This window comes from Telmatherina bonti (genome assembly GCF_933228915.1).
Source record: "Telmatherina bonti genome assembly, chromosome: 13".
NCBI lineage: Eukaryota > Metazoa > Chordata > Actinopteri > Atheriniformes > Telmatherinidae > Telmatherina > Telmatherina bonti.
This window is the reverse complement of record NC_136611.1, coordinates 13,666,371-13,738,459: the sequence shown is the minus strand read 5'-3', so window position 1 is coordinate 13,738,459 and position 72,089 is coordinate 13,666,371. Positions and strand designations below refer to the sequence as shown.

Here is a 72,089-nt window from a genome sequence, read left to right as displayed (position 1 = left end):
GAAGAAAAGGAAGAAGACCACGAACGTTTTCCGCGCCCCCGGGACGTTACTTCCCACACCGGGTCTGCCACAGTTCTCTGCCGCGGCCGCCATGGAGAACAGTCTGTGCTCTTTCCACGCCAATGACTCGCGCTGGGCCACGGGGATGCCGGGGGTCTCCCAGCTTCAGCTCCCACCGGCCCTGGGTCGTCAACCAGGCATGGCGCAGTCTCTGTCACAGTGCAGCCTGGGGCCAGGTCCGCCACCAAACTCAATGGGTCTTTCCAACGGCCTTTCCTCCAATGGCTCTGGTCTACAGTCGCACCTCTACCAGACGCCTTTCCCAGGAATGTCTGCTTCTCTCTCCGGCCCCACAAACGTATCGGGGTCCCCGCAACTGTGTAGTTCCCCGGACAGTGACATGTGGAGAGGGACAAGCATCGCGTCACTGAGGCGCAAAGCGTTGGAGCACACAGTGTCCATGAGCTTCACTTAGTGACTTCTCACCCTACCGACCCCATTTTCTTCCCAACTCCCTCTCCCAGCGCCGCCCTGCGGCTCTTTTTTTTCTGTTTCTACTTGCGAGATTTAGATCAAAATGACAGAAGGAGGCCTGAAATGCAAGAAAATTGAGCTGAGTGTGACTTAATACATATTAAAAACGGAATGAAAGGACAACAACCAGGGACAAATGGAAGTTTGGGTTTCTTGATCTTAACTCAAAAGGATTTTTATCAGCTATTGATCTCTAGAATAAAGGCCCTTAATACTGAGAGCCAAAAAAAATCGTCGTATTTACGTTTTCATTGAGTGTCTTTACGCACAAGTTATTGTGTTAAGGTGACGTTGTATTATGTCAAATGTTTATAAGATTGGTTCTACTATTTGGTAACAGGCATCCACATACGCAGCACACTGAAAGTGTGCCTATTGAACTGGGTCTCAGGCATGCACTGTGCATGTGGATTTAATCATCAAAGGAGAAAACGTTGCCCACTCAGATTGAGCTGGCACTTATGTTAGATTACCTCAGTCTGCATGAGACGGGAGCAGAAATCTAAATGAAATGGGAAAAAAAGATACAAATGAAATATACCATGGTTTCTCAGTATAGGCCTACTCTGTTTTAGGATGTTTTGTGTAGATAAAACATTCTTGCTGTACACACTGGTCTTTTTTGTGACATGTTTTAACTTATTGTATGTGCTATTACTTGACACATTTCTTAAATGTTTGAAATGACATCGAAATGCACCACATTGACGGGTTTGTACCAATTTCACACGAACAAACGAATAAAAGTACTTTTCAAGAATCTCAAAACAACGATGTATGTCTCTGTTCTGTTGAAGCAGATCACATTTAGATAGGGTTTTTTTTTTTTTTTAACGTTTTTCACAGCTACTTTGTTCAGCAACAAAGAATTTCTTCATTTTGATCCGTTTCGATTATCTGGCATGACAGCTGGTCAATGACGATATTTCGGCAGTCTTGTCAAAAATAGACATTTGTTCCATCAACTTTTCTATTCCATGACCTACATGTTTTTTTTTTCTATGACAGAGTTTACAAGATGGCAAGGGTAAAGACTTTATGAAGGGTGACCGGTCTCATGGTGGCGGATATGAGCGGTGAAGATGTCAGCGCTGTGATTTGACGATCACTGCTTTTAACCATGACGGTCATCACGTGATCAGACTGGATGGACTGTTACCAAACAAGCCTGCGGTTCAACAAACACATCAGACTTTGGACCTTTATGTTTAGGCTGACATCCCAAAGACAAAACGACTTAACTACAGGAGCTAAAGTACTTTTTTATAATTAATTATTTAGTCGTTAATATTTATTGTTATTGTTGGAAAGAAATGTGGCTGAAAACTTCAAGACGGAATAAGATTCTTTTCATATGAATTATAAAGAAATAATCAACTAATAGGCTGGGGTTTGTGTTTAAACCATTGTGTATGGTTCGCCTTATATGCCAATTGCTGGCTCATTGTGCTACTTCTTAAAGGTTACTTTAAATCATGCAGAACACCTTGGCATGCGGTTCAGAAACAAATGATGCATTTATGTATCCTTATTTGTCTTTCTTTTTTTTTTTTTTTTTTTTTAAAAAGTAAGAAAAATCCCACCAATAAATAACCTTTAAAATTAAACTTGTATTTTTAGTTGCACAACAGGCTCACTACCGGACACAATATTGACAAATAAGGGCACTTTTAATAAATTAAAATGTCAGATATACTTTGGAAGGCATATAGCTTAAATTCCTCTGATATAATTACAAATCTTAACTCATTATCTTCTAAAATCTGTTTAACATCGACCTCTTTTTCTCATTTATGACAAAGCTCAGCTTTTGTTGTGTTTATTACATTACACAGATGTCACGAATGAAAATACTGATTAGTACAAAGTTGTTGAGCGTTTGAATGTTTTTGATCATCAGGCATTTCTTTTAAAATTCCCCGAATTAGTTTTGTAATGAGAAAAACCTCTCGCCGTGGTCGCGTTGCTTTAATTTCAATGATCCTGATGATAAATGTAATGTCTGCAGAATGGGTAGCAGCCCTGAAAGAGGTAAATAAAATTTTTCCATTATGAAAGTGAGCGGACCCCACTGTCTGTGTCAAAGAGTATAAGTGTCAACTTGAGCCTGAAATCACAGCAGCTCAAATTAATCAGCGTGTTAACCTCATCTCATTTGCCAACGCTGAGGCCAATTTATGGTCACGGGATGGTAATTGATGAGATATGGCATTACCATAAGCAGTCCCACTGCCTGTAAACTTATAATTGGAGTTTCTGTAACAATGCAGTGAGGTTAAACAAAGGATTAATCATAATTAACAAAAGTATATTACTTTCTCCATATTAAACAGTTGGTTCCCACCTTTTCTATAAACACAAAATTTGTTTGCAGTAATTTACTGAATTATTGAAAATGCCAAACTAAGTCAAGACCCAAACTAAATTATTTATTTCTGTGCTTTCACGTTTGCATATGTGGAAAAGAGTCAGCAGTGATTCTGCTGTTGTGTCATTAGCAATTAGTTTTAATGACATAGTTTGAAGTTTTGTAATATACAATAAAAACATTTCTGATTTGATATTTATAAGTCGATACAATGAGCAGGCCACAATCTGTTATTTTACAAAAAGGAAAAAAAAAAGCTAAATGCATCACAAGGGATGAAAAGACTCAAGATAATTGAAAATATCCTTATTATATTCACAGTAAATGTATGGAAGAAAATTGCACGGAGTTATCAGTTGTACATATTTACAGCAACATGTGTAAACTAGATATTGCAATCATTTAACTGTGGAAAATAGCTTATAGGCCTTTTCAAACATGCTATATTTTAAAATAATTGACATCATCAGGAAAACAGAGAGAAACACTCATAAACACTTTGTTTTTATATTTGGACTGTTTCCAACATAACTCAAGTTCATCACCTATTTGTCATTTAAATTTACCTCCACATTACCCATCTGCAGGAGTCAATCATTTTTCTCAGAATGAAGGCAGGAAGCCCACCCACCCCCGCACAGGTATGCAATTACAAGATACTTCACAACAGTTGATCAAACACTCAAACCACAGCCAGGCTGACTGCTGCTCCACCCATCCAGGCTGGTGCTGCAGTTGGTATCAGCCTAAATGTGAGTTGATCTGGGACATCTAGTTCTATGTGTGGTTCAGCCCACCAGATCCGGCCCTGTGCTTACTACTGTGTCCTGGGCTGCAGTAACAGATGTGAAATCACATTACCCAAACGCTGCAATTAGTCTCACTCGCTCGCGGGTTAATGAGTTTGTGGAAATGTGCGACCCATTCCTCATTAGGTAATTTCTCATGCACTGATGAGAGAGGGAGAGAGATGTGGGTATAGCAACTTAGTGGAAATGGCATTTAGTCTGCTGCAAAATACTGTAAAGTAAGGGGAAATTTTCCTTATAAAATATAAGGAAAATGTGTTTTAATATAAAACAAACAAACAAACAAAACAAACAAAAATTTATATATATATATATAAATATAAATATAAAACTCCTCCCTCTCCCACCCCTCCCATCTCCCTAGGGTAGGGCAGGTGGCTGCTCATCTCTCAAGTTTGAGTTCTCTACCAGAGTCCTGGGAGGGTCCTACACAGTATCTTAGCTGTTCCTAGGACTGCGCTTTTCTGGATGGAAATGTCTGATGTTTCACCAGGTATCTATTGGAGCCACTTCTCCAATGTGGGGTACACGGCCCCCAATGCTCCGATCACTATGGGTACTACTGTTGCTTTCACCCTCCAGGTCTTCTCCAGTTCTTCCTTGAGGCCTTGGTACGTCTCCAGTTTCTCATGCTCCTTTTTCCTGATATTTCCATCGTTGGGGATGGATACATCGATCACTACGGTTTTGCTGCTTATCCATGATCACTGTGTCCGGTTGGTTGGCCACCACCATTTTATCTGTCTGGATCATGAAGTCCCATGAAGGCCCTCTCATTCTCCACCACCTTCGGGGAGTTTCCCACTGGGACTTAGAGGTCTCCAGTCCATATTCTGCACAGATGTTCCTGTACACTATGCCGGCAACTTGGTTGTGGTGCTCCATGTATTCTTTGCCTGCCAGTATCTTGCACTCTGCTGTGAGGTGCTGGATTTTCAGGGGCTCCTTTGCATACTCTGCACCTGGGATCCTGCTTGGTATGGTAGATCTGGGCCTCGATCACTCTGGTGCTCAGGGCCTGTTCCTGTGCTGCCATGATAAGTGCCTCTGTGCTGTCCTTCAGTCCAGCCTCTCCAGCCATTGATAGGACTTGTTTATATTGGCCACTTCGGTGATCTACCGGTGGTACATCCCATACAGGGGCTTTTCCTCCCATAATGGTTTTTCCATCTTGTGTTCATGGAGTTCATGGTGTTCATGTTTTCATGGAGCTTGGATGTTTCATCTTGGACATTGGTCTTGATGCTCACTACTCCCTGGCCCCCTTCTTTGTGTTTGTATCGTCGCTGGACACTGGACTTGGGGTGGAACCCTCCATGCATGGTAAGGAGTTTCCAAGTTTTGACATTCGTGGTCTCAGCTTCCTCCTTTGGCCAGCTTATTATCCCTGTAAGGTATCTGATCACTGGTAGGGCATAGCTGTTAATTGCTCAGATCTTGTTCTTGCCATTGAGCTGACTTCTCAGTACTTGCCTCAATCTATATTGAGCTGTGGCAGCTTTCTTTGTGGCTTCTTCATGGTTGCCATTCGCCTGGGGTATGCCCAGGTACTTGTAGCTCTGTAATCCTGCCATCTGGGAGGCCATTTCTCCAGTCCGAATGACATTCCGATATCTCTGCTGTAGATCCTGGTGATATGGATCAGTGAGTTGATGTCCCGCTTACTGTTAGCGTACAGCTTGATGTCATCCATGTGCAGGAGGTGGCCCCATTCCTGAGTCGGTATCTATAGCCATTCTTCTATATTAGTTGGCTGAGGGGGTTCAGGCCTATACAGAACAGCAGCAGGGACAGGGCATCTCCTTGATATATGCCACATTTGATGGAGACTTGTTGATCTTGCACAGTTTCCAACCTTCCAGGATCCATGTGTGTGTGGCATTGAGTCGTAGCCTTTCCGGTAGTCAATCCAGGTGGTGCACAGGTTTGTCTGTCTGATCTTACAGTCTTGAGCAACTATTCTGTCAACCAGTAGCTGATGTTTGGCTCCTCTGGTTCCTCTGCCAATGCCTCCAATGTCTCCGTCATGTATTGATCCATGTGCCCACTAACCTATATATATGTATGTATATATATATATATATATATATATATATATATATATATATATATATATATATATATATACCTTATATATATATATATATATATATATATATATATATATACCTTATATATATATATATATATATATATATACCTTATATATATGTATATACCTTATATATATATATATATATATATATATATATATATATATATATATATATATATATATATATATATACATATATTATATAAAATGGTTTATACTTACACCCTGCCGCAGCTTCTGTCATCAGTGGGTTTCATTATGGACTGACTACATGCTTATTTCTTTGCTCAGAGGCCACAGACTGTGAACAGACAACCCGGAGCAAAGCTTTGTCATGACACAATGGTGGGATGACAAAAGAACTAATTCGCAATCAATTATCGACGTGTTTCTGTCCTGCACCTTTTATCTGGTTAGTTAGACGGGGCAGGTTACCACCACTCAACATGTCCCCATTCATTCACTCACACATTGACCACCTGCTGCTTACATGTGCATGTATGTGTGTGTTGTGCAGGTTTTGGTAAATCTAGATTACTATAGGGATGTAACCCAGTGACACATGGTTTGACAGAGGGGAATGCAACCACACTCTTGCGTGAGATAAGGTTAAAAAATCCTTAAATTAATCCAATTCAGACCATTAGAGGCAGCTGCTTTTCACTATGTCTGCACCTAAGAGTGTTAAAGGCAGTTGTTCATTAGCCTCATCTGTGCCAATCAGCCTCTAAACTCTCCTTTGTTGTATCACATTGCTTCTATTTGCAACTGTGATAGTTGATGAAAGTTTATACTGAGGAGGAATTTTCATTCATTAAACAGCACTGAATACATAATTTCATAAGATCCAGCATAGATCAAATCGATTTGGTGTCTAATTTGAACATGTGGGTAACTCATTTCATCGCTTTCTCTCTGTTGCCGTGGAACATCCACACAAAAGCAGTCACTCACTCACACACACACACACACACACACACACACACACTCAATGTGACATCTGGGGGAAAAGTGTGCAGAAGCCAGCGAGTGCCTCTCATGATAACAACTCTGCATCTCAACAACCTACATCCATCATCATCAACACTAACATCTGCTCTGAGCCTCAGCTTTAAATCTCTTTCTACTCCCCCAACCCGTAACCTCTCTCTACTTTCCATCCTCCCTCCCCCTTTTTGTATCCTCTTCTTTCATTCTTATCCCTCGCTTCTGTCTTTCCATTTCTTGCAAGAAGCCCCTCTGTAATCACTCCCCTCAGTATGCCCAATCCAAGTCTCCTCATCAGTAGATTATGCATGGATTTTGTTTTTGCTTCAGCCAGCTTTAAAAATCAATATTTAATGATGATGTTATCAGAGCTTTTATTTGTAATTTAGCTAGTGTGTCAGTATGAATGAGACTCTGTCAGCTTTATGACGTCCAGCATTTATTTTCTGCTAATGAGTGCTCCTGGTGGTGCACAAACCAAAACCCTGTGGACATCTGATAGATTTATTAGTTAAAAAAAGAAAAACTTAAGTTGATGAAACAGCAACTTTAATTTGTAAAAAAAAAAAAAAAAAAAAAAAAAAAAAAAGAAGGGAAAAAGGAGAAACTCAAGAAGAAGAAACTAGAAAATTTATGTTGGTAATAATCAATTTTGATGAGACATTTCTTGCTAAATGTGGCCGTAGTGATTTGGGCTTAAATCAGAAACAATCATCTGTTTGTTTCAGTCCAGATCCTTTCATCTGCAGAGCATGAGCGCATGTTTGGATGCATCAACTGATTTTGACATTTTCAAAGCAAAGGCAATTACTTCACCTCTTCAGCTCTGAGAGCCAACATTGTTGAGAGGCAATAATCATGATAGTTTTTTCAGTCATTTTTCTCCCAATAACAAGCCATTTTTAATCCAATTAGGAGTGGTAACGTGAAAGGCATAATACCATGGCCCCTGGGACAGATGAGAGAATATGCAGGACATTTATTCCGACAGTCAATATTGGATTTCTCACGAAGCAGCTGTGCCTGCTCTCTTTGACATTCTCCACCTCTGCACAGTGATCCGTCCTGATTAAACCAGCTTTTCTACTTTATCAACATTCATTACATGACCTGGTCATGCATGGCCACAGCAACCAGGAGCAGCAAAGTTGCATGCTTGACGTTGGGGTTTTCCTACTGCACTTTCACTTTGTATTTAACAGATTTCTGAAAGTTGATATGTATGGTCTGACTTAAGGTTATGTTATTGATACTAAAACAAGGAGATATGCGTATTATGGTATTCCCCAAAACTTTCTTACCCCACATTGAAATGCTCCATTTGATTTCATATGTTAAACCTGAATGCAGCTGGCAAAACTGATTTTGTATTGAAATATTCTATGGTTACATGTATGATCAGTTATTGTACTTTATTTCCTGACTTTTTCTATGACTTTTACACATATATTTTTTGGTTTGTTCAATCTCCATAGCTACAAAACAAATATATTTATATACAGTGTATAGACAAGACAGCAGCCAGAGCCTGTCCCTGGTTTGATGCAGCTAAATACCGCCACCTTCTGGTAAGGTTAGATGATTTGTATGACAGGAAACACATTTTTCATTCATAAATTTATTTATATATTTTCTCAAGAAAATTTAGACAGATGGTCAATATATTTTCATTTCATCAAGGTGTCACTTAATGAAATATGTCTGTTAGCTCTCCAGAGGGTCACACAATTATTGTTCCATCAAAACATAGATAATAAAATGCAGAAAATGCATGAAAAAGTGGGTTGCTGTTTATAGCTGATTGCAGTCAATACATTTATGCAGTGCACTGAATCATTGTCATTGAGTGCATTGATTATGTGGACTAATCAATGTTTATTAGGCTGGATAAAACTGGCTAGACCACAGTGGAGGCTGAATGATGAAGGAACACATTTACTGAGTGTCAAAGGCCCACCCACCTTCACCGAAGAGAGCAGATATGTTTCAGAGAGTGAGGAGACTTCCAGCAGGGAACTTTAAATTACATGCTAAAGGAATAGTACACACATTATAGATTCAATTTGGATGAACAGCATCAGTTGGGGCAAACTAAGTTTTTGTTATCATTTAAAGTAATTTAAAGTATTTAAAGTAGGCATGATATATGAAAAACGTACTTACTTGTACTTGTTAGATTTGGTAAATAGTCATGAGATTACTTGTTACTCCATTTGAAAAGTAAGGTCACTACTTATCACGTTGCTTTCCTGTTTCTTAATTTACAGAATAGATGGGGGTCGGCAACTAGATGTGGTCATGGGCCAAAATGTTTATGACCAACTGAATGTTTGGCCAAAATAACTTTTTCATAGGTAAAACTTGTTTTTCCTACTAAATTCTATTCTATGTAATTGTATTTATTTATTGTTATATCCAAATATAAAGTATAGGCTAAAACATGTTATTTGTATACTGTTTTCCATACAGGAAAACATATTTTTATTAATATTTACTCTAGTATTTTTAACATTGTATGTCGTTCAGCCGTAGATGACAATGCAGTTCCGGGAGACGTAGGAAATTTACCGTACACTTGTCTGCATGTAAGGAACAGCTGGTTTACCAGGTGAACTAAACACCTCGCCTACATGAATGTTCAGCTCCAACAAAACCTGTTATTTTCCCCACCTTTCCGTCTGGTATTTTGGTCCTGAAGGGCAACATTTCTTTTAAGGTGCATGCTGCTCTGGTCTGTTGCCTCCTCTATTTGTGAAAACAGAAACGGCTGTCATGCTTTCCGCCTCCAAACCGAGCTCAGGAGGCTGAGCGGAGGAGAAGCCGCAGCTAGCATGGTTTTAGCATGGTCTCTCTAGACCATGCTAAAAGGGGTGACTGTTCTTTTAACAGCACCGGAAACAACAGTGTGTTTGCACATTGATAACTCATGCACTTATAATCTGATGGGCCAGATATGATTGCTGGCAGACCAGTCTTGTCAAGTGTGTCACCAGATGCCTCCACTGGTGTAGATGCATGGAGCATACACCTGTTGTCACATGTTTTCTGCAATAAGAAAAATTTCTAGCTGTGAAATCCACTAAAAACAGAATAAAGGAAGTAATGGTGAAGTCATGCCATATTCCCGAACTCCAATACTATGACAATATTCATAAGGCGGAAGTCCCTCACGGCTCATAAGCTTCTCGTGTAAATGATCTATCAATGCTTTGCTGGAAGATACGCACCATCTAGCTTCCAGCTTAGGTCTGCTGAATGTTTTACTCATTGCACTATTCATGTTTGTTATAAATATAATCTGTACGCCATCAGCATTTTCAGATCTCTGCAAGCAGAAGTATTTCGCACAGCAGCAGATTTTGCACAGAAGAGTTTTCTTTTCACTGATCTGAAAAATCAAGTTCAGTAGAATAAAAAGTCCAGTAAATAATAAACTATCCATCCAGCCATCCATCCATCCATCCATCCATCCAGAATTTTCATTCGCTTATCCGCGGTTGTGTCGCGGGGGCAGCAGCTTAAACAGGAAAGCTCAGACTTCCCTCTCCCAAGCCACATTTGCCAGTTCTGTGGGGGGATCCCAAGGCGTTCCCAGGCCAGCCGAGAGATTTAATCCATCCAGCGTGTCCTGGATCTTCTCCGGGGTCTCCTCCTGCAGGGGCGTGCCAGGAACACTTCACCAGGGACGCATCCAGGAGGCATCCTGACCAGAGTCATTTCAACTGGCTTCTCTCGATGCGGAGGAGCAACGGCTCTACTCTGAGCCCCTCCGGATGACCAAGCTTCTCACCCCATCTCTAAGGGCGAGCTCGGCCACACTGCACAGGAAACTCATTTCAGCCACCTGTATGCAAGACTTCGTTCTTTCGGTTCTTGACCCACAGCTCATGACCATAGGTGAGGGTAGGTACACAGATCGACTGGTAAATCAAAAGCTTTACCTTCTGGCTCAGCTCCTTCTTCACCACAACAGGCTGACCCCGACCGGGCCCCATGGGCAAAGGCCTGGCCACCAGACACTTGCTCTTGTGCCCCACCCCCAGGCCTGGCTCCAGAGGGGGGCCCTAGTGTCCCGCGTCCAGGCAAGGGAAAATCTTTGCCAATGGTTGTCATCATAGGGGTCTGGTCCCTCCCCTAGACAACTGCTTGCCATGGGTGACCCAACCAACGGCATAAAATCCCCGACAACATAACTGCTAGGATCTTTGAGAGTAATAAACCACCTTGTTTTATTTTCTGAAATCTATAAATGGAGACACAAACAGTTACCTCACTTAAAATGATCTCTGTAGCAACGTGTCCAGGCAAGGATACAGGCAACGCATGCCGGCACAACTTTACCAGATCAGAACTTCACACACAGGAAAAATATAATGTGTGATGCAGGAATGTGCATTATTACACTATAGTAAAGTATTAAAAGTTATGTTATTTTAAGTGTAGTTACCCATAAAGTAATAAAGTTACTGTAACACTGGATATAAGCAGGGTCCCACACACTGACTGTATTAAAAATAACAGTAAAATGTAATTCACAGTTCAAATCATGATTTTTATCTTTCTGAAAGATGACATGCTTGGCTTAAATCAACCTGTAAAGATAGTTCTTCCTCTTCACAACAAACAGCACTGGTTCCTCATGAAACTACTGACACACACTCATTAAAGCATTGGGAAAAAGGCACAGAAGAAGTTGATGCTCTGTTGTTTTTATGCTTGTTATATGAAACAGTCGCTGACTGCAGCTGAAGAATTAATTCCCAAGAAATGAGTTAAAAGGACAAGAACTGACATACTGGAACGTCCGGAAACTTTTGTGCTGGCCAGAGTGTGGTTTGTGCAGTGAAATTGTGTAAATACTAAAAAGGGAAGTGGTTCAAAGTAATCAACCCAGTACAAGCTTGATAACATACAAATATAGGTTTTTCTAACTGGTTTTGCATACAACAAAAGTAAGTATGCCTAGCTTCTCTTTTAGACCAAGTTTTTTTTTAAAATCAGAGCTCAGTATTAGGCTTACATGAATTATATTTCTGGAAAAGGTGCTTAAAAATATTATGTAACCTATTTTTTTTTTTTTTTTTTACTTTTTAGTTTGTACCAATGGATGTGAGTTAATGTTATAAGTGATAATCTTATTTCCTTTGACTTAAGGAGACCAAATCATCCGAATATTTCAATGTGGATGATTTGGTCTCCTTTAGAGAATAGCTCCCTGTCTGCTCCAGAAAAAATCATTTCACAGCAGCCCCTGTAATTATACTATAATGTAGAATTATCCTCATCATCTGGATGCTGCATCAATCACCACTGTTCATTTGCCTTCGTGTTTACAGTTTTACCATAGCAAAGAGAGAAAAATAAAGCTCTTTTGATTTTTTTTTAACCTGTTTTTGCAAGCTGTTACTGCAGAGATTTCAACATTTGCACATTCTGGATAATAAGCAGAATCTTTGTTTTTCTAATTTCTGTGAATGACAATCAGATGACATGCCATATTTGTAAACATTAAGTTTGCACATGCTGTATTTTGTCGCATTGATTCTGAATAACTCATAAATAGCTCATAAATGTTTCTTTGATTTTTTTTTTTATCTGATTACAAAATGTATGTGATGACTGACTTCAGTAAAATCAAACTAAACAAACTGGCCAGGATCAGAAGGGAGTCTCCATTCCTCCCCTGAAGAACTCCGTTGGAAGGTAATTAAAAAAAGAGTGTTTTATCCATCGCTCCTCATTAATGCACTGTGAATTAACCACTTTCAGGGAAGAGGAATGGGAAGGAGGAGCAAGTGGGAAAATCCATGCAGACTTTAAACTAATCTCTCTCTGTCAGGTTGGTCCAAATGGGGAGGGTCAGCTCATTATGGGCCCCACAGGAGATGAATGGGTCAGTCAGACATTGAGGTTGGACCAATGTGTTGACAGAAGGATCCACACAAGAAGTGTGTGTATGTGGAGGGGAGTCAGTACACAATAAATAGCAAGGCCAAATACTTAGTGATATGTGCTTTCTTTGCCCAGGAGCAGGTGTGGTGAAGGAGGCTACATGCTGGGCTTTGAACAGGGTTAAGGCACGAATGCCTGGTGTCAACAATTACTCTGATTTAACTTTAACCACATGGAGAGGTAACTGTCACATTGAGATCACTAGGAATAGCACAGCAACACTACACTACAGTGTTTAAAGCAACCTGCTTGAACCTTTCAGATTCAATCATCTGCATTTAAAGAAACTGGCTGCTTGGTTTGTCATCCTCATTTGTAGCTGCACTAAAACATTCATTCATTCATTTTCTAACTGCTTAATCCAATTCAGGGTCGCGGGGAAGCTGGAGCCTATCCCAGCAGTCTTTGGGCGAAAGGCAGGGTACACCCTGGACAGCTCGCCAGTCCATCACAGGGCTGCACTAAAGCAGTTAACTGTAATTCATTTATCACATATCAAAAAGCCTTTCAAGATCTGTTGTAACATTTGCCACCAGATGGAGTCGTAGTCTTATCCTGCTGAAACAGTGGATGCTATGACTTTCATAAATGTAGGTTATGGACCTCTTAAGATTAAAGACATCTTACTGACAGGTGGTGAAATAAAAACAATGAGCAAGTTCAACTACAAAGACTTCTCAGCTGGTTACAAATGTTTATATAGCAACAATTATTTAAGTGTCATAAAGTATTTATTCATTTCTAATGGGCAATAATGAGGTGCTGCACAGTGGGGTGGTTTGAATCTTTCTTGGTAGGGTCTTTCTGTGGACCTTGCCAGTGCAACTGATGGTTTTAGGTGCTCCAATCTTCTTATGCAGTCCAAAAACAGATAAAACAGATATATTAGCAGATCATATAGATCGTAGTTGAAATTGTCTATATTAATGCTTAATTGTGTCTTTATTGACCCCGTAGGACTGTGGTAGTATATAGCTTGTAAAAAAAACGGGAAACAAGAGAAGAAAGTAAGATTCCACACAGAATAAAACCTGTACAGGAGTTGAAAGGCCTGCATTTAAGTCCACCACACTGACTATATTTTTATAGTTCATCACCTTCAAGCCTTTGAATGTCCTTTAATGTCATTTGGATGCCATTTTACACAGATAGAGCAACTTGAGATTATACGACAGTGCAAATTTCTTTTGGTTATAGTCCTTGTTGAATCACATCTTTGTTCTCACTCAGACTTATTTGAACATTGTGTTACTGTCCAACATTTCAGACAACAGCTATTTCAATCAAACTCTTAATATCTCAGTGGCATAGAAAAACTGCTAAAAGGTGTATATATGTGCATTTAACTCTGACCGTAACTTTCATTGACAGCATAACCATAACATTTTCCCATATTGTGCTGAACCAATTTAATCTGCCAAAAGGAGCCTTTGGTGCATCATAGTTTATCTTTTGGTCTGCACAAGATGTTAAGGTGTTCACTGATGATTTTCCGGTTGAGGGGAACAGTAACAAAGGTTAGATATGATTTATACTCCATTGAATAATAAACTCAGGCAACAAACCACCAAAAATAAATAAATAAATAAATAAAAAAAAATTAGAACAGTATAATGTAATGTTAAATGTTACATAGAATTTTTTTTTCTTTTCATAACAAGATTCAGAAATAAAATTTGAAACATTTTCTGTATTTATTGCATTAATGGCAATAAACACAGATGAATACAAATGTTGGCATCATTCCAGCATTTGTTGAAATCACCAATGAATACGTACTTGGAACCAAATGAAAAACACACACCATAGAAGTTTGCAAACATTTTGCATTCCCTCCCATGTCCTTCACATTAGCTAAGCTAAGCTGAGCAGTGAGACACTGGCTAATAAGTTCAGACATCAAAGATTCTGTAAGACAACTAATTATTATCAGTGGCAACTGGCTTTTAAATGAAAGTAATACACCTTGAATAGGTCATCAGCATTGTAAGAACAAGCTAAAGGGCTGTTGGAGTAAATGTTACTCATTAAATTCATTATTGTTTTTTTTTTGTTGTTTTTTTTGGTTTACAGTCCTGTGTGTGGCCTCACAGACCTTCATCACTAGGAGAAAATGTCAGCTATCATTAGCTCAAGATAATTGCACACACAGTCTAATTTTCATTTCAGATGAATGAGAGAATGTGAGTACATGAGATGTGTGTATGCATGCTGACAGGATGAAGATCATCTCTAACACTTGGCTACATCTGAGTTTGACCTTTCGTAGTGGAAGCACAGACACTCAGAATTAGTCTCATCTAAATAAATTTGGTATGTCGTCACAAACTGAATTACATCACAATCCTTCTCTTTTGTGGACTTCCTCACTTTTTCCCTTTTTGAAACTTTTCTGTTCCAGTCATGTTTTGCTACGCATGACTCACTCCACAGTTCGAAACATATATGTAAATCAACGTGGACGTTTTCTGGCTTAAAGGTTGACCAGCAAAATCAAGCAGAGAAAAATATGAAACTGAGCAAACCTTGATGTGATACAAGTCTGCAGGCACACTGCTAATTGCAGGAAAAATTCTAGTTGTACTCTGTTTCAGTGGCAATTTACATTGACTGCAGGCCACAGGAAAATATGTGTTAAATTAGATTATTTAAGAAGAAATAAAGATTAATGACACTGATTCAATGATTCCAGGAACATCCTGACAAGAATATCATAAAAAAAATAGTTAAGGAGCTGTAACTGCTGCTAATCCAATGTTACATTATGTAAAGCCTTCATCAAAATGATCAGTCTCAATGAATATGAATAAAAACAGGTTGTAGTTTTAAAAAAAAATATGGATGACTCACTCTTCAAACTTCTTAGATGATTTGTGCAACAACCTTGCAGCAAAAAGCCTCTCACTCTGACCCCCCACAATTTCTCACTGACGTCTCAAATAGCACCCCCACCCCCCAGGGTTTCTGTTGAAAGGTCCGGTCAAACTTAAGCGCGTGTTGATTGAACTCAGGGTTTCTATTTATATGCGTATAATGTACTAAAATGTCACAAAACCACAGAATGATCCGAATAAACATTATAACGTCGTGTAGAAATTTAATTGAAAGAATCCGTGTGTTTACTAACGAAATCATCCGCCTCTGTTGGTTTCCATGCCGCCAAGCACGTTAAGACGCGCTAATATGGCTTTGGACAAGCGATTTTACTCATACATTATTAAAAATAATTGTTAGTGCGCAGGGCTCAGAGTTCCCAGTGACTCTCGTGTTGTGCTGCCTGTCTGTGCTGCTATAAAAGCTGCCACCTCTCAGGCAGCGCCGTTATTTTCCTCTCTGCATCACTTGTCTAGAGACGCAACTCAGCATGTCGGCGGCTCTGCGCGCACAGCTGTTCCTCTTTTTCATCTCCCTTTCAGCGAGGATGGGGCTCACTCGTTACATTGAGGTACGGTGAGGTTTTCATTGTTAAAAACTAGAGGATTAAAAGTGGGATTATTGATTAAATCGTGCGGGTTAAACTGTTGTTTGGAAAGTTTCTTTGCGAGCGCAGCGGAAATTTGTTTGTTTGTTCCTGTCTTGTAGAACAACGACCCTTCAGATGGATTATATTCTCTGCTCAGTTTGGCCCAGAAAAGAGAATCAGAGGATTTTATTTTCCGTCGACCTCTCAGTAAGAACCGTTTGAAACAAAGGTTTTATTCAGCATGATTATGCGTAACACTAAAACATCCTGTACATAATGAAGTAGCCTGTAATAAATAATGAACATGGAGTTGTGAGTTCATTGCTGCACATGCCCCCATCACTTTTTAAATGCAACATGTTAAAACATTAATCAGTCCACTCATAAGCAACTTTATCTAAAAAGTAGTCTACAGCTCCTTACTTGATCATAAAGTTTATGTTTTTAATTTTTTTATTTCTCTGATCTCTGTTTGGTCATGCAATGAATAGAAATCTTCATCACTTATGCCATTATAAACAAGTACATGTGCTTACATATAGCCTGCTGTTGGGACTGAGTTCTATCTACATTGTCACATTGTTATGACTCCTATGAAAGAAAACCATGATGTAACATGAAAACATGAAATCATAATTTTTGTCTTGTTTGGTATTGTTATAAGTCTCAAGAAAATTAATTTAAATCAGTGTTACAGTCTTTCAAGTGTTGGGAAACACAACTGTGTGTGATATTTGTAGGATGCTTGGACATGCTGGCCACTGAAGGCTACTTCACCTTTGTGGCAACCCGACCACAACTGGCTTGTGCTGCTTTCATCATCGCTGAGCCCAATGAAGTAATCAGTCTGGAGCTTTCTGATGTCAGTGTCGACTGCAACGCTGGAGACTTCATAAAGGTTGTCCCACTCGCAAAAATATCTTCATGCACCATCCCAACTGCTGCGTGGAAAGCAGGCAGTTCACGGCATTGCACACATAAATTCTATTTGATCTTCTTCTGTTTGATTAAAATGTTGCCAAACAGGGTTAAAGCAATGTTCAAGAGCAATTGCTTTGCATAGGGCAAGTGTGGGAAGCAAAACCTTTAGTTCTAATGCCAAGCCTGCCAGTTACATTGCAGTTTTAGTTCAAGTGGGCTAAAAGAGGAAAAAGCATGGCAAAGGGAAAGACTGAAAAATCAGGATTACATGCTGGGTTAAAATGGGATCTACAACACAAAACAGCCATATGGGACCTGCATGTTTCACTTTTTGCTGGATAGAAATGTTCAGTCAAGCACAACAGCACACTGGTAATGAAAATATATTTCATAATAATGATTATAGGTCACAATATGAAATATACAAGGTTTTTATAAACCTTTGAGTTTTGGATAAATCATAATCCCAAAGGATTTTTTTGTAAAATGGTGCAATGATACTTTTTAAAAATGCTGTTCAGCAGGTGCGGTCTGGTTTCATCATCCATATTTTCTTCCATATTCTACAGATTTTTGACGGCTGGGTTTTGAAGGGAGAAAAGTTTCCCAGCAGTTATGATCACCCGCTCCCTCCACATGAGCGCTACACAGACTACTGCTCTTCCACTACACCAGGAGTCACCAGTCGGTCCTCTCAGAACGTTGCTATGGTCTTCTTTCGCATTCACAGCCCTGACAGTGGCTTCACCCTTGCTGTTAAAAAACTGCACAACCCTTTACGTGAGTTTTGCTGCACATCTTTAACGTTCATGGGCTAAAAAGTCTGAAAGCAACAAGATTTTAAGAAGAAATTTCAATTGTAAACTTTTCTTGGATAGAAAATAAAAGAATAGAAAAACAATACTAGCATGACAAATAAGACCCAAGGCAATGCATCTAAGTCAGCTTTGTTCAGTTCATTTGATGTGTGCTTTAAAGTGAAGGTTGGACTTGTGGGACTTGCGTGTGTGCATGCATGTGTGTTCTTCCTGGACATTTGTGCTTGGTCAAGCATTAATCAGAGCTGAGAGTGACGTGAAGAGATTGAATGAGAAGGATGCACCTGTTTTCCAGCTGCTTGACAAACACGGTGTTAACACTGTGTCAAGCAACATAACAATCACTGTTTGCCAAAAGACAATGACATACTAAGAAAGAACACTGTGAAATAAATACAATGTTTGAATGGATAATCTGGGTAAACAATATATATCCCCAGGCCAGTGTGTGAGATTTTATTCCTCTACTGACCTTCAGCTGAAGTTTTACTTTCCTTTTGTTTTTCTCTTTTATGTTTAAAGTTGCATCTGCCATTTTTGCAACATGTCTCAAAAATTGAACAATTTATCTTTATTATACAACAATGTAAAATTCAAACTGTAACTAAGCAAGACTGAACAGATAGATAAAGCCTTCTTGACCCCTAAAACATTCACTTTGAGTTTTATTCTGCACTGATAGACCTGCTCTCTAAATATTAAAATGTTAAACTGAACTGCATACACACATAGGTGAAGTGTTGCAACTGTGATTTGTGTCCATGAAGTCCAGTATGCTTAATCAGTTCAAGTGAAATTATTATTATTTATTTATTTATTTTATCTTTATCATCAAACCTAGAATTGAATTTCCATATTCATTCCAAACTGTATCCCTTCCCTGATTATGTCCACTTTGTGACACAAGGTGCCAGAAATGAGTTTCTGAGGTGACGGGGGCACTGTTTGATATTTGAAACCTCTCCCTCTGTGTGTGCATGTGTCTGTGTGTTTGTGTGCAAAGCCTGTAACATCATGTCTCAGAGTCCTGAAGGCAGCTTCACCATGGTGATTCCACATCAGCGCAGAAATTGCAGCTTCTCCATCATCTACCCTGTGGAGATCCGACTGACAGAGCTCAGCCTTGGAGAGGCCAAAAGCAATGAGATCAGTCCGCTGGTAAGACACACAGAAAAAAAAACAACCTGTTTTTTTCTGTTTCTAAAAACCTCTTACTAAAACACTGTTGCACACTGTTAAACTTGTAATGTAATAAAGCACAATAATGGTGCTTTAGTCAGTGTAAGACAACAAATTTGCTCAAATAAGGTTGATGGAAAATAGACTGTAATTGGATTTTCTCAGCAAGGACAGAAAGACATTTGAATGTGATTATATGGTAGAAGATGTAAATCATTTTCAAATACAGACAGAAAGAGAGAAGGAGACCACCATTTTCCTGTTTTGGTCATCTATATACTTAATAGAGATAAATACTCATTAGTAATTTATTATTATTATGAAAAACAATAGGATAACCTAGTAAAACAAAACTGATAGTGTTCTATGGACATATTTGGACTTATCAGAGGTTAGTAGTTGTGATTAGCAGCTGCTTGGTATCTTCTTACATTTAGCTATGTGTTTATGAATGAGTAAAAGTAAAAGCAGGCACATACTTAGTGAGATTAATGCTAATATGCTGAGTTTTTTTTCTTTTTTTTTAAAAATAATTGAGGTGAAACAAAATGATATTCAGATCATTGTTAGAATTTTAAGGAGAGCCTGAGGAGTGTTGAAAACAACACTTCTATGTTTCCAAACTATATTTATCCAGAATTTTATTGGAATTAAAGAGTAGCTTTAAATGTACGTGTACCTTAATAACTCAAAGGAAGTTATCTAATGTGTATAGATCCCTTCACTGTGACTTGGGTCTTGTTACAAAATCTTATTGTTGCTATCAGCAACAAGTGCACACATCAAGTGGTGTTGGTTTTGGATTCTACGATCAATACCCAACTGGTTAATCTTTGAAGTTTACTCATTTATCTTCCTATACAAGGTTAGAAATGATTGAGGCTTTTTTCTTTGATCTAAAAATATCCAGAGACAGAAGAAGAAATAAGGTAATGCTTCATTTTGTGTCCATGTAGAATACTTTAGATATTTTACCTTCTATTCAGTATGCCAAACAAAACCAAGCTATTTTACTGTATATATCTACATTGTTCTTAATTAACTACAGTTAATAAACTATTTATTTAATTAATTGGGTATTTTGTTTTTGTGTCCCCATTTTGACTTTTCCCATAAATAAATGCACCATGTGGGGATGTTACAGCACAATCAGCTCAAAATTGGCATTGCATTTTCTGAAAATATTGTTATTGAAAGCAATCCAGGAGTTTGGAGAATCATCCACAGTGAGCGTTTTGTTTGCCAATTGGCTGCTGACTGACACTGCTGTTTTATTTCAGTTGACACCAGTCATCAGTCCAACAAACTTAAAAAAAAATCCACACAGAGCTCTGGTAAAAGTCTCTTTGGACCCACAAGAATTCTTTGGTTTCTCTTCACTTTTCTCATTTATACATTCAGCTGCTAACACAAGAGAAGCTGAAAACAACCATTTGGATAGATTTATACATATTATAAAATTTTGAGAAAAAATCTAAAGGATAATAAGTCTGTTTATAGAGTGCTACAGCCTCTACCCCATTATCATGTTTATAACACAACAACATAAAAAAGTTCAAACAAAATTAATTTGGATCTAAATATAATATAAATATTTAGGATTTTTAAATTATTACTATAAATTGTAATCGGTGCAGAGCTAAAAGGCTTCACCTCCAAATGCAATGATCTACTGGATGACACAAATGTTGTTAATCAGATGCCTTCTGAACATTTTGACAGCTAGCTTGGCACTGCCTTCCAGATAACTGAGATTATGATTTCAAGTATGTAGCTTATTTGCCAAATTCAATAAAAAGAGGATTTCAAAGATTTATATTAACAGTTTGGTAAGTATGTCTACAGAACAGAACTGTATGGAAAAAGTTAAGGAGACATTAAACGGGATTTTTTTCTTTCATCTTTTAACATTTTCGCACACTATTATATATGAAATATTATAGAGATGTGGTATGATAGCTTGTGAAGACATACGTTTTCTGGACGTCTTTGGTCTGGACTCCTTCTGGAGGTTTTCCAGTTTTTCCAGTTTGCATCTCTTCTTGCTCCTTCTGCACTTTAAACTGACCCTTGCCCACACCTCTTTTCATGAATTTCAAGTTGTGAGTGCATTTATTCATGAAAAGGATCTTCTCATCAACATATCACACCACTGGTGGTAAATGTGCCAACACGTAGCCCGTTTTAGTACTCCTCTGTGTGTTTGTCATTCATGCATTTGGGCAATTATCTGTGCAGGATTTTACTTAGATAGTCATTAAATGGAAAAAAACAAAACAAATGCTTTTAGTTCTAAAATATTATGTGAAGGCCCTATGATGGACCGATAACCTCTCCAGGTTGTATTCTGCCTCTCGACCAGTCATTGCTGGGATATGCTCCAGCTTCCCCACAACCCTGATTAAATAAAAAAATAGATGGATGAATGGATGGATGGATGGAATGTGAAAAAATAATCTTGTCCTTCCCAGGTCTTAAAATTAGGCAAAAGAAACTGTAGATGAACAACAAAATGCAGTATAAAACACAAAGTCACTTTTAGAAAAAAGTAAACCAGAATGCAGAAGCTGTGTGTGAAAAATGGAGTACACACTTCTTTCTTCTGCAGGAACTAAAATAGTTTGACACAGCCAAATTCTGATAATAAAATGCATTTGAATAATTAATATTCAGTGTGAGCATTTCTATAAAAGCAGATGTTTTGGCAGTCCACTGGTCTGGGACTGGCTGGTCCAGCAAGTTCACCCCAAGTTAAGAAAATGTAATACTTAGGATTCTGCAAACATGAAAATATTATGTATAGTATGTTTAGTAAATTCCGCTGTAAACTGATGAAAAACGACCATGTAAACATTTATTCCCAAATGCAATTCTCTATTTGGAATTAAACTTAATTCTGATGTAAGTGGCTGGTTTATTCGCATTTTATTTCTGAACTTTTCAGTTCCGCTGTAATGTAAACCTTAATGCCGAAGTCAATTCCGGTTGTTCTGCGCATGCTCGTTACCTTTTTCTGTCCCGATGACGCGCGTTGTTTTGCCTCCCGTGTTTGCTGGTCTGTCTTTCATCTCCTTGTCAGTTGCTGCTAAAAGTGAAGTAGTATGCTCGTGTTGAGCTGGTACTTCATATTTACAATAAAAAATAGCAGCGAAACTGGTACCTTTTATGTAGTTTTTACAAGTTACGACTGAAAAGACGAGAATCAGGGAGAAACTGTTAATTTCTGGTACACGTCATACGTCACGTGCACCCTCTGTCCAATCAGAACCCTTCCCAACCCGCCGCTCTAAAGAGGAATTAAGCAGAGACGTGTTTCATGTAAACCTTCATTTGGAATTATTAATTTCATGTAAACTAGTAGTTTACATGAAATTTAAATTATTAATTTAATTCCGATAATTCGGAATTAAATTAATAATTTAAGTTTTTAATTCCGAATTATTAATTCGGAATTAAAAACATCATGTAACCGCACTATTTGTTTCAGTTGTTTTTTTGTAGCTTTTGTTAAATATAAATGAGAAAGTGTAATATCTTGCATTTTGTTTTATGAACATAACTGTTTTTAACCTGCATTTGAGGATGAATAAAGTATTTCATTTTCATTTTAATATGATATTTCTATAACTTTTTTTATGCAGAGACAAATGTGGTCTGGTTGTTCAGGGTCTGGTGACTATGTGGAACTCATGGGAGGAAATGGGGTGGATACCTCCAAGATGCTCCCTGTAGCTGACCTCTGTTTCTCCCTCAGTGGGCTCGGTGAGTCTGCGCTTGTCTATTATCTCCACAGGACATTTTGTCATATATTATTATGCTATGCTGCACATGGTCACTGATTTGAGCTTGTTCTGATTTTTATCAAATGTTTTGAGTGAAAGTGTGGAATGAAATTTCAGCTTTCTGTATTCAAATCGCAAATCCAAATCAAAATTGTAAATCCAAACAGCACTGGAAACTAAGGTTTTCTCTGGTGTTTCAGTATCGAGAATGCTTTCAATACCAACAGTTACGATAAATTAAATAAATTATGCAGCAAATTATTCCTTTGTGATTATCACCAAATGTTTAAAATGCAAATAAAATGTTTCCCTTTCTTTTTATCACTACAAAAGCACTAAGCCAACCCTTTGTTATGTTGGTTTATTAAATACATTTGTCTGAAAACAGTATGATCAAAGACCTGCCATTATCTTCACTTTTTACCACTGTTTTTGTCAAATCATTGTTCAGTAAGATAATTGTTTAAAATAGGAGCTAGAGAGAGAGAGAGCAATTTTTCCCATGTATATATTTTTTATTTGTCAGTGGGTTGCAGTGTATGGTATGATTCACTAATATCCATTGAGGTGGATAGTGTGCAAGTATACCATCTTCATCCATGCATCTGCTTGACAACACTGATTGAATTCTCTATGTCCACTGTAGTGACCACTGTGCGCGAAAAGATTGAGCAGATGTTTACTCAATGTTTTAAATTATTATCTTATAAATAAATAAATAAATAAAATTAAATTAAATATCAAAAAAGCTTTAAGGCTACATGTCTACAAGCTTCAATAACCATGTCCTTATTCTTTAGTTTCACATAGTAACAGCTAGCTGCATTGACAATTAAGGTGACAAAAATATAGTTCTGTTTGTAAAATTTTGAAATTGTTGACTTGCAAAAACCTGATAAATTTTCATTACTGAATCGAAAACTACCATGATTCATGATTCTGTATCTACAGTGGACTTTACCAGACTGAGAGGAGTTGGTGACATAAATGCCTGGAAACGTCCTCTTATCTGTTTTTCTTCTTGTTTTTCCTTCTGGCCTTTCAGCTCAGATGAAGATTGGCTGTGATAACTCGGTGATGAGGCTGGTGTCCAGTGGAAACTATATTAACCGTGTTTCCTTCCAATACCGATTACTGGATCAAAATGAGCTTCCCAAAACTGGAGAGAACAATCTGGACAACTTCTGCTCTGTGGAATGAGCTCTGTCTTTGTCTCTCTCTTACACACACACAACACACACAGACCCACACACTTGTTGATATTCATTCACAGATTCGCACAGTCCCCCATCTCTCTGTAAAAATATCACTTCAACAAACACAAACCATTTATTTAATGCTTATAATAGGTAGTTTGCATTGTGTTTGCCAATATTTCATTTAGTAAAATTATGATATTAAATTTGATCATAACATATTTATTTTAACTATATTTGCATCTATTGCAAATTTATGGACGATGGTGGATTTTATTCTTTTTAATTCACTCATCTGATATATAAATATATGACACAATGTTTTTTCTTGAAGAGAAAGTTTGTTTTAGTTGCAGTTTACATTTCTGCCATCTCTTCTCTTTATATTGCCTTGAAGGTTTGAAAATAAATATGACTCGCATGATAAAGCATGTCTGCAATGCTCTGTTTTTTTGAGTCCATATGTTTATATGAAATGTTTAATTTTATTACAGACCACTCATACATTTTTGTTTACATTTATATATCCAAGGTTTTTCTGAAGCAGTACATGTTGTTACTGAAGATATCCCTCAAACCACAGGTGCTTATGGAAAGGAATGCTTGGGCATGAGGTGAGGATTCAAATCTAAAACAATTGGATAAATATGAATTAGATAAATATAACTATATTTTAACACAATATTTAAAAGTTTAAGCAATGTCCTCCGTAGTGGACATTTGCTGTTACACATTTTTTTTCCTGGTAGTCAGGAAGATATTAATAGCAGGTTGAGCTTCAATAGTGTTTGACTAGTACCTAGAGAAAAAGGATGAAATGACTCAAAAGTAGAAACTATAAGATATAGGAGAGACCAATGGCAAACAGCAACATTTAACAAAAGTTTATTAAATAAAACAAGTTAACAAAAGGAAATGGGGGCCCAAGGCCAAAATAAACAAAAGAGAGGAGGAGTCTCAAACCATCCACGCAATGGGCCGTAGGATCTGGGCTGCTCCCCAAACCGAAAGAGAATCAAACCAAAAGAACCAAAACTGAAAACTGGACTACCAAAGACTCCTTACTCAAACAACCAAAATAAAAAAAAAAACACTAAGTAAGGAGGTTGGCGGAGACTTCTGCCTGAACACCGCCCAATCTTGGCCTTATGTTCGTCCCAGCATGTCACTCCAGCCAATCGCTGCAGAGAAAATGAGGGACTTGATGACACACAGCTGATAATGGTAAAGAAAACTCAGCCGACCATAGTTTGCGCAACACATAGGATATTCAAATTTCTTGATCGGATCACAAATCTGTGTTCAGCCACTCTATCCTGTCACCTTCTTTTGGTCAGGCCCACATGGAAATAGCCACAAGAGCATTCTAGTCTGCATACAATAAGAGTGGTTTTCCTATTTATGAATAATGTTCTCAAACAGGTAGTAAGGACACTACCTAAAGAAAATGGGGTGAGAGCCTGCTATGGGAAAGACAAGACTACACAAGGAAGCTGAAAAAACACAGAGCGCAAATACGAGGAAACACAGGTGCAACACATGAGGATAATGAAGAGAACGCAGTTGAAATTCATGATGGCAGGCACAGGGGAATCCTGGGAAATGTAGTCTGGACCAGGGATCAATAGGTGGTTGAGGCTGACCCAACCAGACGAGGAGCAGACATGACACATTGAAAGGGTTTGAAGCAAAGTGCAGTGATAAGAAACAGTTTCTAAAAGAGTGAGATTGTGAGTTGGTATGTAACTTCCGTCTATTTATGACTGTTTAACCCCAAATCTCTGATGTAGCTACTGTACAGCAAAGCATCCTCCATCTGAATGAAAGAGCAGCTCATAATGGGATTATCCCACAAGCCTCAGTGCTCTTATTCCTCTCGACATCCTTCTTACTGGCTGGCTTTTGATCTCCTTACGAAGAATTAATCTCAAACTACTCAGCTGTAATGATTCAATTAACCAGCGGATGTCTTTTTTCGCTCGATGTGTTGCAATTTTCAGTCTTCATTAGAGACTGAAATGCACTTTGGATGCCATCAAAAGGAACAAATCTCCGATTACTCGGTTCTAGTACCAAGCATGTCTGTCCTGAATACTTAGCAATATATTTATGGTGTCTTGTCATGATGAAACTTAAAGGAGTTTGTCACTCTGCAAACTTAAAGAGGTCACAAGTCATTGTAGATAATATATGGCTCTGCACATTATGAAAAATAATGCTGTTATTCTAAATATCATTAAAACAAAACACACAGAATTAAAAACATATTTGTTGCTGTAGTGCTTTTACTTCTTTTTTGTCCGCTTTTCTTCCCCAAGGAGCTAAAAAAACAAAAAAAAACAACTACATATAACAAGTAACACCCCTATTTGTTTATCTATTGTGACCAAAATGTTTTTATTTAGAGACTTTATGTTACATGTGGGAATCCACCCTCTTTGATTCTTATTAAAGTGAAAAAAAAAGCAAATGCTCAGCCTTCTGATGATAAACCCTTCTGTATATACATGTTAGTTTTCAGTAAGAACTGTCTCATGTAAGTCATAGATCTGAGGTGATCTAAACCTAAGCATATAGATTTCTTTCTTTCCTGACCCTCAGCAGACAGTCACAAAAATCATTCACTGTGGAGGTTTGTGGATTTTATCAGTCTTTCTCTTAATGACATTTTCATAAAATCACAAACAGATTTTTTTTCTTTTTTTTTTGTCTTGTGCAGCATTTATGCAAGCAGAATGATGGGCTGGATGCTGTGTTCTGCTGAGCAAATTTACTTTTCCAAGGGGAGCTTAATAGATATAATGATCCCCTTGATTTTCTGAATTTTCAGTTTAGATTTATTTTGCATTAGTGTTTATATTGCAGAGTTTGCAGTGCTGGACCGGACTGGAGAGGACAGAAGAGAAAGAGAAAGAGAAAGAAGAGAAAACAGAGAAAACACCTCACAGAGAAAGAGAAAGAGATAAAGAGAGAGAAAGAAAAACATACATATGCACATATATACACTTATACGCACTCCCCTGTATGAACACATATACATATACATACATACACATACAAGCCAAGCTTAGATTCATATTCCCCCTGCGGAGGCCTGAGCTATTAGCTGTTGGAAGTGCCAGAAACTAATAAGTTAAATATGAATGGGAAACACACAAAGAAAATGAGCTGCTGTTAGTGAATAAACCTGCAGGATGACTCAGTGACTGTGTCGCATGCAGAACATACAAAGTGGAACGTGTTCAGAGAAGAGTGATCATGCCAATGTGACATCTCCCCCCCCCAACATACACACACACACACACACACACAAACACACACACACACACACACACACACACACACACACACACACACACACGCACACACACACACACACACACACACACACACACACACACACAAGGGAAAGAGGGAGGCCAAGAGGACCCCTGAGACCTGGGCAACTGACAGCCAGCCCCAAGCACAGACCCCAACTGCCCCACTCCAGAGCCAGCCATGCACCCATCCAAAAGGTGGCAGAGGTGGTGCCAGAGTCCCCCGCAGTCATGGAGAACCAGCCCCAGTGGGCCTGGACCCGTAAACAGATTAATGAAACGTTTTTGCCATATAAAACCTTTGAGTATGACTTTTCAGAACCTCCTTTAATAATTCAGCCCAGTCTTACAAGAAAATGCACAACACACAGTCTACATTTATCCACATATTCATTACATACTATTTTCACAAGGCCAACAAGATGGTGAAATTTTTTATTGCTGTTTTGTATGACAAAGACTTTTGATGATGTCTTATACGAGCTTGGATTTTGACAGTTTTATAATCATGCACATATGCACAAGTGTACACAGAACAAAATTTAGTTTCATGTACTCAAAAGTATTTTTAAAAAAAAAATGCCAATCTATAGTAAAAAAGATAAAATAGAAGAATATACTGCACACCATAAAATACTGTGTGAATGTAATGTACCTTACAATACAGGAATGTGAAAAATGTAAAAGTCAGGTAACTGCACTGTGTGTTAGATTTACTCTTCAGTAGTATGATGACCTGGGGGGACAAAGCTACTACAGAACCTGGTGGTCCTGCACCGAATGCTCCAAACCTCTTACCAGATGCCAGCAGGGAAAATAGTCCATTATGGGGTTTGAGGGATCACTGCTGATATTTTCAACAGTGCTTCCTTGCAGTGACCTGGATGTAGAGGAGAGAAGTCCCATTGTTGTTCTCCACTCACCACTGTCCTCACACTTTTCCAGTCTGAAGAACTGCAGCCTCCACATCATGCACCATGGTGCGAAATGAAGACATATCTAAGCCTAACCCTCGGTTGTATAGCCTTTACCCCTGATACATTTTGATTAATATCTTATTCTGGCAGCAGTGACTATGTATTTTGACCCTAGTCAATTGCAACCCTGGCAACAATGTAGAAAAGAGAGAGATAATTCGTTCAGATGGGATCATAGACTGTTGATGGACTGAACTCAGGAATGATTCTCATGATTAACAGTCTATGGTGTAACCCCAACATCAACCACCTCCTTATTTCTCCTTGCCAATGTTTTGAAACATTGTGTAATTGTGCAATGTGGTATTTGGGAGTATTTTACGTAATAAATGCTTGAACATTAATTAATTTACACAAGTGGCCCTGTGATGGACTGGCAACCCGTCAAGGGTCCATCCAACCTTTTCCCTGAGAGTAGTTTGGAGTGTATATAGATAATAGATTGATAGACAAACTATTTGCAAAGTAAAACTAAGACATACTCTTTTGGAGCCTTGAAAATGTAGTAATTTTAGAATATCTGAGTATGTGTGATAGAGCCTCAGCATTATCAGCACTAGAAGTAAGGTAACTACAGCTCTGGACAAGTAACAAGTAAGCTCTGATACCCGGTGACCCTTGATTATTGTACATCATAATTTGTTTTTGTCCTTAAGTGCATTAACATGGAAGAATTTAATTTGGAGGAAAAGAAAACAACTCACAATAGCTGCCATAAATTTGACGTAACATAGTTATTGTACAGATAATGCAACTTGGAATGGGTGGCTGTTTCATGCATGGTCCATTCACTTCCCAGCTAATTCCCAACAGGTAATTCATAGGGGCTGCATCTGGAAACAATGATATAGCAATACATCGAACTTTAAGATTAATAAACAATGTGCCTTATTTAATGTGTTTTGTTTACAAAAATATTGCAACTTCTCTGACAGAAATTGTGTTTTTTTTACAGTTATTGTCAGGAAATCTAGCTCTAAGCTTTTGTTGTTTGTAAGTCAAGTTGTGATGTTGTGAGGGTCATTCAACAAAACTGCAATAGGAAAAGATAAATCAAAACATAAGCCAAAACAACCTGTTGTATGTTTTTACAAGACAGCTTGATTTATGTTGGTGGTTAGAGAGCAAATAAACCCTTATTGATATGTAAACATATGTTTTGTGTGCCAGATGGAAGTGATTACTAAGCCTTACTTTACAGCAAGACAAATAAAGGCAGTAGACTGTAAACTGATATTTAATCATTCACTTGGGAAAATAGGAGCACATGCTACTTAAAATTTATGTTGTTCCTCAGTTCTGTGGCCCTTTGTGTGCCTTTACAGAGCTTTAAATCCAATTATTTCACAAGTTAACATCAGCCACTCACTTCATGGAAAACATGTCTTATTCAATACAATGGATAGGATCTTTTATTTACACAAATGAGTCACTGACTCTTAACAGACTGCACAATATCTAGTTCTGCACTCAACGTCTGACTGATAGCCCACTTTTGTAACAGTCTGTTCAGTGTCTTTTATAAAATGTAACTGTGTTGCTTTGAATTCAGAATCATTTGGACTCTGAGATGAAAGATTTGAAAAATACTTCTGGCCATGTTCACATTTTGTATTAGCAATAATCCCAAATGACCCAATCATAGATGGATGTAGTCAACATCAAGAGCCATCAAAACAAATTAAGACACTATTAAGACAAGCCATCTATAAAACTTCTTGATGGCGCAATGATCAATATTTAACAAACTAGATGTCATTTGATTGAAGTGTTTCCCCACAATCCATCTATCCAAACCCTGAAGCTCAATAAAATCCCCTTAACCCTTTGATGCATTGTGTCCACTAGACACCTATTTAAAGGTTGTTTTCTAGTATATTCATAAGTGAGGGTGTTATATTTACAGTTTGCCTAAGTGAAAAACACGACACTAAAGAGATATCAGTCAGTTTTTATAGAATATTTCTATTATATAAATATAAAAATATATTATTTTAGAAATATTTCTGTAGAATAGATAAAATAAATATATAAAAAGTCAAGCATATTAATCAAATCAAATCAAATCAAACTTTATTTCTTGAGCACTTTTCATGCCTCAGGCAACACAAAGTGCTTTACAGGATAAAATTAAGTGAAAAGGATTAAAACAAACAGTGGATATAAAGGCATTTAAAAATAATCGACACAAGCTCTTTCCACACACTCACACACACACACACAAGGACAAAGAGCAAAGAACCCCCCCCCCCCACACACCCACCCACACACACCCACCCACATTCCCCGAAAAACATCATTCCCTGAATACTGTCTCTTTAACTGAATTCTGGTTAATAAAACAACTAAAAACATTCAGTAAGTGATAAAAATATTAAAGACAGAGAATCTCTTTGTACATGCTATGATTTTTCCTAATTCATGCATCAGAGGTTAAACAATTACATTCTCAAAGATTGCTGATACATGATAAAATAATAGCTCACATTTGACAGTTTGCGTGTGAAAATCCATGTCACGGTGATTTCAAAATGTAACCAGGACCCCTGGGTTTTGCCAGCTCACACGAGGAGCATCCACATTGTTTCTACAGGCTGAAATAGCAAATGAGACTTGGAGTTCTAAATTGACCAAGATTCAGTTTGTCTGTTGTTCAACAACTATTTAGTCTTTTGAACTCATAGAGGATATTGCTATATATATTCTGGTTCAAATGTATGAGATTAGAGGAGTGGCCCTCAAATGGCTTTTTAGTTGGCTGAATAATAGAGAACTATTGTTTTGAGACCATTATTATTTATTTTGTTTATGAATAATGTATGTGAAGCGTCCAGTTTGTTAACAACTATTTTGTTAGTGGATAATACTAATTTATTTTGTTATGGGTATAACTTGGAGGAGCTTTTGGAGACAGCTGGAAATTAACTTAATAAACTGAAAAGTTGGTTTAATGTTTATAAGTTAATATTAGATTTAAATAAAACAAAGTATATAATATTTGGGAATAGACCAACCGACACAACTAAGAAAGTTGTGATAAAATATATAAACTTGAAATAGTTTGCTCAAGTTTAAAAACGATCAATTTCTACTTCATGAGTAATTGTTTTATAGATTTGTTATTGTGTTGAGGACCTTATCACACTGAAAGATGAACTGATTTAATTTTATGCAGGCACAATTTAAATATAATACCAAAGACTTTACTGGAGCAAGAACGATAAGCTGTTCATAACTCAAGCCATGAACGTGCTTCTTACTTACATTTTACCCTGAAGAATATTGTCTTGTCTGTACCAACCATTAGTGTTGTTATTGTAGCCAAACAACTCTGTGTCCAGAGCATACTTTTTTGGAGAGATTCGGCGTCCATGTAAATCAAATTTGTGCATAATCAGATTACAGCTGTTGCACTTTGACACCAGCAGCTGTCAGATGACCAAAAGAACTTGAAAGTCTTGCAGTGAAATAATGTTTTTTGAGAGTTCCTCTCCAATTTCAGTGCTCTTGCGCAAATTTGTTGGCGTTTGCTGGTCACTATACTTCACTGGTTTGATGTAAAGCTCAGAAAGTGGCATTGTTGACCATCAATCAGAATGTCAGTGGTTTGATCCCTGTTGTCCAGTCCATATGAGTTTGTTAAGGCAGGATAATGAACCCTAAATTGCCCCAGATGGGCTCACTGATGTGTGAGAATGTCTGTAATTAAAAAAAAAAAAAAATTACCCTGTGAAAAAAAAAACTAATGTGTGAATGTGGCTTCCATAGTTTGGATATCAGCAAGATTAGATTATTACTACAAAACTGCAGTGGGTTAGCCATGTCATGTGACTTCCTCTTAGAGAAAATAATTATTTTGGGTAAGAAATCATTTTACACCCTTCAACAAACTGTTGTTAGTTTAATCAGTGTTAGTTTGTATTTATATTTAATTACATCACTAAGCAATGGTCCTGAACCACCTTTCATTTCTTCATACATTGTCAGGAAAACTGGGAGAAGGTGCAATGATTTTTTTTGGGCCAGTAAACTTAAATGGTGATACATTATATAAGAAGAAAAAAACAGTCTGTGGGATTTTAAGAAGTCTGAAAATCCGTATTTGGTATGATCACATTTATTCTTCAACAGGGTCAAAAGACATTTCAAACTCATTTGTCTGTTTTGGTGATCCCACGCAGTTTCAATAAGGTTAAGGTCTAAACTCTGGAGAGAATTCATGCCTCCATAAAAGCAGTTACTGCTTATTTTCAGTCCAGTTCTTGCATCATTTGGCATAGCTCAACTTCATGGCATGTCTTCTTGACAGTGACCATATGGACATAAGGAACAAATATCTTTTATTTTAAAAAGAGCTATTTAAAGATATAGAATGTGTGTGCAGCATGTAAATGTGGACAGATCAGTTGTGTAAAGTGAATGCTAGTCAGTGGAGTGACCAAACTAAGCTGGAAGCAAGAAGAGAAAGAGAGCACTGAAGACTATGGCTTTGACAGCCTGGATACAATAAGGCCAGGTGCTCTAATCAAAAGGATCGGCGCATCAGAGGTTGGTACACTTAACTATGCACAAAGAACAAATTAATACTCTGAAGGCAAAACCAGGGCCAACACAGCAACTTGTTTGAAGCTAAATATAACACTTATTCATTAAAGCGTATAACTGGCTCACATTAGTAGTCATGGAACAGAAACAGTTTAATTAAACATTATATTAATAGTTGTAGTAGTAGTTATCTATAACTATATATATATATATATATATATATATATATATATATATATATATATATATATATATATATATATATATATAGAGTGTTAGGTTGAATCATTAATCATGTGCGTAGGGGTAGGAGCAAATAAGTTGTACTTCTTCCTACCCCTTTTTAGACCTTTCAACAGAATACATGGGTATTGTAGAGGCTATACATGCAAAGATAAGATCATTTATTTTTAGACTGAAAAAACTTTTTTTTTTTTCAAACATTTGATGCTCGCAACACGTTCCAAAAAACTGGGACAGGGCATATTTACCAGTGGTCACACTTCCTTTAAACAACACTTAATGAGCATTTGGTAATGATGGACGCTAACTGTTGAAGCTTTGTCTGTGGAATACTTTTCCATTCTTGCTTGATGCACAGCTTCAGTTGTTCAATCATCCGAGGTCTCCATTGTTATATTTTGTACTTCTTATTGTGCCACACATTTTTAATGTGAGACAGATCTGTATTGCAGTCAGGCCAATCAAATACCTGCAGTCTTTTACTACGACACCAGCTGTTGTAACATGTGCAGAATGTGGCTTAGCATTGTCCTGCTGAAATAAACTAGGGTATCCCTGTAAATTATGCTGTTTGCATGCAGCATGTGTTGCTTCAAAATGTTCCTTTTTGCATTAACAAAATGTGTAAGTTATCCATGCCATGTGCCCCAACACACACCCTCATACCATCACAGACGCTGGCTTTTGAACATTGCACTGATGACAGTCTAGTTAGTTCTTTTCCCCTTTGGTCTAGAAGACAGGATGTCCATGATTTCCAAAAACACTTTGACATGTGGATTTGTCAGACCACAGCAAACTTTCCCACTCTGCATCAGTAGAAAAGTCTGCATCTCAATTGAGTTCAGCTAAGAGAAGCCGGTGCCGTTTCTGGGTGTTGGTGATTATATGGCTTTTGCTTTACAGGTAAGAGTTTCAGGTTGCACTTGTAGATGTCGAAGTATCAAAACAATTGTGTTAACTGACAATGGTTTTCTATTTGCCCACATGGTAAAATCATTTATACAATGATGCTGGTTTTTAAAGCAGTTCTACTTGAGGGATCAAAGGTCATGAGTACTCAGTGTTGGTTTTTGGCCTTTCTGCTTTTTTTTTTTTTTTTTTTTTTTTTTTTTTTTTTTTTGTTAGTAATATCTATATATATTTGTTTTTATGGGTATTGTCTACAAAGTATCCGTTTACCCAAGAGAATTATTTACACATTTGGAACATACAACGTCTGGTTCCCTCTACCGTCCCACACCCATCCACCAATACTTGTGGCCTCGCTGCTTATGAGCAGCGATATCATGAGTTTTTAGGACTCTTTGGATGATATTATGGAGTGTAGATGATTAAATCCATAAATTTCTTGCAATTGTGTGTCGAGAAATGTTCTTCAACTGCTGGATTAATTTCTCAAGTAGTTGTTCACAAAGTGATGAACTTCATCTCATCCTTGCTGGATGAGAACTTCTGGGATGTTCATTTTGTACACAATTATGACACTCACCTATTTCCAGGTAACCTGTTCACCTGTGGAATGTTCCAAACATGTGCTTTTGAGAGTCCCTCAACTTTCCTTTTTCCCTCTTCTCCCACTTGGAATGTGTTGCATTTATCAAATTAAAAAAAAAAAAAGTATATATATCAGTTTGAACATTAAATATTTTGTCTTTGTAGTGTATTCAGTTGAATACAGATTTAAATAATTTGCAAATCATCGTATTCTGATTTATTTTATTTATGTTTTACACAATGTCCAAACTTAATTCACCGCATACTTTGCCAAATCTTTGGGCCACACTTTGATTTCTCCTCTGCTGTCCTCTACTGGCTGACTTTTGTAACTGCATACAGGATTATTAAATTGTACTTACATTTTAAGTGTTATTTTCCTCATCTAAACTTTGTCAGTCCTTCAAAAAACAAACAATAACAATCTTGAATATATCTTAAATTTATCAACATATTTGATGAAATTTTGGTATATTTTTTTAATTTTGTTTTTTATTTATTTTATTTTATTTTATTTTATTTTATTTTATTTTATTTTATTTTATTTATATAAACACACATACTTATAAAAAGATGCGACCAAGCTGGGATTTATATACAAACAAGCAATACCCATTCCTTTTTAATTGGTTCAATACATCATTTGCTGCTCTGTTTTTTTTTTCTTTTTGTAAACTGCATGCTATAGGAGTCTTTTCAAATATATCACCTGTTAAATTTGAATGTGTAACACAAAAAATAAACAGATAATTTCAGATATACAGATAGTGATTAACAAAATCATCCTCAATTTTCACAGCAATTTTTTACTCAAATATTATTTAATTACCACTACTCTGTTTCCCTGCAAATTTATAGCATGAAACAGAAAAATAGTGCCATCAAATGATTTCATAATAGCTGTGAGTGTGAAGAGACAAAAAGACACCATTATGTTTAATTACTTTTGGTACATTAGACAGATTGATAGCACCTCAGCTGACAGAGAAGGAGCTCACTTGGAAATATTTTAGGTAACTCTAACAGAGAAAGTCATCCACAGTTTATGTGACAAAATTACATTCCAGATTTTGCATTTCAAAACACTTTTCATAATGCTTTTTTAACTTTTATAATACTTGTATTATATTTTAGTGATGCAAGAGCAAAGATAATGTCAGGAGACATAAATGCCCTCCCATACAGAATACATGGTAGCAAAATCACAAAATACAAACTTCCTTTGGTGGTGGAGTGGTAGTGGTCATGAGACAGAGACAAGGCTGATACCTGATCCTTTGTGGGTTTGTACATCAGTAGGTCTGAGATTTGCAAATGCAAACGCCTCACAAAGGTAGACAATTCAATCAATATACTGTACATATGTGTATTTTTCCATTAATTTATGTGTTTTTCTCTGCTCTTCTGTGCCTTACAAGGATCAGAACTAATTCATAAAAGGGAAATGTTTACTCTTTCAGGGGTAGAAAAGAATGAAACTGGAGCTGCCACACCTGAAGATGTTAGTGTGGGACTCACAAATATTCATAAAACAAAACATAAGAGCAGAATTTCTGCAGATCACAAAATAATATTCATATGATAGCTGTAAAATGTTCCATATAGACCTTTTAGAAAGACATTTTATATGGGAATATTGCCCTGTGGTAATGTATAGTGATTGTTTAGATAGTATATGGTAAAAAGTGGCTGAATACCCTGCAGAAGCACCATTGTTTGCGGTATGTAGTTCTGTATACAAACTCAATTTTAGCATCAATCAACTCTATCCTTGCCTCATTCAAATTGTAAACATTTCAGTAATAATTATTTAATAACACCATCATACACATATACATTCTTAGCTCTTTAGTTTAGGTCTCTAATAGCATTAATAGCTCTACGTCAGTAATCTGCTGCCAGAAAAGGAAGAGATACTCAGAAATACTCTCTGGGCAGTAGGATGTAAATGGACCACTCAACCAAATAATTAAAAGATTAATTTCTCATGGCATAATGCCTTTATTTATAAAGTATAATCCCCTTCTTTTCTTTTAGGCATGCAAACAAGATGGTGCTGGGAATGTGTGGCAGTAACCTGCCCACCTCCGTTTGGCCTGTCTCCTCTGTTTGTCTGTCAGTAATGAGCTTGGCCTTTTTACTCCAGGATTAAAGACATTGTGTAGGAGGCACAGGAGATCTGAATGTCAGGTGAACCACCTGCTGACAAGGAGTAATCATCATTTAGCTGTTTTCTAAATTCTCTTCTTTAACGACTCCTGTTGGCATTTTCATGTTTTATTTTAATCTTTATTCATGGTCAGGCTGTGAGACAAACAAAAAATGACCACTGGCTTCTTTGGTGGCCAAGTTGTGTAGTATTTCACTATGGACTTGCAAAGGTCATGACATTGTTGTCCACCATAGCTTCACCTCACTAATCCTGGCAACTGGCCATGGCCTGATACAGTAATAAAATCTTTGTCTGATTTAGTCTCTGTATCCACGTCCACAATAGGAGGAAGTGGACTGAACAACCTCTGAGTTCTAATATCCATTTTGGATGCATTTAAGTTCTGTTTGACAAAGCGGCTGCTCTCTTTTTCTTGTCATCTTTTAAATGTAATCAGTGGTTTTATAGTAGTTTGTGTCCAGAATTTACAAACTTTTAACCCCCTTGTTCATTTTATTGCAAAATTCGAATTATTTGGATTTGATTTTCAAGGAGTGGTGAAACACGTCTCAATACTGAAATTAAAACCAGCACAAGAATACTAAAGTAAAATAGTTCACCATTAATAAACGCCCTGCAGTCAAAACCGTACAGTAAGAATAAGGGCAGGTGTCAGAAAAACACTCTTTGTGGTTGCATGGTTGTAATAAAATGGCCTCATGAGAACTACAGTTGATTAAAAGTGGTCAAGATAGAGATGTCTATCGTGGCTTTAGAGAGACCACAGAAAGTAGGAAATAACCAGCTTTTAGTTCACATAAAAGTGCTGCATGATATTTGCTTTTGGCTGAGAGTTGAGCTCAATTCCCAAATTAGTTTTCTTCTTTGTGGGATATCAATGTCTTTTTAGTATCTATGGGAACAACATGGCTGAGCTGGATGGTTGATATTAAGTGGAAACAATATTGAGGTCAGCACTGTAAGTCCTTCAGATTCAACAGATCACTTCTCAATAGATAACTAGTTTAATATGGGTTAGCATGAGATGATCAGCAGGATAAGAACAAAAATAGATTTATTTTTTTACTTTTGTTGAAAAATATATGATTTTGGACTATAAATAAGTTCCAGTGGCTTAGTGTCTTTGTGAGGTAACAACCGTACCGTAGTGGTAGCCGTGATTGAGTGGTCAATGAGTGGTCAAACATCACCATTGAGGTTTGAGTTTGGTTCCCCTTCTCCACATAGTGAAGAGCTTTTCAGTAAGACAGTTCACAAAATATTTTACCCAATGTGTTTATAAGTATACAAGTGCAGATGTGGCAGTTAAATACTCTGAATATAGAAACTGAGAAATATAAGAAAAAGTACAATAAATAAAAATACAATATATGTCACACCGTGTTTGGTCTGAAACACAACAAAGAACCCATTAGAGTACTTTCTTCCCTTCTGATCAATAATTTCTGATTTCCACCACAAAGTTGTAAAAACATGCGCCAACAACACAACTAAGTCTTTTATAAGAGTTTATTATGTTTAGATTTCAAGTACTTGGAACAACTTTATTGTGCATGTAAGTAAAATAATTCTATACATGCCGTGAATATCTTGGAGGACCAAGCATTAAATGACCAGCCACTGGAGCAGCTGCTCTACTTCAACATTCCCAGTCGACTGTCATTTCCTAAACTGAGCAATTGGTGAGGGAATCTTGATGTCCTGGCCTCTCTCCAGCCTCTTCTCACATTCGATTAGGTAGTTGACTCCATCAATCACTAACTGCACCAGCTCAACCTGTGGATGAGTAACAAACAGGGTCAGTGGGAACTGATCAACAGCTGCAGCTAAACAGGGTTTAATATAGTTGTTAAAGAACCAGCTGATGGAACTGATGACTCCTATTGAAGGTCTGACAAATTATGCCATTGGGTTTGGCTGGAGTAAAGTGAGTTTCAGTTTTCCAAGTTTCCACAAAAGAAATAATTAAGCCTCTAAAAATGTGTTTTTCCAAAAAATTTACATAAAGAAGTTATTGACATGAAGAAATTACATTTACTTTAAAATGTCTTAAGGTCTATCTGAGTCGCTTCTTAATTCACTGAGAGGAATTTTCTGTAATGTGCCAATAGGGTTCAGGGTTAATATCCACTCTTATGTTGTGGTGTAACACCTCTAATATATGTGTGATTCCACATTTAATGTGTCAACAAGAGAGATATTCTGAACAAAAAGGAAGCTAAATTATGCGTCTTTGTATCAATGGAAAAGTATTGCTTTGGCAATATATATCAGGGTTTTACATTATATATATATATATATGTATATATATATATATATATATATATATATATATATATATATATATATATATATATATATATATATATATATATATATATATATATATATATATATATGAATAGTTTTATCATTCCCTCAAAGTAGATTAAAGTAGTTCCACTCAGTAAGTAGTTCTAATTCGTTTTTAGTTGTTTGACAGTCAGATGCTATCTTTCTCAATTTGTATGGGATGGTCTGCTGAAGTAAAGCAGAAATTCTTGACCACAATAAATTTGCTTCCTGCACATCATATAACATCTGCTGGACACATTAGCAAGGTTAAAAATGAGATTTTCTTTCCAAAGTGGGATTTAAATGATTTCCTACCCACTATTATTTCAATAGTCTGCCGTTATGATGCAGCCAGCAGTATTTGTTTTGGTCATCAGAAGGAAATGTGCTTATTTATGCTTTTAATTGCAATAGTATATTTATGTACAACTGAGTTTACCATTTTCACCACATGCCTTTTGAAACCCAGTCACTTTTAAATGCTAAGTTTGATTGAACTGTCTTTAAGGAGCCAAGACAGGAATCTAATGTGAACTCATAGTAGAAAATGTAAATTATGTCTTTTTTTTCAGCACTTTTTAGGTGTCATGTAGTTTGCTTTTGTGTTTCATTTTATATCATTAAATTAAAATGGATAATGAGATTAAAGTGAAATAAAGTAAAAATCAGTTTCGGTGTACACAAAGCTACAAAATGCATGCTAGTAAAACTTAACACATGACTTCTATTACTTCTATTAATTCTATTGCTGTCCAACGCAGCCCCATCCACCAACATGTTTAATTGTTCAACTGAAAGTGTACATGGAAAGGTACAGTAGTTGATGGATAACTTACAAGTCACATACTATCTCTCTCAGTTATCATCTTATTTTCTCCAAAACAAGCAAAACCTTATAAAACAGTGTGCCCGTGTCAAGCAGACAAACCAAAGATCAGCTGGTAATTATAACCCAAATGCAACTCTGAAATACATTACTGAAAAGAAAAATAAATCACAATGCTATTTTTTTTATGAATGGAACAGATGTTCTCCTTTCCCTTACTATGTAATTACTAACTTTCTTTTATTATACCAAACTGTGTGTTGTTACACAGTCACAGGCTGTGTATCCTGCACGACAACTGAAATGTGTGTTTGTGGTGTGTTTAGGTGATAATTTCTTTGTTCATATGCTGGCAATGCAAAGAAATCCAGCAAAGGGCCTTTTGTCAATTTCTCATGCCTGTTTTTCATATTAATTAGTTGTAGAAGAGCTTAGATATAGATCATCTATTTACCATCCTGTGTACCAGAAGACATATGCCTTATAACCAATCTGATATCTTATTGGCTATGACTGCATTATATTGTAAAAAAAAAAAAAAAGAAAAAAAGTGGGTTTTCTTGGAGATAGTGACAAACTGAACTTTTGTTCACTGAAATTAGCTTCCCAAACAGGTCTTCTACTGGGGGATCACATAAACACAGCCTGTCTTGATTTAACTTTTGTAAAGCCCTGACTGTACACATTTCTGGACTTTGAAAGCATTTGATGCAAAGACTCTTTGGAGGTTCTTCATGGAAGGCTAAACTCAAGAGACAGCAGTGCTGTAATTTCAAGTGACATTTCCCTGCTAAGATTAGAGATTAAGAAACAGCAGGGGAGAAGATTATTCACAGCCCACACCTGTTCTGGTGTAAATGTCTGCTCTGCTCTGTAAAACCCTGTCTTTCTTTGTTCATTGTTCATCTTAATTGTAACTTGTGTTAGATTTTTGTTTTAGTGCTTAACATTTACCTCTGACTTGCCCAGACGGTCAAGATTAGAGATGTCAAAGGTATCACCGGTAGCAGCCGTGTCAACTCCACCTGTGCCCCTCTTCTGTAGTCTCAGGTTTTCCAGGATCTTCTTGAAGCGGGGGTCCTATAATCCAACAACAAATGTTGAGCTTTTTGTTTGTTTGGTTTTGTTGCTTCCTTTGTAAAATTGTTGGTTGTGTGTCTGATTCTGCATTACCTTAGCAAGGAGGGGCAGGCGAATGTGTACCCCAGCTCTGAGGCCAGTGCCGAGGTTAGAGGGGCAGGTGAGAATGTACCCCAGACGCTCATTCCACATGAACTCCCATCCTCTCTCCTGGATTAGATGCTCAACCTGAAGTTACAAGAAAAGATCACTGTTCATTTTCCCCTTGAGAAGCTTGTTGGGAAAAATGACAATTTTTCTACTTCCACATCGCTTCATTGTGGGGCAGAGACTTCAGGAGAACACCTGCACACCTGTTTAAGACCTCTGCAGAACCTTTCAAACACTCTCTTCATGTTTCCTCCTTTCTCCATGGATATGATCCTAGTGTGGTCTTCCTCATTGATCCAGATCAAGAAGTTCTTCTCATTGTTGTGCCTGAGTCAACCAGGAAACAAAGTTGAACTCCAAATTAAACATTACAATACCCATGTTGACACTTTTGATCATTTAACTGAATGATTTGAAAGGAAAAACTTTTTTTTTTCATTTTGTCACGCATTCAGCAGAGCTAGTGGCCTGTGATTGGTTTTCGTAGCACAGAAAAGGAAGTGGGCAGTGAGATCTAAAACTATGGAAGAAGCTTTTTTTAAAGTTGACAATATGGGGCAGGAAATCATGAGAAATCAAGAAAAAATGTTATAATTCTACAGTTATTTGGCACTTTTATCCAAGTGACTTATATGCGAAGTGATCAATTAACCATTGCAATTACATTCTAGATTTATGGAACACACGAAAATGTAATTAATGGGATAATGTTAATCATGTATCGAGAACTAAATGACTAGAGAACAGACATACACTGATTCTCATGGGATTTTACAAGACAAAACCAGTGCAATTTAATTAAACTGTGATCCACTTCTCTTTTGCCATATTTATGCAAAGTTGCGTATGTTAGAGTAAATTATCAATCCTTTCCTAAACAATTTTTTTCTCAGCATTTCTCTTTAAACCACAAATTCCATTGTTTTCAACACAAACAAGTCACAAGCAGGAATAAATACTATTCTTCAGCAATGCTCAAGGGTTTCTGTCTACTGTAGGTTTCTGTGTAGGTTTCTACAGTATTTCTGCAGGGATTACAGCTTTTGCATGTATTATAAACTTCAAACTTCTGTATTTCTCTAAGACTATGCTTTTCCTAATCTTACCAGATCCCACGAGCATCAGGCCAATCTCTGGCCATCCCAGCTGCCGTAAGCAGAGGTGAGACTGGTTTATCAAACAGGAAGTGCTCCTGATTGGCCAGTATAGGGACACAGGAACAGTAGGGACAGTAGCAAAAGTAATCAACAGAAAGACAGAATCCAGCCTTGTTTATGTTTATGTGTGTATGTGTGTGTGCATGCTAAGTGAGTGTAATTGTGTACTGACATCAATAAGCTGCTGCTGCTCCCTCTCAGTCATCTCTCCCAGGCTGTAATATCTCCCAGAGAGGTCTCCCTTCAGGCCGGACAAAGCTGTCACAACCACACGCTCCACTTCACGGCGCTCAGAGCGCGAGCATGCAGGAGGAAGACTCAGTCCACGGATGCTGCGACCGGTACGCACACGAGAAGACAGAACATAACGCTCATCAAACATTCCTGAGGTGACCTGAGAGGAGAAAACACTGGGTTAATGAATGCAGGGATTTACATAGTGTGATGAAAACAAGAAAACGGTGGACCACGGGCATCACCTTGGAAGCTTCCAGGTCAGTGGGATGCTTCATAGTGCGAGGATCATATCCGTTATGTCTGTCCTTGATAACAGGATCAAAGAGCTCAGCAAAAACCTGATAAAAAAACAAATGTCAAGAACTTTATTTTAGCAACTTTTTTTTTTATTATAAAGACTCAAAGCTTCAGCGTGAATTGAAATACAACCTCGTAGCTCTCCTCATCTCCAGCCACCATCCCCACAGTCTTGATGAAAGGATGCCCAGGGTTATCCACCCCAGTCTGGATGCACAGATCCAGGGTCCAGTCGTTGGGTGTTACCTTGTCCCTCAAGCGTGCATAAATGGTTGGGGTCAGGGCTGAAGCCATGCAGTTGTTGTGCTTCCTCAGGTCTGGGAAATCTGCACTGTAGAAAGGTACGAGATCTAACTTAGATGTTTTTAGTCTCTATTCATATGGTATCTAATAAAGCTGCATCACTTTGGGACTAAAAAACACACATGTCCATATGTACCTGGGAGGGTAGAGTCTCCTCCTCTCAGCAGCAGCAGCAGCAGCAGCAGTGTTGTCACTCAGGAGGTATCCAGAGGCCAGGGTACCAGCTCCCATGGCCATTATCACTGCAGTGTTACGGCCAGAAATCATGCGAGTGAAGGAGTTTGCCATAGTTACAGGGTCTGGTTATCACCTGGCACAAGGTCAGAGGGCAAAGGTTACTCCACAACGACATTGTTAGTTTAATTTAAAACCTTGAAGAATAAAACCAGAATGTTCAGCCTTTTAGTGTTGCTGATGACACTCTATAGTCTTTGAGTTAAATTAAACCATAATATATTCTATAAACTAATGATTCATTTTTAACCTGAGTTGTGTGTTATAAATGTCAGACTCATCTTTGTTTTTATTTGCACAACGTTGCAGCACACTGAGGTACGGGCTTAACTCAGCCTGAACTTTACCTACATCCTTTGTAAAGGTCACAGATGGCATTCAGAAGAAGCTGATAATTGGGAATTAGACTGTTACACCAGACACATACTATTTGCTTTACAGCTCTGTACATGACATGCAAAAATCTGAGAAGAGCATGACTATGTGGGAGGAACAAATACTTAATTGTGCTTTATTATTTTGCAGTAATGAATACTTTGTAGAGGTAATGGACAGAATAAAATGTACTAAAAAAAAAACACAAGAGGGAAAACAAAGTGAATAGTGACTTTATTACCATTGTTTGCGCTGAACCTTAACAACATACTGAAGTTTTCATTGCATATGCATCTTCTCAGGTGCATACTTAGACAAAACTACTAATTGCATTAAGCTATCAAATGCTTAAGTAACAGATACACCCGCAGTCTGCAGCAGGAGATTATTCTAGAAACAGAAGCAAGCATTCTGATTGGTCACCCAGAGAGTCACCAGCTCAGCTAATCAGATGATTTGTGATTGGATGCGTAGGTGGGCGTTGGCATTTTAGTATATCTTTGATCCTTATAAAAACTGTCAGGTAATGTCAAAAATGACAGTCACATCACATCCATTAAAAGACAGTTGTCACCAATTTTAGCTTCACACTAACATTTAGATTAAAATTACAACATGAAAATATGTAAAGAAATGTATGTGCCTCTTTAAATGCAACATCTGAATAAAGGCATAGGCCAAAGTCATGCTTCATATCTCCTTAAATTAAAGGGTATTATCATTGTTGGGGAAAGTGTCAGGTTAGATTTGTATCAGTCCTGGATAAAAAAAAACAATCCTTCCTGAGGAAGTCAACCGAGTTTACACAAGACAAGATGGAACAACACAGAAGTAGTGACAAGCCAGATGGTGAGGAGTCAAGGTGATGCTGGATTTTTGATAATATGGATGATTTATGATGGGAAAATTGGGGAAAACCACAAACCTTTGCTACAGAAGATGAGAAAACCTGAAAAGAAGGAACAAGGAGACTGGTGGATGGAGGTTTGAGGGTCAGAATAAAGTACGCTTAGAGTCACATAGAGGTCAGAGGAGATAACGAAACAATGGACGCTTTGACCCTTAGGCATTGCAGTAGGTCACAGGTGGAAAACTTCGGGTGTTCCTGCCACAGGGTTAAAGAGATTGTAAAAAAAAAAAAAAAAAGTGGGATTAGTGGGATTTTAATCACAGATTACAAGACTGGGGAAAAGAAAAGGAAGAGGCACCTGTACCTTACGACCTTGTTGAAATGCAGACAGTATTGTCAAATATGTTGTCTGAATAAAGCTGATGGCTCCATTTTTAAACCAAATGATGACCGTTTAAATACAGGGCTTCGGTGTTGGAGACACACTATTAGGTTAAATGAAGAGTAAAATGAAGAGAACAGCAGCTGACAGATGGCTGGGCCATGTGAATAGCAAGGAGGCTCTTGTACAACTGGCTGTTGTAATAGCGATAGAAAATATATTTCTTCTTCTAATTTTTCTAATGAGACATAAACAGCTATTTGAATGCAGAGGTGTTATGTTCTGTGCATAAAGCTATGGTACAAAGATGGTGCTATTTTTAGATTACAAATATTTTAATCCCAAACAGCTCCATAAGCGTCTTCTTATGGTGATTGTAAATGTAAATGAAACTAATGCTTCTACATGGAGCAGCAATATGAACTAGTGATAGTTACATAAAAGCAAGTCTGTATCTACATGGGAAGAGATAGGCCATTTCTACATGAGACGTGTGTTTGCTCAGTAGGGAGGAAACAGATGAGGAAAGGTTAAAAATACAAAGTTCAGATGGTGACTTCATGACTCACCTCACGGTAGCTGAGAAGTAGAGGCAGCGGAGGGGTTGGTGAGTTTCCTGCAGCTCAGTACAGAGAGGTTCGATCTGCAAACAAGGGCAGACTAAAGTCCAGGGAGGAGATCAGAGGGAGACAGGGCCAGTAGCTCAGGATTAGCCTCTCACTGGTCAACAGACAGAAAATCCTCTTTTCTCTGTCAGTCATAATGTCTGCCTTACTCTTCTTCTTCTCCTAAGTCAGAATCCTGAGAAGTTTTCCTATTTTTATGACAATATAGACTATAGATAGACTCTTTCTCACCTGTAATCCAAACCCACCCACCCCCCAAGATCAGGTTGCTACTTCAAAGCCCTCAACTCACTATTGTCTTCCTTTACATTAAAACATGTTTTCTTTCAAACTCCTCCTGTGTGTGACTAAATTTCCAGACAGACAAATGTTTGCAAACTACAACTACTACTCTGTCAGTTTTCTCAGCCAAAAGGAACTCTGAAGATTTTAAACTTTAAAGGAAAACCTTCACATTTGCAGAACTCAATCTAAGATTTGGTGCCACACAGTTCTTTTTCACTGCTTCTGTTTTTATTTTGCCGATTTCCTGAAACAAACATAAATAAAATCTTATGTTTCCACTGCAAGTACTTAAACCAGATGTAGGAATGTTTGGTTTCAATATTTTGTTATTCTTAGATAACTTGAATGGTATGCTACTGGGGGAAAAACGCAACTAATGGGATTATTAAATTAATCATTCCTGCTCCAGATTTATTTCTGCACATTTACCTCAGAGATTTTTGGCATCTGTTAATTTTATCACTTTCTATTCATAGTATATTAGGAAACCTATACATGAAATTGCTTCAAGTTCAATATCTGATCCACCATTAAATGAGCAATAACTGAGATGAAAGAGGGGGCTATACTCTTATTAGTCACACATTTTTAAGCACTCGTTTCTCACATATAGCCAAGAGACTTTCTAAAACAAAATGCAGACATTGGATGGTGTGATGCTGCAGCTTGATGTAAATCTTATCTTGGTCAAAACAAAGGGCCAAGCTAAGATTGGTAGGGTTTTCTTATACAGTCCACATAGATGCATGCTAGGTTCACGAGCTGTTCAGAATTATTGAGCTACTTTTCACAAAGTTTGTCTGCTTTACTGCATCTGTTAGTCCTGGTTTGAACAGATGATCCAAAAAACAATGTACTTTGCTTTTTATTTGGTCGTCAGCAAGAATCAACGCCATCATATTCATGTGCCCTGAATGGGATAATAGAATAGAATGGACGGATTTCAGACAGGATTAAAATGAAGCAATATCATTCATTGCCACTTAGTGACAGGTTACCTGTTACATGACTGAGAATACATGTGGAGAAAAGGTGAAACACAGTCAGAAATATGATAATTTATGTTGTGCTTTGTGAAGAAGAAAACCGATAAAATTGTAAAACAGTTCTCGTCTGAACTGCATCGTGTTCAGGGAATCCATTCATTTGGCTCATGTGTACATTAAGCAAAACAGAATTCTCTTATTGTTGGCACATGGTTTCACTATTGGTTTTTAAGAGCAAAATGAAATTACTTCTTTGGACATTTAAAGGTACCCATCGCTATAATTTAGAAACCTTTTCAGAAAGGACAGTGTACTTTATCTACTGTCTTTGTTGGCTAAATTATAAGCAGGGTGCCTCTTATAATTTAAAACACCCCTTAACACCAGAATTCGTACAGCCTGCTAAATAGTTTAATATATAGCATTTTTAGTTCAGTTGCTCTGCAGTCTTACAACCTTTTCAAATCAAAGATCAAATTAATGTGATTAGTCCATGATGCATCTTTGATGTTTTTAAAGTTAACAGAATATTGACATTTACTTTAAATGTTACAACTCTAAAATCTAAAACTTAGCTCTACCATAAATTAAACTCAAGTTGTGGTATTTGACTTGGATATAACTAATATTGATAGGAAAGAGGATGTTATATTTCTGTTAGGGTCTCCTACAGTCACGAGGAGAGCAGGAAGTAGCAGAGGAATGTGTTGGATGAGCAAATGTGAGTGAAGCCTGATGTCCGAATTACCCTTTGGATACATGTGAAAAACATGTAATGCTAAATCGTACTGTAGGTCTAATAGAAATTTGGCCAAATGGCCCTAGAAATTTTTAAAAATACAGCCATTGCTAGAGGAAGGTAATGTAGCTCAGAACCAGTGACTCTGATCTACAATCATTTCAAATATGCAAACACATAAGGCATGTTGTATTTATTTCCCCTGCATCCACAAGTGAAAAAATGCAAACAGAGAAATTGACGAAAACAAATACACATAAATATTATTACATACAAACGTAGCATCCTGTATTCCCAAACATGTTTGATAAAAAAAACATAATAATAATAATATGACAGTGCAGATGATTTTTGTTTCCTTTGTTACTTTTTTTAAATTTTTTTTAACATTTACTTTGATCAATCTGGGATATTTTTTTCCTTTTCTTTTTTTTTTTTTAATGTGAACAGTTTCAACACACTACTACATAACAACAGGCCATTTTGTAGATGACATAGCCTTGAGGCTATAATTGACATGAGATACACTAAGAGACAAACGTGCCAGATTTAGTGGACAAAATATTGTTTTTATACCTTTTTCCAACAGCTACAGAGACAATATTAATATAGAGAAGAAGAGGAAGAAGGTACAGGGAGCATAAAGTCAGAAATGCACAGCATGCAGCTGTTGTGTGCATGCAACTATTTTATCATATAATCAATATGGAAAACATAAGTGTGATCATTCAAATGCTACATTTTTGACATTGAAAAGGCATCTTTAAAAAAAAAAAAAAAGTAAAACTAAACAGTTTTTGTACAAGGATTAGGGATGCAAACTATAACATGAATGCTAAAAAGACAAACATAGAAACCAATAAACTCAATATTCACAGCATAGCAATTTCCTTATCAATCACATAAATGTGATTTTTTTTAATATACAGAAATAACTTAATTACAGAGTTTGACATCACAAAAAAAAAGTATGGTAAACAACATTTATACTGTCAAAAAAGCAAAGCTACATCTCCAGGAGTGCAAAAACTTTCCCACTCTAAATTATATTTAGGTTTTAGCTCCACCCTGACCACACGCATTAGTACAGCTGACAGTTGATAAAAGCTCAAACAAACAGACTGCACAAAAATGCTCCAGAAGCGTTGGATTCAGAGAGGTCATGACATTGTTCAAACAGTAGAGGGAGATATTTGCTTATGATCTTATTTTGCCATTACAACTACATGCTAGACTACCTTTCTGTCTATGTAACCTATCTAATGGGGGGACTACAATTATGGTCTTCAGAAATTATTTAGAGGGTTTCTAGGAATCATAAAAAGCTCTGTTTTGAAAAAAATTTTTGGGGGGAAATTGATCTACACAATGGGAAGGCACTGATAAAATTTTTGTTTTGTATCATTCAAGTGGCCATTATTACTTTAAAAAAATAGCATTCTGATTGCATGAAGTCTCAAAAGACTGAGTAAAAATAAATATAGATATCAATGTTTTATCAGGGGAGAATATTAAAAATTTACATCAATATATATCAAATTTTGATTTAAACTTTTGTATTTTTGTGATATATTTGAAGGCTTAAAGGCATTTTGCCATTCCCAGCCCATTGAGGATGCATAGTCACTATGGTAAGTGAGTGAAGCATGCAAAACTGAAGGTCAGGGGGTCAGCATAAAGGCTATTCAGACAGTTGCATCCTGAGCTGAAATCATGCAAGTTTTATGCAGTGACCATCATGATAGAAAGCATTTTAGGGATTTTGCGCCAGGACATCTTGCTACAGAAATGCACAGGCAACAGAACACAGACAATCACACAGAGACACAAGCTCAGACATCTGTCTGCCACACTACCTGTATATGCTACATCTCTGTTACATGCAGGTTATTTTTTCATCTCACTCCATGCTCTCTACCTCTTCTGCACTCAGACTTTTTGAGGACGTGTGATGCCATGTTCTCCGTACTCTGGATGGAGGCATTATGAGCACAAACATCAACATATAAATTCCTCAGCGCCTGATGCAATGAAACCAACATGTTTTCATCTTGCCTTAGGACAATCAGTGCAACACACCTTACCTGTCCCCTTCTTATGCCAACTCAGTCACTCTCATGTTCATGTGAATACCTCTCACTTCAGTCAGTATTTCTATATCCTTGTCTTTCTCAATACTTCTCTCAATTTCTCCATTCATAATTTCCCCTTTAAATGATGTGATTACATAGATGTGGCACCCTAGAAGAAGGGTCCAGGTTTGGCAGGCTCCCATAGGCCACTATGTCTGTAACTCAGGCAGGCAGCCTGGGCTCAATCTTCAACGAGAGATCGTAGAGTGTGTCCTCGTCCATTGTCAGAGTCTTATCTAGAAGGTATTGAGTTACCTGGACAGAAAACATAAATTAGGGAACAGGGGTTGCAAATTGGCTGCAAGTGTAAAATCATATATTCCTTGGTAATGTTACAGATATTTTTTAAAGACTTCTTTAAAGATACAACTTCCTTTTGAATTCAGATCTCTGATTCAGCTACTAAAATGGTTTCTGCGGGGACATTTCAAATGATTCAACATCGTAAGCCTTCACACAGCAGAAGTCTGTGAGAATACAGGTCCTTTACTTCTTCCGTCAAGGATCTCTATTATTAAATCTTGTCAAAATCACTTTAAAAATGTCTAAGTGGAACAAGATATTCATTTAATGTTAATGTTTTGGCCTTCTGTCTATGTTTAAACAAAACAAACCATGGCTACATAAAACGTTTAGTTTATTTTTTTCCTATTTAAAAATGAATTTTTAATCTGACTATATAAAGAAATGCTTTTGTAATGTGTAAGAGAGAAAAAAAAAGAGTAGCGTACCTTGACTTGATGCTCTATTCTGTAAGGTGTCTGTTGAAACTGTCGGATCTCTCTGATGATGTGTGATATCTAGGAGAAATGCAGAATTGGAAATGATAAATTATAATAATAATGGATGATTTGCATCATATTATTCTTTTTTTTTTTAACAGCTTACCATCCTCATTTTAGAGAAGTTAACCAGACCCTCCTCTGTAAAATTTGGAGTTCCCTCCTCAATGAAGGCCAAGTCTGTTAGATACATTCCCAGGTATGGCACACATGGAGGGTTGCAGCTGGAGGAGGAGTGTAATGGTTATTTATGACAAATTGCTTCCAATTCTGTTAAATATGTATTAATATAGCTTTTATTAATTAAAGAAACAGTCTTACTTTTTTAATGTCTCCCTCAGATTTTTAAATCTTCCCTCAGACGACACAGTCTTCTGCAGTTTGTCCATCAGAGCTTTAGTCTAGACAGAACCACAAATACCCCTTTACACTCTCATTCTAAAGGTCAGACAAACAAGTAACTTTTATAACCCGTTACATCCTTATTCATATAGAATAAGCACAATTCAATTAAAAAAAAGTATTAGGTTCTTTGGTTTTGATAGGCAGACAAAAGGTGACTTGATTGTTTATTATAAATAGGCAAAGAGCAAATCCTAAACATTAAAAGGTAATTTGCTTTTATTTTCTATTTTCTCAAGGCATGAACTGTGTAGATTTACCCTTCACGTGATAGAGCAGTTTTCTTTGTTTATTTTAATTATAGCTACATATTTACTGATATATGGATTTCTGTTTTACAATGCAGAGGATTTATGAATTGCACTCCACCTGCTTGCTGACTTTAGCCCAAGTCTTCTTCAAACGGAAAATGGCGCTGCGATTAAGTGCAGATGTGATCTCTAAGACTCCATTGTAGTTATTTAGACAGCGACAGATATCTGCCACTGCAACCCATTTCTCAATGGAGCTGGCTCTTGAACCTACGTCTGTGTGGCTCATTATTTGGGATGCCACCAGGTTACTCATCTGCAAAAGAAATACAAAAACGAATAAGAACGGAATAATTTTTTTTTCCAGAAGGATAAGAAAAAAAAAGGATACAGGAAGGATTTACATCATTGAAGTGTTGACTTGTTTTCATGATGTAGGGTGTCTTCTCATTCTTATCAACCTTCATCCAGCCCTGGCCCAGGAACTCTCTTAAAGAGGAAAAACAGAAGTATATGACTCCTCCAAAAGAAATTGCATCTTAAAAACACAAGTTGAGTTTGCTAAAACTTGTCCTTGATGATCATGTCACCAGTGGGCATTGATGTCTTTGACTAATTAAGTACCATGAGACACAACACAAGCTGCTGGGAAATCAAGTGAAGAAGATGGATCTGTCAGATAAAACTGTTTTTCTATCAGGTGAACAAAAAAAATCTTTGCAAAATCAAAAATAAAAATTTAAATATGCTGCATTTACTCATTTTGCAAATAGTATCTTTTAATTTAGCAAATTTAAATAATGCGTTATTTGTTATAACACACACAAGTACATGATACATAAAGTACATCTGGGTACAGCAATGAATTGACTCTAATGTGCAATATTAATGATAACTATTATTATTAACTATTTATTGAGAGAAACTGACTCATAAGGAATGCTTCTGAAGACGATGTGATCCAGCAGAGTGATCTGTTCAGCCAGCTCCATCGCAGACAGTGATTCAAAACACTCTGCCTTGAGACAATCCGCCTAAACACACACATGCAGAAACAAATAGAAATCAACAAAAACACACCCCATGACACAAGCACAAATAAAAGGATATAAATATCCTTTGAAAGCCTGGCTGCTACGATTATTGTTCATGACAGTTGACTGTCCCCTGGAGAGTGTAAGCCACGAGAGGGTGTATTTACCCCTTTTGCCTGGGGGAAGGTGTGTACTGACAAAGCTTTTACATCTTACCAAAGCAATAGATGTGTATTTGTGATGCTGAATTGTCATTAAGGCAAGATAATTGCAATTAGAAGTTAATCTTTAATGTTTTTACAACAGGTGAAAGGGATAAACAGGAAAGCATTAACACATCTGGGAGGTTTAATAAGGCCAAATCACTTTAAATTGAACTGAAAAGCAACATCATTTTTCAAGTCTGCACTTTAAGAGATTAAACCTATTCATAAAATGAAAGAAATTTCTGTTGCACTTCAATAACCACTTTAAATGTACATTTCTTAGGTTTTACTCACCATCTGTAAGATGTCTTCTATCCGCAGCTGGGCGTCTTCCTGCTCATCTTGAGAAAGGGCACTAGGAGGAAAAAAATAAACAGAACTGTTCAGAGTTGCGTGAAATGGATTTTAATATAATGAAACAAAAAAGGAAAGAAAAGGCGCAACTAAAAAGGGCATATGAAGGACTAAAATTTAATGGTGGAATAATAAATGTCTAAGGTCAAATTGCTCCATGCACAAGCTGTGTAGGTAGTTGAGCAGCATTTCAAGAAGTCCTCTTCCTCAATATTTGTCCATGCAGTGTACATACAGTAAGTATGTGCTGAGAGATGCAGCTCTATAATTACATTTAAATAAAATGTGACTACTGTGGGTCATCAGTGAAGGAACTACCTGGAAAGGCTTAAAAAGCAATACATGTCGCTGACAAGCGTATTTAAACATAAGCTTTTTAACCCTAACTGTGATACTTTTATAATCCTTACTGATCAATTGTCCTTTCTAACCATTACTGAGCGATAAATCAGGAAATTACAAACATTTATTATAATGTGCTAACACCATAGTGCTCTGTAAAATGGCAAACATTAAAGCAATGGATGTCTTGTAAATTTTCTAAAGCTAGCCAAAGAGTGAGAAAACATATTTTAGTAAGTTGTTGTACCTTTGACAGGATGTACAGAATGTAGATCAGTATGTGAAACTTGTGTTTTAAAGTGCTCTGTTCCTGCCTGCTTTTGAAAACTTCACAGCTTGTTAAATGAAACTGGCTCCAATATGGACTTGCCTGCATGAGGTGTATTTCCTCCATGCCTCTTGTAGAATACAGGACAGTCATTGTCATACTTAAAGCAATGGAGAATGTGGCCGCTTCAGCAGTATTTGTTGGTACCTTAGTATGTTGGCAGTAGCTTTTCTCTCCTGAGGCAGAAGATCTGGATCTCTGAGCACCTCCTCCAGGAGATAAACCACCGACATCTTCAGCTCCCCATTCATCTCAAAGTCCTAAACACAAAGATATATGAACCTCTGAACTTGACAATCAAAAAAATGGACTGATCTCTCCAGAACCAACCAGTATCTCAGACTGAAGAGATCACAAAAAAAACTATAAATCTCTTTTAAAACTGTCATAAAGGTTGAACAAACTCAGAAAAGATAACAAAGAAAGATAAAATATATTATTGCATGTTTTATAATAACACCATACTGTTAAAAGGAGACCACAGCTTTGCATGTCGTGCATGCATGAGAGAAGCACATGCTTGTCCATCCACACAGTAGTCTCTGCAAATGACCATTCTGTCAATCTGCCCTCCAACCATCCAGTTCTCGTCCCAAATCCCCTCATAGGTTACAGTCTTTACACTTTCTTTTCTGCTGTTTTCCATTTAACTCCCAGTACAGTTTAACTCCTGTTCAAAGGTCAGTTCTAACAAGCACTCTGTGTTCTTTAGCCTCGAAAAGATAAATGTGAGTGGGTGGCGTGTATGCATGTGCGTTTGTGTTTGCCTCTGTGCTAATAAGCTGACTAAACCTGGGCTGTCATCGCAGCATTTTATATTATTGAAGAAAAATACATGAAACAGATCAATGGCATTAGACTGGATGGACCTTTGTACAGAGAGTCAGGCAATTATCTTGATGTTCAATTCATTAGACAGTGCCTGTTAAGCAGAAGAGAAAGCAGGTCGAGCTGGACTGGCTGAAATGGCAACCATATTTTGTGTGTTTGCGTTCGTGTGGCTGTGTACATTATGAAGCGAGAGCAGTGGAGTGGAGAGAGAATGCATCAGTCAGCTGCTTTAATGAGACCACAAACTTGATCACCCAAGCAAAAAAAAAAACCACACATATGCACTCACAAAGACATAATATACAAACACTGGTGGGTGGAGACAGACCTGTGAGTGTTTGGAAACCCAGTGGCGCAGCACGTTGAGAACCCTGTTAGTCGCAGCTCTGCGGATGATGAACTCTTTATCACAGGTTCTCTCTGAGTTTGTAAACACTGCAGGGGAAATTAAAGATAAAGAAACAAGTTCCCCCTCAAACTTCTGATATATTTCGCTTTTATGTAAGCAGTGTTTTAAAGGGTCATTACCAAATGACTCATAAAACATCCACAGACCTTACTAACGTCAGTGAGTTCATTGAAGAGGGACATAAGTGGAGTAGAAAGCTGTTCCGTGGTCAGACAAATTAAAACAGTAAATTTCTTTTCTGAAAATGATGGGCTCTAGGTTAAAGATGAGAGGGACCATCTGGCTCATTATCAGTACACAGTTCAAAAGCCAGCATCTGTGATGGTATGGAGAAGCATCAGTGCACATGGCATGAATAACATACACATCTGTGAAGGCACCGTTAATACTAAAAAGTATATACAGGTTTTGGAGAAATATGCTGGCATTTTCTTAGGGAAGTTATCAGACTCATTGTTGCAAGAATGCCAAATACTTCATAGTATCATGGTTTAATCAGAATATGTTGTGGGTCACCCATTAAAAAAAATACATCATTCACAAATGCAGAAATATTAAACAAGGCAAGTTCACATGAAAAGCCCCTTTCATGTATAAGTGCTTTAAATAAAACATTAAAAGCATAACAAATAGTGTAAATTAGCACCTTACAGCCAAAATGTACAAAAAAGTCTCGCTTGCAATGAGTAAATGCATGTATTAAATGAATAACTAAATAAATGATACTTTTTCTGAATTTCAATAACACATTTTTTACATCTTTTAATTATCATATTTGTAGGACTTATAATTGGTTTGAATTTAATTTAGATTTACATTGTGGAGTTATAAAATGTACATTTTATAAAATATCCTAACACTTTGATTTTAGCAGCACAATATATGAGTTAATCAATATTAGATTGATTCTCCCCATAGTAGAAACATTTATGAGATATTGTCCAAAAAAAAAGCTACAAGCATATAAAAAATTAAATACTTTCTGCACTTTCTTTATCTTTCAGCAGTAGTATTCTTATGCTGTAGAGATTAAGTGGATGTAAAATATCTATAATGTTAAACATATAAAACTACCTATACACACAGTCATGAGATTATTAATTAACTCACCAACACAACTGTTATTATAATTAAAGTTCTTCTGTGGGTTTAATTGCTTTGTGTGTGCATTTCTGTGTGCATGAAGGTTTGTGTGTGTATTTCTACCTGGTGGGGTAGCATGTCCTGCTGCTGCAGTTGCAATAGCAAAAGCTGAGGCAGGAGAGACTGAGCAGCGTGAATTCTCCCCAGACTGGACTACAAATGCACAGACACATAATTATCATCAGTGGAAAAAGGGCTGATGTATTTCTGCAGCTGTTAGGATCCAGTGAGTCAAACAAGTGAATCAAAATTAATTTTTATTCTAAAATATCCAAACATGATTGCAGTGGCCATAATTATGGTAAATCACTTAACACTGTGAGTCATTACTTCGCATTAATATGAAGTTCTATTATATAATCTAATACTTTTTTCATTGCAAATTCCATATGAAAGCTTAATTAATGACCAAATCAGTATCACAAGTTAAGAAATCATAATATAGATTGTGAAGGAAAAGAAAAAAAAGTTTGCAACATTCAAGTAAAAACTGAGCAACATTTTTAATGAAAACACGACTGTACCCATATGTGAAAGGTCATTTTCAGGTTTTGAAGCACATCTCTTGATATAAAAGCTATGGTCAATGTTTACAGGGGGCTTGAGTATTGTATGAGATCAAATACAGTGGACTGTATGTTGAATGCCGTTCGTAAACAAGGAGTCATATTCACAGGAAGACAAAAAAATAATATTAACATGATCAGTCTTTTTCCAGTCGTTATCTTTAATTTTAATCTTCTGTTGTTCTCCTGCAGTCAATTTAGACTATTTAATGCCAACCAGGTAATCTATTTAATTGGCCCCTCTTCAAGGAAAACATCCCGAGAAAATAATTATGGACTTAAACACTTTCACAAACTCATACAGCCAATTTATGCTATTGTTTGGATTGGTTTGGAGTTTTGTATTATGATGCTGCATCAAAGACAGCAAGCACAAGGGTCGAGGATCTTTACCTGAGTGTACATTTGAAGAGTAACTAAGCAGTAGGCTCATTGCTGCCCACACAGCAGGAGCCCTTGGCACTGTGGTGTTGTCATGAGTAATAAAGCATACAAACACACACAGTATTACCTCCAGGCTGTCTGTAGCGGAGGTGTCGAGGCGTGGATGGAGAGCGGCATGGAGACATGTCTCCTCCTTCACTGCTCTGTGGTGATTCTGGGATGATTTTCTCCAGTGATACTGATTCCAGCACAGCTAGACAGGAAGAGAGAGGAGGAGCACGAACAATTATGGGCGTGTTAGCTGTGGTGGTGGCCATCTCTATGACACTGGTAACAAAGAAAAGATCACAACCTTGGGATGAAATCAAAAGTTGTGTGTTAGCCGTGTATATGTTGACATATCTCCGGGTCGGGGGTCAGGTCCTGCCTCAAGTGGAGGAGTTTAAATATCTCGGGGTCTTGTTCACGAGTGAGGGAAGGATGGAGCGCGAGATCGACAGACGGATCGGTGCGGCGTCTGCAGTAATGCGGACTCTGCGCCGGTCTGTCGTGGTGAAGAAGGAGCTGAGCCAGAAGGCGAAGCTCTCGATTTACCAGTCGATCTACGTTCCTACCCTCACCTATGGTCATGAGCTGTGGGTCGTGACCGAAAGAACGAGATCTCGTATTCAGGCAGCTGAAATGAGTTTCCTCCGCAGGGTGGCCGGGCTCTCCCTTAGAGATAGGGTGAGGAGCTCGGTCATCAGGGAGGGGCTCAGAGTAGAGCCGCTGCTCCTCCGCATCGAGAGGAACCAGTTGAGGTGGCTCGGGCATCTGGTCAGGATACCTCCTGGACGCCTCCCTGGTGAGGTGTTCCAGGCACGTCCCTCTGGGAGGAGACCCCGGGGAAGACCCAGGACACGCTGGAGGGATTATATCTCTCGGCTGGCCTGGGAACGCCTCGGGATCCCCCCCGCAGAGTTGGCAAATGTGGCTGGGGAGAGGGAAGTCTGGGCTTCCCTGCTTAGGCTGCTGCCCCCGCGACCCGACCCCGGATAAGCGGCAGAAGATGGATGGATGGATGGATGGATGGATGTTGACATGTGCTGCAGGTGTGCAAATGTTTGTGGAATGTCATGTACTGTAGTGTACAGTGCTGAGATCTGTTGCCATAGCGGTCCATGGCATAATATTTTTCTATTGCATTTAGTATGTTGTAAATCTTTTAGGACTACTACTTATTAACTAAGGAAACTTTTAAAATTCTGCACAGAGGAAACGCAAATCAGACAGTTTTCCATGAAAACGGCTTGTATTTACATGTCATGCTTTCTAATTAGTTAGTTTCTCGACAAATTGAATAGGGTACAAAAGAGCTTAAAACCCAATAAATAGCATATCTCAAACTGCAAAGGGTTTCACTTGTTCAGAATAGCTGGTAATTTGTCATAATAAATAATTATTTAAAAAATCTGTATGTATGTAAACACACAAGTGAACTGACTCATTAAGAGCTTAATGAACTGTCAATGTTTGTGGACAAGGCGAGGGTGGCTTGAGAGAGCATTAATAGGTTTTTGTCTCCCTTCAAAAAAAAAAAAAAAAAAAAAAAAAAAAAATATATATATATATATATATATATATATATACATACATATATACATATATACACACACACACATATGGTATAAGTGCACGAATGCTAATGAGAGTGTTGAGGCTTGTTCTAGCCTTGGTTCCTCAGATACCCCAATGCTCCCCTCTCCAGTTTGAGAGGGCTGTTTAAGGCTGATCTAAAAGATCTAAACAAGTGTGGTGGGAAGTCAGCTTGACAAATTCAAGCACACAAAGAAAAGGGGAAAATGACGTCCCACTAGGCATCTACCCTGCTCTTGGAGCTCTTCTCAGCTGTAGTTCATCATAACAATTTTATTTCACCACCAAAAGTCAAAGTGTTGTAAAAGTTCAGTTAAAGTCCCAACAGAGATGAAATCATACCACAAAAGGAAAACAAAAAGCACATTTTCAAAGATCACACAGCAACACATAGGAAAGGAGAAAAGCAGAGCAGAACTGAAAGTCACAATTCTCCACATGTGGTATAGCCTGATGGATACAACTTTAAGGTGAAATGTTTGGCAATGGCTGTCACACAAAGAGCAGCACCATCACAGACCAAAATAAATTCAATCTAAAACTCAAATCTAATCTGGAGTTCTTCGGCAGGACTCTCTATCTCATTAAACCTTTTCTATGAGCTTTATTTCTCAACAAGAGAAATATTTGGGAGACAGCCTTCAGCTGAACAGACTGCCACAACACATAACAACTACACACACACACACACACACACACACACATACACACACAGAGATAGGGAGAGTAACTTTATTCTCTGGTAAGGATGCGATTATCTCCATTTTTATCACTTCCAGTGGTTTAACATCTCAACTTGCTCCAGAGATGTATCACTGTATCAGTGTGCTATAGTGTCAGCGCACATGTAACATTGGTTGCAAAAGATACTTCTTATTACATCTACCAAAATGTCGAATGTAAAGATGTAAAAGGCTTTTAATCCAACATTATTTTTAATGTTGAATTCATGGTATAAAATTAATATGTTGCCATAAGGGCTGTACGGTGGCGTAGTGGTCAGCAGTGTGGCCTCACAGCAAGAAGGTCACTGCCTCGGCAGTGGGGGGGGGGGGTTCAAACAGTGGCCTTTCTGTGTGGAGTTTGCATGTTCTCCCTGTGTATGCATGGGTTCTCTCCTGGTACTCCAGCTTCCTCCCACCATCCAAACATATGTTTGGGTTAATTGTTTACTCAATTGTCCATAGGAGTGAGTGTGAGTGGTTGTTTGTGTCTCTGTTTTGGCCATGAGGTGGACTGGGGACCAGGGTGTACACTACCTCTTGCCTACTGATTGCTGGGATAGGCTCCAGCTTCACTGTGACCCTTAATTAGAATAAGCAGTCAAGAAAATGGATGGATGGGTTTTGCCACAAAACATGGGTGGCATGTAGAAAGCATAACATCACAATTTCTGGAGAAAAGTAACATTCATGAGTTGGTTCATGCAAGAACTACAATACTGATCATAAAAATGTAGGAAAGGGTGTCAGTTATGGCTTTTTCAATACAAATGGCTGTATAGCTCTTTGTTCTGAAATTTGCACCTTGTATTTTTAGATGTAGCTGTAACACCAACGTTTACAAAAGTGAGCTAATAGAGCTCTGATATTGAACTGATATGAATATATTAAAAAATGTGACTTTAATATTTTTGTGAAGCTGAATTTTTTTTTTTTTTTATTTTCAATAGAAACTAAAAACATACTTCTGCGGATGCTTCGTCGTAGTTTCCCGCAGAAGGGGTCGATCTTGGGCATCTCCTCACCCTCTGCTGTTGGGCAAGGACTCTGGTCCGGGGAGGAGAGAATGGGAGAAGCTTGATCCTGTGTTGGTTTAGAGTTGCTGGGTGGGGGTGATGTGGAAGATGGAGGAGGAGGAGGAGAGGTAGCAGTTGGGGTCGGAGTCTGAGGTGTTGGAGTTTGAGGGGTGTGTGCTGATGTGGGACTGCTAGCAGCAGACTGGGAAGTGTTGTGATTGATGCTGCAGTTGGACAGAGGACTGGTCAGGTCAAGGCCTCCGACCCTTGCAGTGATGGGAGAGTGGAGGGAAAGCTTTCGAGTTCGAACTGGAGAGGAGGTGCGGGATGGGATAGACAAGGGAGGAGGGGAGGAGAACTTGCGGCAGAGACGAGGAGATCTATCATTTATGTGCTCGCCACCTCTGTTATTTTGATTTGTGGCAAAAAACAACTCCAAGGACCTGGGGAGGGAGGAAAGCAATATGTTAGCAAAGTAATAGGAAATTAGAAAAGCAATAAATAAACTGTTCAGGGAAAAGGGTAAAAAAAAAAGAACCACAGTACTGCAGCAACTCAAAAACAACACCTTGCTCGTTTCTATATTTCATTGTAAAATATTACTTTGCAAACTGATTTTTTAAGACAGTCTCTTGAAAAGGGACAAAAATTGTGAGAAATTAGAATAAAATAATATCAAATTGTGCATATTTACTATTCATAAAGAAGAATAGAGTTGATCAAACAAGGCAGAAATGAGGGTCTTACAGAGCACTGGAGTCTCGGAAGCATTTTGTGCCATATTTTGTGACATGCTGTTATTAAAGTTGTCCAGACTAACATGTAATGAGTTGGCACATTGCAATAGGAGCATATCCGAAAAGTGACACACCCTGTATTTAAAAATGTTTGTATTTGTAGGATATAAAACATGTTTAAAGTTATCCCAGTGACTTTTACCTTAATTCCTGGCATATTTACTAACATATTGGATTAACAGTGCAGGAATTTTATACCTTTGTAAAGCCTGTATTCCCCAGTTTGAGTAAACTGCAATAAAGCCAGGCAGGTGAACATGTAGGTAATGCAAGTGCAATTATTGCGCAGCCACAAAGATTATCAATAGAATATATAGTTCCCATTGGCTCCATGAAACTTTATACCACTTGTCAGGTAAATGGCTTAATGGCGACACTGTTCAGTTTCACTGCTCTCATTAATTTTTATTTGAAGGTACAATGTGAAAGAGTTACGGACAACTTGATGAGCATCGATGGGCAGTGAAATGTCTTCAAATCAGTGGCCATCAGGGGTGAGAATGCTTCCAGTCATAAATATGTGTTCATCTGCAAGTGCAACCAGTACCTTCAGATCCTGTGATCCTGCACTACAAGCAACCACTTCAAAGTTACAGACATATGAGTCTTTTAAGGCATTACTTACCCCAAATTGCTCTAACACCTATTGAACAAAGCTGGTACCACTCATATTACAATCCACACATGCAGATGCCCAAAGTTGACATTGTATAAAGTAACTTTTAGAAATACATCACAAGCTACATTCACTTGCACCTAGACATTATATAGTTCTCAAGTAAAGGTCCGTTTATAGGAAAAAGAAATTAATGTCTATTCTTGAGGTGGCTCATGGGGTTTTAATAAGATTTTTGGTGTAGTCCCTAACCCACCAGCTTGCAACTAGACTTCTTTTTGGTTAAAAACGGGTTTTGTTAAGGCAACAAACTTACTAACTATAATGACACTATAATGAAACACTTTGACACAGAATGGCTTGGTTAATGATGAAAAAAAAAGATTTAAGTGGGCTAAAAATACCCAGTTTCATAGCATGCTAAAAAACATGCCAAAGATACCATCTAACAGAGTGCAATGTGATGCCAGGGTGATGCTAACAAATCAGTCGTATGTAACATACAGGAAACATGACTTCAATCTTTGATCTGCTAGTTTAGCAAAAAACTGGGAGATAATCTAAAAAAAAAGAAAATGTTCACTACATGTGGGTGTGAATATCTTTAAGAGGTCTTGAGACTGAAAAAAATAAATCAATTTATTTCAGATCACATTTTACCCATTTCAATGTCATATTTGCTTGGTAGTGACAGCATAAACGCTCAGGGAGCCATGTGAAAAGAGCTACATGAAGAGAGAAGTAATCATGCATGGATAAACACATGTCTTTTCTTCAGCAGTGAATAGAAAAACAAATTGCATCCCAGACGGAAAAACGAGGGAGAGAAATTAAATGTTAGGAGACAGGAAAACACACAAAAAGCTAAAGTAGATGCTGAATAACTTAGAGGCGAGCAGCAAGAAGAGGCAAAAAGCAGAAAATACTTGCATATGCATAAGGTATGTGACAGATATAAAACTTTCTAAAGAGGAATGAGAAAAGGGGATTTATATGGGAACAGATAGAAAAAAGTAAAACCAGTTTCAAGTAGGCAATGTGGTTACAAAAAAGCTACAAATCCACTGCTGGCCTTGGAATATCTTGATTTCTTTCTCCCATTTTTGTTGCCACATTATTCATCTAAAATGTTTCAGATTTGTGGAATTGCAATCCATGACTCATTCAAGGGAAAAGTCATGCAAAAGTTCATTGTCAGACCAGAAGAGAGGAGGAACAGGCAAAAGCAGTGCAACAAAGATGGGAAGAACTAAGGCAAAGAGACAAGATGCAGTTACTTGGACTGATCCATGGCTATCTTCTTGATCTTCATACAGTAGTCAGGACAGATGGATGAGATGGACAGACGGTCAAATGAGTGGTACTGTGCCCTGGAGTTGGAAGGGACATGAAGAGAGATGAGAGATGGATGAACAAATAAATAACTACCTGGGTGTGTGTAATGCTTGGACTGAGACATGAAGATGGGACAGGTATAGAAGATGACTTGAGGGGAATGTAGAAAAAAATGACTGATTAACCTTCAGGTGGAGAAAAGGTATCTGAGGAAGTGGGAAAACACTGTGCGAGTTAGAGAACAGCAACACAATGGATGTTCAGCCTCCCATGATGATGCAGGACCACATGGTAGAAAATACACCATAAAGAAGCTCAGAATACTAAGTTTTTGTATCTCTGCCTCTGTGTATGCACATACAGTGTGAGGCCCATAGTCTTTAAAAGACTTAGCATTCCATGAAGCATCCAGGCTTCATGCATCATTGAGGATGAAGCCATTGAAGAAGTTGCTGAACCCTGTGGTTGATCATATATTTATTATTAAACATATGATCTTTAACACCAATTTCACATTCAAATGTGCTTGAGTTCTGTTTTTCTTGTTATTTGGCAGCTCTATTTAAAGTAAAATAACACAATACAGGAGTTGCATTTGGGTTGTAATCCATTGTGCCTGAAGAGCCAAAGTAGTATCTAATGTTCATGGGCAGATGTTACTTCTGATTTCAGAGGCCAAAGTGATTATGGCCAAAACATTAAACTTGAAGCTTCAAAAAGTGACTCCACAAACCAGTGTGTGATGCCACATTGACCACATCCATCTATTTTGGACAGGCAGTGATGCAGTTGTATGGATCAATTGTGCAGAAAGATGTTAAGAAGCAATTGTGGAAATAACTGGGGCAGTTTTTCAGCCCATATAAATAACAGAAAATTGATTAGCATTTGAGCCAAAAGGGAACGTTAAAAGGTCACTTGATTTACTTTGATTCTTCAAAAGACTCCGCATTCAGCAGCTGATGGGATGTTTTGCAACACAGTACTTTTTTTCATTTCTTTAGGATTTAGAGTCCATTCTGCTTTCTATGGTTGTTTTGTTAGATTTGGGCATTAAATTGCACAAGATTAGAGTTAATACAAAACTATTAACAATTGGGACTATTTGGGGTACAACCAAACACGACTTTTCTGTTACAACACTTAATTTTTAAATGCAGTACTTAACTATTTTGTTAGCTATTTTTGGTTCATACAATGTCCTTCTATAGTTTCTTTACTAAACTCAACATTATATGTAGTTCATTTGTGGTCAGACAGAAAGAGGGTTACTTGTATGCTTTAAGAGTGTGATCCAATGGGCTAGAGGACCTTTAGAGGCAAACAATAGTTTCTTTTAGCACAACACTTCTGTGGTCATCCTCTGGGGATGATCAATGTCTGTACAAATGAGTATGCTCCTCCACAGTTTTTGAGATGTTTTAGTCTGGACTGACCCTACCTTAGGCCATGTCACTAGCATGACTGAAAAACACCAATAATATTAGACAACATTTTAGCACAATATGTACACATTTAACCTTGGCCTTGGGCAGAGAAATAGGCTAAGTCTTTCCAGTTATAAAACCTGGGTTAAGTGACTGTGGAAGGAATATGAATACACTATTCTTATGCAGCCAGAATCCTAATGAGAGAGAGAGGGAAAGAGAGAGAGATGAGTTTCATCTGAAAACAGTGTATCCCTATGAAAGTGCCAAAAACTTTGAGCATCTGTTCTATGGGTCACAGCTTGCATGTAATTCATCCATTGTGCATTTAACCTTGTGGAAAGACAAGAAATCTGCCTGCCAAGTGCAAACAATCACTAACCATTGACTCCACCATTAATAAATGTTTTCTGAAAAAGAAAGAAGGGGGATGATGTTACAAAAACACTTTACAAATTTAAATTTAAGGCATACGTATTGGTAAAGACATCAAATCTAAACTAAAACAGCTAAAATCATGGTAAACAGATTTTTTTGTTTTGCAGTTTGTCAGCCATTTGTGTTTATGAATGCATTTTAGAAGTTTCAAGACCTGATAGGTATGGAAGAGAATGGCTTCTTGTAGATGTCAGCCAGTTTGTCCATGACCACAGATGCAGTAGTGAAGATCCTGTAAGTGTGCAGGAAGGTGTTGAGGAAGTCAATGGAGAGGAAGCGCAGGTCGGTCAGCCTCTCCAGAAGCCGCTCCACGCTCGCATAACGGATCTGGGGGACCTTGCAGGAGTTGAGTGTCTTGCTGAAGCAAATGTCAACATCATCTTTATGGAGGCGCACATCGGATCTAATGGATACACACGTACACACATACACATACACAAAACCATGCATGGGTGACTGCTGGGCTGCTAAGCAAGAATAAGGTTATAATTATAGCTAAAATTAAAAAAAAGTAGTTTGACATAAAAAGACAAGCCAAGTAATAAAGAAGTGACTACTGAGCCTGCATATTTAAAGGTATTTGCACAAATTATAGAAAAAAAGCATAGCAGGTAACACTCAGTGTTAGTAATGCTGCAATGTTTTTACCCATGTGTATGGAGAGAAATTAGTCTCAAAATAGTCTTAAACTGATATTCCATAGCATATGAAGATAATTACATCATGCATGAGTCAGCACCAGGATCTCAAATAATTTGAACACAAAACTCCACACTTCACTGCTAAACTGGCCATAATATTTTAGCTAAAGGTGTCCACTTTCATAGATTTTTGAAAATCTTTCTGGACATACACAAGACTCCACAAATTGTCCAAAATAAAGAAACATATCAGCTCCATTTCTTATATCTATATGTAACCGGCACGCAAAAAGGAAGCTTAAGGTCCCTTCAGAGTTGCCGTACACATGCAGCTTGCTCAAAACGCTGCTATTTATATTGAGAGGAGACCATGTGATCATGTCAGGCCTGCGCTTGCTGCTCAGCACTGACATCCCATTAGTTTTAGGACATCATGTAAGATTTTGTCACTTGTTTATGAAGCTTTATATAGTTTGGATCTATCCTACTTGTCAAAGATGCAACCCCAACATGATCCTGTTAGAGCTCTGAGGTCTAGGTGGTTTTATATTCCAGGCTCAAATCCAGGACTGAACAGAACCTTTAAGTGGCCGCTTCTAAAATGTGGAATAGTTTGCTTTTTCACATTTGAGTAATCAGGATATTTCTGATTTTAAGTTATTACTAGAAGATGCTAATTTAGCATCTATCATGCCTTCTACTTGTACTGTGAGCTCTTTCCAGACAGTAAAACTCACTGCTTCTTTTTTTTTTGTTTCTTTTTTCTTTCTCTCTTTTTTCTTTCTTTCTTTTCCTTTCTTCCTCCAAAAATGTCTGCACATTTCTTTGATAAATTAGCCATGGTGTATGTTCAAACAGCTGGTCTGCTGGTGTCCACTGTACACAGATATCCACCGTGCAGACATCCACTTTCTCAGCCTCGGGACACTGCTGGACAGATTAATAAATGGCACTTTGCCATTTTACATAGTGCTTCATTAAGACCCACTTCTTTGCACTGGCTTTTAAACATAGTTGAACTTGATATTTATTTGAATTTTTAACCTTTTATTTCTGTTTTGTTTTATTGTTTGTAGTATTCCATCTTGCAGTACTTTAGATAAATGGGGTTCTTGTAAATGTTCTATGTAAGAAAACTTGATCTTCACATCTTTCTATGTTTAATGCATTTTCTTTTGAGACTGGGCTCAACGATTATTTGTGATGATTTTGAAACTAATTCATCTCCATACAAGTATGGCTTTAACATCTATTTTGCAACAGGTGCGTGGCATGAAGAGATGGGTGTTTTTCTTCACTAGCACAAAAATACTTACTTTATCATGTGAGGCACAGTAACTTTTGAGTTTTCCTCAAATACACTGGTCATCAAGCCATTACAACGGATATTATCTATGCACTACAGAGACAGAGAGGAGAGATGGCTAATTAGAGAAGTGAAAAAATAAGAACATGAACTGCAAAAAAGAAGATTTTCAAGATCACTGAAAATCTAATGTTGGTCAGGCTAACCACATTTAAAAAACAAAACAAACATGTTCAAGTTTTAATATTCTAGATTTACTGAGATAATCATTAAACTTCGGTACTTTTTTATTTAAAACAAATGTAAAGACCTGCTTTGAAACTGTTTCAAAAAGTTTAGTTTGTAAGGAACTGACATGAAAAACAGGCCATTTAAAGCTGTCATTGTATTTTTCTGTCTGACATGAATAAATTCAGGGTGACAGGCTGTTTGTGAAGTACCAAGGCAGTGAGCTGAACTTGGCCCTGGGGACCTGCACCACACTGTGTTTACTTATCACTAAGCTCTTTCTACACCTAGTGGAAACTGGCTCAAGCTATTTGAAAGTTATTGTTATTCTGCGTTTGCCTGGGTGTGTGTGTTGGTGTGATGGTTTTTGTATTACTTGGCTGATATCACTGGTCCACGCAGCCTTCTCCTGCCGTGATGGTGCCAGCAGCACCACAGTAAACGAAGGTAAGTCTGATGGTTCTACAACCAACTTAAAGTCCAATTGGCCAAAGACTTGTCCACCAGCTTTGGCTGTATTACAGACGAAAAAAGAAAGATCAATTAAGAAATTTAATGGGAAAAAAAGACTAGATTGAGCTTTTACACAAACAGAAGAGAAAAAGGGGTTTATTAAGCAGATCTTCTATCTTCATCTATGTAACCCTGAGGTATCCAAATGCATGTAATTATCTTACTTCTTATATCTGTGTGTGTTGCTGACAGTCTCACCAACTGTAAAATTATCTTCAAGGTGGGGGGGAGGGGTGATTAAATGCTAATGGGTCTTTAATGTTAAAAGATCAAAACCTGACATTTAAAGTGAAGTCATTTTTGGACATTTATTTTTTGACACCTAATTAACCTCCATCAGCTGTGAATGGTCTAAATGAGCCAATAATAGCTTTCCATGTGTCGACAAGGTGGACACACCGTTTTATTGATGAGATAAACTTACACTCCTCATCATTGGCATCAGGTTCCTCTATAAGTGTGCAGTCAATAAGGGACAAAACTCCACCTTGCTGCATGAAAAAAAGAAATTATATGCAGAAAAAAATTACTCAAAAGAAATTTCTCTCTAAAGCATTTTGATACACAACACAAGTAACAATGTTGTCACCTTAAGAAGATGTAGTTTTCCCCCAGAGCTGCGAGTGCAAACAAGGAAGTGTTTGGTAAAGAGAAAACACTGCCTTTCTCCTTCTTTCTTCAGAGACAGAGACCCCAGACGGACTTTGCTTAGTTTCCCTCGTTCCACTGATGGCAGCTGGATCAGAGAGCCTGTGGAGCAGGTGGCGACATGGGATTACCTCATGGTTCACTAAACTGACATTAAGCTAGGAACTGTGTATACGAACATTTCCGATGGTACAAATACGACTATAACATTCCTGTGCATGTCTGAACCCCTGCACATGTGCATTAGGTGCGTTCATCCTGCAGAGCAATAAGATTTAAAAGGAATTTATAGACACAGACAGGTTTAGAGGCGGGATTTTGTCACTTTTTTATGGATTAAAAGTTTTACAGGGAATATGGGTAAGTAGAAGACATGCACTGTCAAACCTTCTGCCAGGATTTAATCCTCTGATATATGACTCAACCACAGAAAGAAAATCACAGCTTTTTCTCCTGTGTAAGGTAACTATGTATGTGTTTAACTTACCCAACTTAACCAAGAACCACAACTTTAAAACTACTGATAAGTGAAGTATATTGATTATCTTGGTACAGTCAAGTGTTCAGCTGGGAAACATCAGGTCGACACATTTATGTGGGTGGTACGTTGGCATATAGCCATTGTTCTGGACCAGTGGAAATGGCACTCTTCAAAGGCAAAACCCCAACAATGTGCTGCACCACACAGCAAAAAATGTACATGGATTTCTATACTTCAAAGATCTGGATTTGTAAAATGTGGTGGATTTAATCCCAATCTTAGAAGGAAAACCTACTAACACACAGGCTCAGCTGCCAGCTTCCTGGTGTCAGCCCACATTTTCATGACTGTTTTGGCAAAGCAAGGCAGCCTAAGGATAATATTACACAGACAGATTCAGTGTTGTAGCTGGAATTAGGACTTGTCATTGTCACACCTAAAAACTGACTTCTTCCATTTTACCAATATTGCCTACATGAGATGCATCCTTTCTCATCCTGATACCAAAAACATGTCAATTTTTTATATTATCTACACTAGACTACTCTCCTGCTATTTTGGCTGGTTGTTAAAATACCTCCCTCAGTATATTCCAGATGATTGGATATTCTGCTGCTAGAGCTCTGACTGGATATTTCAGGAGCGATCACATTCCCCATTTTGATTTCCCTTCACTGGTTCCCAATTAAGTCCAGACTACAGTTTAAAATTTTCATCATTACATTTAAAGCTTTAAATTGCCTCTATTCCTGTTATATAAAATATCTTCTGGTTGCCCACAATTTATTCCAAGCTCTTCATTCACGAGCTGCTGGTTTACTTAGAATCGCTGGATGCGGAATGGGAGGTAGGGCTTTCAGTTTTCAGGCTACTTGATAGTGAAAACAGCTACAAGTATCTGTCTGAAACACTGACAGCTTGTCTGTCTTAAGGCTAGAAAGGGAGTATTTACAAATTTTGTCCTATTTCATACATCTAAACAGTTTTGTTTTTTTTATCACAGATTTGAAATATTTTCCAATTATCCTAAATGATAAAAAAAATGACCAGTTTGATCATTTATCTTACCATTAAGCATTTTTATTCTTTTAAAATAAGTTGTATGTTTTTAGTTCAGTGTACTTTGTGTTTTAATTATTATACGCTAAAGTGAATGTTGCAGCAGATTATGGTGAAATTTGGTTTAAAGAGCGTTGTTGCACAGTAAGAACGCTAAAATCAGTGCTGCAAACTCATAGAAAAATTTAGTTACTAACTGTTGCACGAGGTCTAATGCAAATAGAATATAAGTTTATGTAGAAGAGTTGAGATAACAGTGAACAGGAGTTAACTAAGCAATTATAGATTTGGTGCAACTTCTTTCTAATAGTGCAGCCTAAAGCTAATCGCTGGCAACCATTAATGAATATCATTATAAAACAAGTGCATGTAGTGGTATTCTGAGGGCTTTAAGAAACTGCAGCATATTTATGAGATTTTATTTAGCAAAACTGATTTGACGCTTTCTTTCTAACTTCTAATCAAATAAAAAGTGACTTGTTGCTAAAAAGTCAGTCTTTTCACTTTTTTGCACAAGTTGATTCTGGCAGAAAAACTCTGATCGCAGAACCTCAATTTAACTGTGGGGGCTGACAGACGTCGACCAATAAAAACTCACCCTGCCTGACGAAAGTCTGGCTGGTGTCCAGCAGAATATCACAGCCTTCAACAATCATCCTCTCTATGGCCAGATTCTTGCGGATGTTTTCTGTGTCGCTCACCTCGTCATGCATTACTCTGGACACACACAGACACACAACAAGTTATTCTGGCATTCGCTATCAAGATGTTTGAGAAAACTAACAATTCTGACACATACCTGGACAATTCCTCTAATTTGGATTTGGCAAACTCCAGGCTCTTACGCTCCACATGCTCATGAGGTGTGTGTGCCAGTAATTCATGTAGGGTGATGATGTATCGAGGAATCTATTTTTTTTAATGAAAAAAAATAAAGAAGTTTACACAGACAAAAGATTCAGGCAAAAACTGACATAGAAATACTGCCTTCCACTGGGTTCTAATATTTTTGTGAACTGGTGGTTGAGTGGTGCCTATGATCTACCTGGAACATGGGGTATGTGAGGAAGGTCTCTAGCATCCTTCCCTCACAAGCAGCGTTAGACTCATACTGTTTCAGCAGCTTGTCAAAGTCTCTGTTCTGCTTACAGTTGGCCAAAACCTGCAGGCTGTACTGATGGTTACGAACAAACTCCTGATAGATGTTTAACATCGGCAGCAGGATGTCAAACAGGTCAGCTAGAAAACAAAAACATAATATTTATGAAAGCAGCATATTACTCATTTGAGGATGACACCCTATAAAAAAATCTGTATATCCTGCCAAAAATATTTGGTTTTAATAGAAAAGCTTGTTGACAATATGAACCACTGCAGGTGCATCTTTAAGGTTACACATTCACTGATATTTATTGGACTTCCTTTGGGGGATTTGAACATTTGCTACGGATGTTTTAATGGACTTTTTGCCATTTATATTGCCAATCTTTTAGCCATGACGCAACCTCTTCTGTGTGCCTTTATTAAGAGTGTCTCATGTAATTCTTCCTCCAGTGCATCTTTCTTCTCAGGTTTAGACTTCTGTGCTTTTTATTTTACCTTTACTATAAGTGTTTCTTCTTATTGTAGCTCTGCCCTTCTATCAGTGAATTCAGAAGGGGAAGATGAAAAAAAAAAAAATTTAATAATAATAGCCGTGATTTCATGTATGTCTGCTCCAAAGTAGTGGGTCAGATTAAAAGACATAAGGTCATGGAAAAAAATTTGGTTAAGGTTTCGGCAAATGAAAACATAAGCAATGCCCATTTTCCTAATAAGCAAACATACAATTATTTGGTTTCGGGGAGTATTTTTGGGGAGTGGCACCTTATCGGGTTTTTTTTTTTTCTTTTCCTCTATTTGCTGTTTTTTTGACAGGTGTAAATCCTCAGTTGGGTATAAATGCCAAATTCCTGCAGTTTTATTGATGAGCAATGTACTCCCTTTTTGAAAAACAGTGTGACGTTTGAAGTCAAACTAAAATGCTAACAAGGCAACCAAACATCTGTCCGAAAGAAAGGAGTCTGTCTCTAGGTGATGCTTATCTGTTGATGGGGGGCTTTTGTCTCAGCAGGTGAAATAGTGGGATGCCTTTTAGTCTGGATGCTCACTGAATGTCATGACAATGAGTCTGCAGGTTGCAGACTGAGATAGGAAAATAAATAGGGGGAGTGTGACATCAACAATGACGTCTGAATGAGACTATCTAGAAGAGGAGAACCACCGTAAACCTGACCACGATGTTACAGAATGGATTCAGAGAGTGTGAGCAGAGAGGATATTTATGTTTTTAGTGCCTTATATAAG

General features: G+C 37.6%; 4 protein-coding genes across 5 annotated transcripts in view; 2 read left to right on the top strand and 2 right to left on the bottom strand.

Moving 5' to 3' along the window:
- Nucleotides 1-475, top strand: part of LOC306763984 (homeobox protein orthopedia-like) — a gene marked incomplete at both ends in the record, with an annotated part of 3,324 nt that extends 2,849 nt beyond the window's left edge. For both annotated transcript variants that reach the window (XM_079250964.1, XM_079250963.1), the window contains one exon: nucleotides 1-475. This exon is cut by the window's left edge and continues 29 nt beyond it. In XM_079250964.1, the coding sequence (XP_079107090.1) occupies nucleotides 1-475 (475 nt within the window).
- Nucleotides 476-16,092: 15,617 nt separating this feature from the next.
- On the top strand, nucleotides 16,093-24,212 carry LOC306763821 (corticotropin-releasing factor-binding protein-like). The gene is made up of 7 exons (XM_079250757.1): nucleotides 16,093-16,190; nucleotides 16,328-16,415; nucleotides 16,949-17,106; nucleotides 17,699-17,909; nucleotides 18,951-19,105; nucleotides 22,768-22,888; nucleotides 23,954-24,212. Exons 1-7 carry the CDS (start codon nucleotides 16,110-16,112, stop codon nucleotides 24,106-24,108), a joined length of 969 nt encoding a protein of 322 aa, XP_079106883.1. The 5' UTR covers nucleotides 16,093-16,109; the 3' UTR covers nucleotides 24,109-24,212.
- Nucleotides 24,213-38,515: 14,303 nt separating this feature from the next.
- On the bottom strand, nucleotides 38,516-43,528 carry LOC306763780 (creatine kinase U-type, mitochondrial-like; the record flags this gene model as incomplete). The annotated part of the gene is made up of 9 exons (XM_079250680.1): nucleotides 38,516-38,632; nucleotides 40,971-41,096; nucleotides 41,190-41,324; nucleotides 41,450-41,573; nucleotides 42,353-42,438; nucleotides 42,576-42,797; nucleotides 42,883-42,978; nucleotides 43,070-43,268; nucleotides 43,377-43,528. 9 exons carry the CDS (start codon nucleotides 43,526-43,528, stop codon nucleotides 38,516-38,518), a joined length of 1,257 nt encoding a protein of 418 aa, XP_079106806.1.
- Nucleotides 43,529-50,011: 6,483 nt separating this feature from the next.
- LOC306764255 (ras-specific guanine nucleotide-releasing factor 2) overlaps nucleotides 50,012-72,089 on the bottom strand; it is a gene marked incomplete at both ends in the record, with an annotated part of 48,096 nt that continues 26,018 nt past the window's right edge. The window contains 21 exons of the mRNA XM_079251343.1: nucleotides 50,012-50,104; nucleotides 50,581-50,649; nucleotides 50,738-50,855; nucleotides 50,953-51,032; nucleotides 51,403-51,600; nucleotides 51,689-51,773; nucleotides 52,215-52,318; nucleotides 52,819-52,879; nucleotides 53,696-53,808; nucleotides 54,708-54,814; nucleotides 55,995-56,084; nucleotides 57,009-57,134; nucleotides 60,204-60,697; nucleotides 65,022-65,270; nucleotides 66,825-66,907; nucleotides 67,419-67,555; nucleotides 67,980-68,046; nucleotides 68,145-68,305; nucleotides 70,342-70,460; nucleotides 70,543-70,652; nucleotides 70,789-70,982. Of these exons, the coding sequence (XP_079107469.1) occupies nucleotides 50,012-50,104; nucleotides 50,581-50,649; nucleotides 50,738-50,855; nucleotides 50,953-51,032; nucleotides 51,403-51,600; nucleotides 51,689-51,773; nucleotides 52,215-52,318; nucleotides 52,819-52,879; nucleotides 53,696-53,808; nucleotides 54,708-54,814; nucleotides 55,995-56,084; nucleotides 57,009-57,134; nucleotides 60,204-60,697; nucleotides 65,022-65,270; nucleotides 66,825-66,907; nucleotides 67,419-67,555; nucleotides 67,980-68,046; nucleotides 68,145-68,305; nucleotides 70,342-70,460; nucleotides 70,543-70,652; nucleotides 70,789-70,982 (2,858 nt within the window). The remainder of the gene's footprint in view (nucleotides 50,105-50,580; nucleotides 50,650-50,737; nucleotides 50,856-50,952; nucleotides 51,033-51,402; nucleotides 51,601-51,688; nucleotides 51,774-52,214; nucleotides 52,319-52,818; nucleotides 52,880-53,695; nucleotides 53,809-54,707; nucleotides 54,815-55,994; nucleotides 56,085-57,008; nucleotides 57,135-60,203; nucleotides 60,698-65,021; nucleotides 65,271-66,824; nucleotides 66,908-67,418; nucleotides 67,556-67,979; nucleotides 68,047-68,144; nucleotides 68,306-70,341; nucleotides 70,461-70,542; nucleotides 70,653-70,788; nucleotides 70,983-72,089) is intronic.

Excerpts from the sequence above, each read along its gene's own strand:
- LOC306763821 (XM_079250757.1), top strand. The coding sequence starts at position 16,110 with ATGTCGGCGGCTCTGCGCGCACAGCTGTTCCTCTTTTTCATCTCCCTT. Across the intron at positions 16,191-16,327 it reads GGCTCACTCGTTACATTGAG|AACAACGACCCTTCAGATGG; the intron begins GTACGGTGAGGT and ends CCTGTCTTGTAG. Across the intron at positions 22,889-23,953 it reads TTTCTCCCTCAGTGGGCTCG|CTCAGATGAAGATTGGCTGT; the intron begins GTGAGTCTGCGC and ends CTGGCCTTTCAG.